Genomic DNA, 72,089 nt, shown 5'->3' on the forward strand with positions numbered 1-72,089 from the left:
AGTACAGCATTACCTCAGTTAAACAAGTTGAGGCTCATCACTTTACAGCTTTAACTTTGTTAAACAAGTTGAGGCACATTATTGTACAGCATTACCTTGGTTAAAGAAGTTGAGAGACATTACTGTACAGTGTTACCTTTGTTAAATATGTTGAGTGACTTTACTACTGCATTACCTCAGTTAAACAAGTTTAGGGTCATTACTACAGCATTAACTTTGCTAAACAAGTTGAGGCTCATTACTGTACAGCATTACCTTAGTTAAAGAAGTTGATGGTCATTACTGCACAGTGTTATCTTTGTTTAACAAGTTGAGGTTCATTCCTGTACAGCATTACATTTGTAAAACAAGTTGAGGGTCATTACTGTACAGCAACACCTTTGTAAAACAAGTTGAGAGTCATTACTGTACAGCAACACCTTTGTTAAACAAGTTGAGGGTCATTACTGTACAGCAATACCTTGATTAAACAAGTTGAGGGTCATTACTGTACAGCAATACTTTTGTTAAACAAGTTGAAGGTCAATACTGTACAGCAATACCTTGATAAAACAAGTTGAGGGTCATTACTGTACAGCATTACCTTTGTGAAACAAGTTGAGGGTCACTACTATACAGTGTTACCTTTGTTAAATATGTTGAGTGATTTTACTACAGCATTACCACAGTTAAACAAGTTTAGGTCATTGCTACAGCATTACCTTTGCTAAACAAGTTGAGCATCATTACTGTACAGCAATATATGAGTTAAACAAGTTGAGAATCATTGCAGTACAACATTACCTCAGTTAAACAAGTTGAGGGTCATTACTGTACAGTGTTACTTTTGTTAAATATGTTGAGTGACTTTACTACAGCATTACCTCAGTTAAAGAAGTTTAGGGTCATTACTACAGCATTAACTTTGCTAAACAAGTTGAGGCACATTATTGTACAGCATTACCTTGGTTAAAGAAGTTGAGGGTCATTACTGTACAGTGTTACCTTTGTTAAATATGTTGAGTGACTTTACTACAGCATTACCTCAGTTAAACAAGTTTAGGGTCATTACTGCAGCATTAACTTTGCTAAAGAAGTTGAGCATCATTACTGTACAGTAATATATTTGTTAAACAAGTTGAGGGCCATTACAGTACAGCATTACCTTTGTAAAACAAGTTGAGGGTCATTACTGTACAGTGTTACTTTTGTTAAATATGTTGAGTGACTTTACTACAGCATTACCTCAGTTAAAGAAGTTTAGGGTCATTACTACAGCATTACCTTTGCTAAATAAGTTGAGTCTCATTACTGTACAGCATTAACTTTGTTAAATAAGTTGAGAGTCATTACTGTACATTATTATCTTTGTTAAACAAGTTGAGAGTCATTACTGTACATTATTATCTTTGTTAAACAAGTTGAGTGTCATTACCACAGCATTACGTGAGTTAAAAAAGTTGAGGGTCATTACTGTACAGTTTTAACTTAGTTAAACAAGTTGAGGGTCATTACTGCACTGCCATATTTTTCCCAAACAAGTTGAGGGTCATTACTGTAGAGCATTACCATTGTTAAAGAAGTCAAGGGTCAATAGTATACAGCGTTTCGTTTGTTGATCTAGTTGAGGGTCATTACTATACAGCATTACCTTTGTTAAACAAGTTGGGAGTCATTAATGTACAGCTTTACCTTTGTTAAACAAGTTTAGGGTCATTACTACAGCATTACCTTTGTTAAATAGCTTTAGGGTCATTACTGTACAGCTTTACCTTGGATAAACATGTTGAGGGTCATTACTGTACAGCATTACCTGTGTTAAACATGTTGAGGGTCATTACTGTAAAGCAATACCTATGTTAAACATGTTGAGGGTCTTCGTGTACAGCGTTACCTTTGTTAAACAACTTGAGGCTCATTACTGCACAGCAATAACTTTGTTAAACAAATTCAGGGTCATTAACATACAGCATTACATTTTTAAACAAGTTGAGGGTCATTAATGTACACCAATACCTTTATTAAACAAGTTGGGGGTCATTACTGTACAGAATGACCTTTGTTAAACAAGTTGAATGTTATTACTATACAGCTTTACCTTTTTAAACAAGTTGAGTGTCATACTGTACACCATCTCTTTTTTAAACAAATTGAGGGTCATTACTGTACACCATGCCTTTTTTAAACAGGTTGAGGGTTATTACTATACAGATTTACCTTTTTAAACAAGTTGAGGGTCATTACTGTACAGCATTATCTTAGCTCAACAGGTTTAGGGTCATTACTACAGCATTTCCTTTGTTAAACAAGTTGAGGGTCATTACTGTACAGCATTACCTTTGTTAAACAAGTTGAGGGTCATTACTCTACAGCATTACCTTTGTTAAACAAGTTGAGGGTCATTACTGTACAGCATTACCTTTGTTAAACAAGTTGAGGGTCATTACTGTACACCAAAACATTTGTTAAACAAGTTGAGGTTCATTACTGTAGAGCATTACCTGTGCTAAACATGTTGAAGGTCATTACTGTAAAGCAATGCCAATGTTAAACAAGTTGAGTGTCTTAGTGTACAGCATTACCTTTGTTACAACAAGTTGAGTGTCATTACTGAGCAGCAATAACTTTGTTAAACAAGTTGACGGTCATAACTGTACAACAATACATTTGTTCCACAAGTTGAGTGTCATTACTATACAGCATTACCTTTTTAAACAAGTTGAGGGTCATTACTGTACAGCAATACCTTTGTTAAACAAGTTGAGGGTCATTACTTTTCAGCTTTACCTTTTTAAACAAATTGAGGGTCATGACTATACTGCTTTACCTTTGTTAAACAAGTTGAGGGTCATTACTGTACAGCAATAACTTTGTTAAATAAGTTGAGTGTCATTTCTATCATGCATGACATGAGCTAAACACGTTTAGGGTTATTATGACAGCATTGCCTTTGTTAAACAAGTTGAGGGTCATTGCTAACAGCTGTACCTTTTAAATAAGTTGAGAGTCGTTACTGTACAGCAATACCTTTGTTAAACAGGTTTAGGGTCATTACTACAGCATTACCTTTGTTAAACAACTTGAGGGTCATTACTGCACAGCTTTACCTTTGTTAAACAAGTTGACAGTCATTACTGTACAGCATTACCTTTGTTAAACAATTTGAGGGTCATTACTCAACAGCATTACCTTTGTTAAACAAGTTGAGGGTCTTTACTGTACAGCATTACTGTTAAACAAGTTTAGCGTCATTACTGTGCAGCAGTACCTTTGTTAAAAAATTGAGGTTCATTACTGCACAGCTATACCCTTGTTGACCAAGTTGAGCATCATTACTGTACAGCAATACCTTTTTTAAACAAGTTGAGCATCATTACTGTGCAGCAGTACTTTTGTGACACAAGTTGAGGGTCATTACTGTACAGCATTACCTTTGTTAAACAAGTTGAGTGTCTGAGTGTACAGCATTACCTTTGTTACAACAAGTTGAGTGTCATTACTGCGCTGCAATAATTTTGTTAAACAAGTTGACAGTCATAACTGTACAACAATACATTTGTTCTACAAGTTGAGGGTCATTACTATACAGCATTATCTTTTTAAACAAGTTGAGGGTCATTACTGTACAGCAATACATTTATTAAACAAGTTGGAGGGGTCATTACTGTACAGCAATACCTTTGTTAAATAAGTTGAGTGTCATTTCTATCATGCATGACATGAGTTAAACACGTTTAGGGTTATTATGACAGCATTGCATTTGTTAAACAAGTTGAGTGTCATTACTGTACAGCATTACCTTTGTTAAACAAGTTGAGGGTCATTACTGTACAGCATTACCTGTGTTAAACATGTTGAGTATCATTACTGTAAAGCAATGCCAATATTAAACAAGTTGAGTGTCTTAGTATACAGCATTACCTTTGTTCAACAAGTTGAGGCTCATTACTGCACAGCAATAACTTTGTTAAACAAGTTGAGGGTCATTAATATACAGATTTACCTTTTTAAACAAGTTGAGGGTCATTACTGTACAGCAATACCTTTGTTAAATAACTTGAGTGTCATTTCTATCATGCATGACATTAGCTAAGCACGTTTAGGGTTATTATGACAGCATTGCCTTTGTTAAACAAGTTGAGGGTAATTACTAAACAGCTGTACCTTTTAAATAAGTTGAGAGTCATTACTGTACATCAATACCTTTGTTAAACAAGTTTAGGGTCATTACTACAGCATTACCTTTGTTAAATAGCTTTAGGGTCATTACTGTGCAGCATTACCTTTTTTAAAAAAGTTGAGGGTCATTACTGTACAGCATTACCTGTGTTAAACATGTTGAGTATCATTACTGTAAAGCAATGCCAATATTAAACAAGTTGAGGGTCTTAGTGTACAGCATTACCTTTGTCAAACAAGTTGAGGGTCATTACTGTAAAGCAATGCCAATGTTAAACAAGTTGAGGGTCTTAGTGTACAGCATTACCTTTGTTAAACAAGTTGAGGCTCATTACTGCAGAGCAATAACTTTGTTAAACAAGTTGAGGATCATTAATATACAGATTAACCTTTTTAAACAAGTTGAGGGTCTTAACTGTGCAGCATTACCTTTGTTAAAAAAGTTGAGGGTCATTACTGTACAGCATTACCTGTGTTAAACATGTTGTGTATCATTACTGTAAAGCAATGCCAATATTAAACAAGTTGAGGGTCTTAGTATACAGCATTACCTTTGTTCAAAAAGTTGAGGCTCATTACTGCACAGCAATAACTTTGTTAAACAAGTTGAGGGTCATTAATGTACAGATTTATCTTTTTAAACAAGTTGAGGGTCATTACTGTACAGCATTACCGGTGTTAAACAGGTTGAGGGTCATTACGATACAGCTTTACCTTTTTAAACAAGTTGAGTGTCAGTACTGTACAGCAATACCTTTGTTAAACAAGTTGAGGGTCAATTCTGCACAGCAATACCTTTGTTAAACATTTTGAGGGTCATTACTGTACAGCAGTACCATTGTTAAACAAGTTGAGGGTCATTACTGTACAGCATTACCTTTGTTAAACAAGTTGAGGGTCATTACTGTACAGCATTACCTGTGTTAAACATGTTGCGTATCATTACTGTAAAGCAATGCCAATATTAAACAAGTTGAGGGTCTTAGTGTACAGCATTACCTTTGTTAAACAAGTTGAGGGTCATTACTGTAAAGCAATGCCAATATTAAACAAGTTGAGGGTCTTAGTGTACAGCATTACCTTTGTTAAACAAGTTGGGGGTCATTACTGTAGAGCAATGCCAATGTTAAACAAGTTGAGGGTCTTAGTATACAGCATTACCTTTGTTCAACAAGTTGAGGCTAATTACTGCACAGCAATAACTTTGTTAAACAAGTTGTGGGTCATTAATATACAGATTTACCTTTTTAAACAAGTTGAGGGTCATTACTGTACAGCATTACCTGTGTTAAACAGGTTGAGGGTCATTACGATACAGCTTTACCTTTTTAAACAAGCTGAGTGTCATTACTGTACAGCAATACCTTTGTTAAACAAGTTGAGGGTCAATTCTGCACAGCAATACCTTTGTTAAACATTTTGAGGGTCATTACTGTACAGCAGTACCTTTGTTAAACAAGTTGAGGGTCATTACTGTACAGCATTACCTTTGTTAAACAAGTTGAGGGTCATTACTGTACACCAAAACATTTGTTAAACAAGTTGGGGGTCATTACTGTAGAGCATTACCTGTGTTAAACATGTTGAGTATCATTACTGTAAAGCAATGCCAATATTAAACAAGTTGAGGGTCTTAGTGTACAGCATTACCTTTGTTAAACAAGTTGAGGGTCATTACTGTAAAGCAATGCCAATGTTAAACAAGTTGAGGGTCTTAGTGTACAGCATTACCTTTGTTAAACAAGTTGAGGCTCATTACTGCAGGCAATAACTTTGTTAAACAAGTTGAGGATCATTAATATACAGATTTACCTTTTTAAACAAGTTGAGGGTCATTACTGTGCAGCATTACCTTTGTTAAAAAAGTTGAGGGTCATTACTGTACAGCATTACCTGTGTTAAACATGTTGTGTATCATTACTGTAAAGCAATGCCAATATTAAACAAGTTGAGGGTCTTAGTATACAGCATTACCTTTGTTCAAAAAGTTGAGGCTCATTACTGCACAGCAATAACTTTGTTAAACAAGTTGAGGGTCATTAATGTACAGATTTACCTTTTTAAACAAGTTGAGGGTCATTACGATACAGCTTTACCTTTTTAAACAAGTTGAGTGTCAGTACTGTACAGCAATACCTTTGTTAAACAAGTTGAGTGTCATTACTGCGCTGCAATAACTTTGTTAAACAAGTTGACGGTCATAACTGTACAGCAGTACCTTTGTCAAACAAGTTGAGGGTCATTACTGTACAGCATTACCTTTGTTAAACAAGTTGAGGGTCATTACTGTACACCAAAACATTTGTTAAACAAGTTGGGGGTCATTACTGTAGAGCAATGCCAATGTTAAACAAGTTGAGGGTCTTAGTATACAGCATTACCTTTGTTCAACAAGTTGAGGCTCATTACTGCACAGCAATAACTTTGTTAAACAAGTTGAGGGTCATTAATATACAGATTTACCTTTTTAATCAAGTTGAGGGTCATTACTGTACAGCATTACCTGTGTTAAACAGGTTGAGGGTCATTACGATACAGCTTTAACTTTTTAAACAAGCTGAGTGTCATTACTGTACAGCAATACCTTTGTTAAACAAGTTGAGGGTCAATTCTGCACAGCAATACCTTTGTTAAACATTTTGAGGGTCATTACTGTACAGCAGTACCTTTGTTAAACAAGTTGAGGGTCATTACTGTACAGCATTACCTTTGTTAAACAAGTTGAGGGTCATTACTGTACACCAAAACATTTGTTAAACAAGTTGGGGGTCATTACTGTAGAGCATTACCTGTGTTAAACATGTTGAAGGTCATTACTGTAAAGCAATGCCAATGTTAAACAAGTTGAGTGTCTTAGTATACAGCATTACCTTTGTTAGACAAGTTGAGGGTTATTACTTTTCACCTTTACCTTTTTAAACAAGTTGAGGGTTATTACTGTACAGCAATCCCTTTTTTAAACAAGTTGAGGGTCATTACTGTACAGCAATACCTTTGTTAAATAACTTGAGTGTCATTTCTATCATGCATGACATTAGCTAAGCACGTTTAGGGTTATTATGACAGCATTGCCTTTGTTAAACAAGTTGAGGGTAATTACTAAACAGCTGTACCTTTTAAATAAGTTGAGAGTCATTACTGTACATCAATACCTTTGTTAAACAAGTTTAGGGTCATTACTACAGCATTACCTTTGTTAAATAGCTTTAGGGTCATTACTGTGCAGCATTACCTTTTTTAAAAAAGTTGAGGGTCATTACTGTACAGCATTACCTGTGTTAAACATGTTGAGTATCATTACTGTAAAGCAATGCCAATATTAAACAAGTTGAGGGTCTTAGTGTACAGCATTACCTTTGTCAAACAAGTTGAGGGTCATTACTGTAAAGCAATGCCAATGTTAAACAAGTTGAGGGTCTATGTGTACAGCATTACCTTTGTTAAACAAGTTGAGGCTCATTACTGCAGAGCAATAACTTTGTTAAACAAGTTGAGGATCATTAATATACAGATTTACCTTTTTAAACAAGTTGAGGGTCATTACTGTGCAGCATTACCTTTGTTAAAAAAGTTGAGGGTCATTACTGTACAGCATTACCTGTGTTAAACATGTTGTGTATCATTACTGTAAAGCAATGCCAATATTAAACAAGTTGAGGGTCTTAGTATACAGCATTACCTTTGTTCAAAAAGTTGAGGCTCATTACTGCACAGCAATAACTTTGTTAAACAAGTTGAGGGTCATTAATGTACAGATTTACCTTTTTAAACAAGTTGAGGGTCATTACTGTACAGCATTACCGGTGTTAAACATGTTGAGGGTCATTACGATACAGCTTTACCTTTTTAAACAAGTTGAGTGTCAGTACTGTACAGCAATACCTTTGTTAAACAAGTTGAGGGTCAATTCTGCACAGCAATACCTTTGTTAAACATTTTGAGGGTCATTACTGTACAGCAGTACCTTTGTTAAACAAGTTGAGGGTCATTACTGTACAGCATTACCTTTGTTAAACAAGTTGAGGGTCATTACTGTACAGCATTACCTGTGTTAAACATGTTGCGTATCATTACTGTAAAGCAATGCCAATATTAAACAAGTTGAGGGTCTTAGTGTACAGCATTACCTTTGTTAAACAAGTTGAGGGTCATTACTGTAAAGCAATGCCAATATTAAACAAGTTGAGGGTCTTAGTATACAGCATTACCTTTGTTCAACAAGTTGAGGCTCATTACTGCACAGCAAAACATTTGTTAAACAAGTTGGGGGTCATTACTGTAGAGCATTACCTGTGTTAAACATGTTGAAGGTCATTACTGTAAAGCAATGCCAATGTTAAACAAGTTGAGTGTCTTAGTATACAGCATTACCTTTGTTAGACAAGTTGAGGGTTATTACTTTTCACCTTTACCTTTTTAAACAAGTTGAGGGTTATTACTGTACAGCAATCCCTTTTTTAAACAAGTTGAGGGTCATTACTGTACAGCAATACCTTTGTTAAATAACTTGAGTGTCATTTCTATCATGCATGACATTAGCTAAGCACGTTTAGGGTTATTATGACAGCATTGCCTTTGTTAAACAAGTTGAGGGTAATTACTAAACAGCTGTACCTTTTAAATAAGTTGAGAGTCATTACTGTACATCAATACCTTTGTTAAACAAGTTTAGGGTCATTACTACAGCATTACCTTTGTTAAATAGCTTTAGGGTCATTACTGTACAGCTTTACCTTGGATAAACATGTTGAGGGTCATTACTGTACAGCATTACCTGTGTTAAACATGTTGAGGGTCATTACTGTAAAGCAATACCTATGTTAAACATTTTGAGGGTCTTCGTGTACAGCGTTACCTTTGTTAAACAAGTTGAGGCTCATTACTGCACAGCAATAACTTTGTTAAACAAATTCAGGGTCATTAACATACAGCATTATATTTTTAAACAAGTTGAGGGTCATTAATGTACACCAATACCTTTATTAAACAAGTTGGGGGTCATTACTGTACAGTGTTACCTTTGTTAAATATGTTGAGTGATTTAACTACAGCATTACCTCAGTTAAACAAGTTTAGGGTCATTACTACAGCATTACCTTTGCTGAACAAGTTGAGCATCATTACTGTACAGCAATATATGTGTTAAACAAGTTGAGGGTCATTACAGTACAGCATTACCTCAGTTAAACAAGTTGAGGCTCATCACTTTACAGCTTTAACTTTGTTAAACAAGTTGAGGCACATTATTGTACAGCATTACCTTGGTTAAAGAAGTTGAGAGACATTACTGTACAGTGTTACCTTTGTTAAATATGTTGAGTGACTTTACTACTGCATTACCTCAGTTAAACAAGTTTAGGGTCATTACTACAGCATTAACTTTGCTAAACAAGTTGAGGCTCATTACTGTACAGCATTACCTTTGTTAAAGAAGTTGATGGTCATTACTGCACAGTGTTACCTTTGTTTAACAAGTTGAGGTTCATTCCTGTACAGCATTACATTTGTAAAACAAGTTGAGGGTCATTACTGTACAGCATTACCTTTGTTAAACAAGTTGAGGGTCATTACTGTACACCAAAACATTTGTTAAACAAGTTGGGGGTCATTACTGTAGAGCATTACCTGTGTTAAACATGTTGAAGGTCATTACTGTAAAGCAATGCCAATGTTAAACAAGTTGAGTGTCTTAGTATACAGCATTACCTTTGTTAGACAAGTTGAGGGTTATTACTTTTCACCTTTACCTTTTTAAACAAGTTGAGGGTTATTACTGTACAGCAATCCCTTTTTTAAACAAGTTGAGGGTCATTACTGTACAGCAATACCTTTGTTAAATAACTTGAGTGTCATTTCTATCATGCATGACATTAGCTAAGCACGTTTAGGGTTATTATGACAGCATTGCCTTTGTTAAACAAGTTGAGGGTAATTACTAAACAGCTGTACCTTTTAAATAAGTTGAGAGTCATTACTGTACATCAATACCTTTGTTAAACAAGTTTAGGGTCATTACTACAGCATTACCTTTGTTAAATAGCTTTAGGGTCATTACTGTGCAGCATTACCTTTTTTAAAAAAGTTGAGGGTCATTACTGTACAGCATTACCTGTGTTAAACATGTTGAGTATCATTACTGTAAAGCAATGCCAATATTAAACAAGTTGAGGGTCTTAGTGTACAGCATTACCTTTGTCAAACAAGTTGAGGGTCATTACTGTAAAGCAATGCCAATGTTAAACAAGTTGAGGGTCTATGTGTACAGCATTACCTTTGTTAAACAAGTTGAGGCTCATTACTGCAGAGCAATAACTTTGTTAAACAAGTTGAGGATCATTAATATACAGATTTACCTTTTTAAACAAGTTAAGGGTCATTACTGTGCAGCATTACCTTTGTTAAAAAAGTTGAGGGTCATTACTGTACAGCATTACCTGTGTTAAACATGTTGTGTATCATTACTGTAAAGCAATGCCAATATTAAACAAGTTGAGGGTCTTAGTATACAGCATTACCTTTGTTCAAAAAGTTGAGGCTCATTACTGCACAGCAATAACTTTGTTAAACAAGTTGAGGGTCATTAATGTACAGATTTACCTTTTTAAACAAGTTGAGGGTCATTACTGTACAGCATTACCGGTGTTAAACAGGTTGAGGGTCATTACGATACAGCTTTACCTTTTTAAACAAGTTGAGTGTCAGTACTGTACAGCAATACCTTTGTTAAACAAGTTGAGGGTCAATTCTGCACAGCAATACCTTTGTTAAACATTTTGAGGGTCATTACTGTACAGCAGTACCTTTGTTAAACAAGTTGAGGGTCATTACTGTACAGCATTACCTTTGTTAAACAAGTTGAGGGTCATTACTGTACAGCATTACCTGTGTTAAACATGTTGCGTATCATTACTGTAAAGCAATGCCAATATTAAACAAGTTGAGGGTCTTAGTGTACAGCATTACCTTTGTTAAACAAGTTGAGGGTCATTACTGTAAAGCAATGCCAATATTAAACAAGTTGAGGGTCTTAGTATACAGCATTACCTTTGTTCAACAAGTTGAGGCTCATTACTGCACAGCAAAACATTTGTTAAACAAGTTGGGGGTCATTACTGTAGAGCATTACCTGTGTTAAACATGTTGAAGGTCATTACTGTAAAGCAATGCCAATGTTAAACAAGTTGAGTGTCTTAGTATACAGCATTACCTTTGTTAGACAAGTTGAGGGTTATTACTTTTCACCTTTACCTTTTTAAACAAGTTGAGGGTTATTACTGTACAGCAATCCCTTTTTTAAACAAGTTGAGGGTCATTACTGTACAGCAATACCTTTGTTAAATAACTTGAGTGTCATTTCTATCATGCATGACATTAGCTAAGCACGTTTAGGGTTATTATGACAGCATTGCCTTTGTTAAACAAGTTGAGGGTAATTACTAAACAGCTGTACCTTTTAAATAAGTTGAGAGTCATTACTGTACATCAATACCTTTGTTAAACAAGTTTAGGGTCATTACTACAGCATTACCTTTGTTAAATAGCTTTAGGGTCATTACTGTACAGCTTTACCTTGGATAAACATGTTGAGGGTCATTACTGTACAGCATTACCTGTGTTAAACATGTTGAGGGTCATTACTGTAAAGCAATACCTATGTTAAACATTTTGAGGGTCTTCGTGTACAGCGTTACCTTTGTTAAACAAGTTGAGGCTCATTACTGCACAGCAATAACTTTGTTAAACAAATTCAGGGTCATTAACATACAGCATTACATTTTTAAACAAGTTGAGGGTCATTAATGTACACCAATACCTTTATTAAACAAGTTGGGGGTCATTACTGTACAGTGTTACCTTTGTTAAATATGTTGAGTGATTTAACTACAGCATTACCTCAGTTAAACAAGTTTAGGGTCATTACTACAGCATTACCTTTGCTAAACAAGTTGAGCATCATTACTGTACAGCAATATATGTGTTAAACAAGTTGAGGGTCATTACAGTACAGCATTACCTCAGTTAAACAAGTTGAGGCTCATCACTTTACAGCTTTAACTTTGTTAAACAAGTTGAGGCACATTATTGTACAGCATTACCTTGGTTAAAGAAGTTGAGAGACATTACTGTACAGTGTTACCTTTGTTAAATATGTTGAGTGACTTTACTACTGCATTACCTCAGTTAAACAAGTTTAGGGTCATTACTACAGCATTAACTTTGCTAAACAAGTTGAGGCTCATTACTGTACAGCATTACCTTAGTTAAAGAAGTTGATGGTCATTACTGCACAGTGTTACCTTTGTTTAACAAGTTGAGGTTCATTCCTGTACAGCATTACATTTGTAAAACAAGTTGAGGGTCATTACTGTACAGCAACACCTTTGTAAAACAAGTTGAGAGTCATTACTGTACAGCAACACCTTTGTTAAACAAGTTGAGGGTCATTACTGTACAGCAATACCTTGATTAAACAAGTTGAGGGTCATTACTGTACAGCAATACTTTTGTTAAACAAGTTGAAGGTCAATACTGTACAGCAATACCTTGATAAAACAAGTTGAGGGTCATTACTGTACAGCATTACCTTTGTGAAACAAGTTGAGGGTCACTACTATACAGTGTTACCTTTGTTAAATATGTTGAGTGATTTTACTACAGCATTACCACAGTTAAACAAGTTTAGGTCATTGCTACAGCATTACCTTTGCTAAACAAGTTGAGCATCATTACTGTACAGCAATATATGAGTTAAACAAGTTGAGAATCATTGCAGTACAACATTACCTCAGTTAAACAAGTTGAGGGTCATTACTGTACAGTGTTACTTTTGTTAAATATGTTGAGTGACTTTACTACAGCATTACCTCAGTTAAAGAAGTTTAGGGTCATTACTACAGCATTAACTTTGCTAAACAAGTTGAGGCACATTATTGTACAGCATTACCTTGGTTAAAGAAGTTGAGGGTCATTACTGTACAGTGTTACCTTTGTTAAATATGTTGAGTGACTTTACTACAGCATTACCTCAGTTAAACAAGTTTAGGGTCATTACTGCAGCATTAACTTTGCTAAAGAAGTTGAGCATCATTACTGTACAGTAATATATTTGTTAAACAAGTTGAGGGCCATTACAGTACAGCATTACCTTTGTAAAACAAGTTGAGGGTCATTACTGTACAGTGTTACTTTTGTTAAATATGTTGAGTGACTTTACTACAGCATTACCTCAGTTAAAGAAGTTTAGGGTCATTACTACAGCATTACCTTTGCTAAATAAGTTGAGTCTCATTACTGTACAGCATTAACTTTGTTAAATAAGTTGAGAGTCATTACTGTACATTATTATCTTTGTTAAACAAGTTGAGAGTCATTACTGTACATTATTATCTTTGTTAAACAAGTTGAGTGTCATTACCACAGCATTACGTGAGTTAAAAAAGTTGAGGGTCATTACTGTACAGTTTTAACTTAGTTAAACAAGTTGAGGGTCATTACTGCACTGCCATATTTTTCCCAAACAAGTTGAGGGTCATTACTGTAGAGCATTACCATTGTTAAAGAAGTCAAGGGTCAATAGTATACAGCGTTTCGTTTGTTGATCTAGTTGAGGGCCATTACTATACAGCATTACCTTTGTTAAACAAGTTGGGAGTCATTAATGTACAGCTTTACCTTTGTTAAACAAGTTGAGGCTCATTACTCCACAGCAATAACTTTGTTAAACAACTTGAGGGTCATTACTGGACAGCAATACCTTTGTTTTTCAAGATGAGGGTCATTACTATACAGCATTACCTTTTTAAACAAATTGAGGGTCATTACTGTACACCAATACCTTTATTAAACAAGTTTAGGGTCATTACTGTAAAGCAATGCCAATGTTAAACAAGTTGAGGGTCTTAGTATACAGCATTACCTTTGTTCAAAAAGTTGAGGCTCATTACTGCACAGCAATAACTTTGTTAAACAAGTTGAGGGTCATTAATGTACAGATTTACCTTTTTAAACAAGTTGAGGGTCATTACTGTACAGCATTACCGGTGTTAAACAGGTTGAGGGTCATTACGATACAGCTTTACCTTTTTAAACAAGTTGAGTGTCAGTACTGTACAGCAGTACCTTTGTTAAACAAGTTGAGGGTCATTACTGTACAGCATTACCTCAGTTAAACAAGTTGAGGCTCATCACTTTACAGCTTTAACTTTGTTAAACAAGTTGAGGCACATTATTGTACAGCATTACCTTGGTTAAAGAAGTTGAGAGACATTACTGTACAGTGTTACCTTTGTTAAATATGTTGAGTGACTTTACTACTGCATTACCTCAGTTAAACAAGTTTAGGGTCATTACTACAGCATTAACTTTGCTAAACAAGTTGAGGCTCATTACTGTACAGCATTACCTTTGTTAAAGAAGTTGATGGTCATTACTGCACAGTGTTACCTTTGTTTAACAAGTTGAGGTTCATTCCTGTACAGCATTACATTTGTAAAACAAGTTGAGGGTCATTACTGTACAGCATTACCTTTGTTAAACAAGTTGAGGGTCATTACTGTACACCAAAACATTTGTTAAACAAGTTGGGGGTCATTACTGTAGAGCATTACCTGTGTTAAACATGTTGAAGGTCATTACTGTAAAGCAATGCCAATGTTAAACAAGTTGAGTGTCTTAGTATACAGCATTACCTTTGTTAGACAAGTTGAGGGTTATTACTTTTCACCTTTACCTTTTTAAACAAGTTGAGGGTTATTACTGTACAGCAATCCCTTTTTTAAACAAGTTGAGGGTCATTACTGTACAGCAATACCTTTGTTAAATAACTTGAGTGTCATTTCTATCATGCATGACATTAGCTAAGCACGTTTAGGGTTATTATGACAGCATTGCCTTTGTTAAACAAGTTGAGGGTAATTACTAAACAGCTGTACCTTTTAAAAAAGTTGAGAGTCATTACTGTACATCAATACCTTTGTTAAACAAGTTTAGGGTCATTACTACAGCATTACCTTTGTTAAATAGCTTTAGGGTCATTACTGTGCAGCATTACCTTTTTTAAAAAAGTTGAGGGTCATTACTGTACAGCATTACCTGTGTTAAACATGTTGAGTATCATTACTGTAAAGCAATGCCAATATTAAACAAGTTGAGGGTCTTAGTGTACAGCATTACCTTTGTCAAACAAGTTGAGGGTCATTACTGTAAAGCAATGCCAATGTTAAACAAGTTGAGGGTCTATGTGTACAGCATTACCTTTGTTAAACAAGTTGAGGCTCATTACTGCAGAGCAATAACTTTGTTAAACAAGTTGAGGATCATTAATATACAGATTTACCTTTTTAAACAAGTTGAGGGTCATTACTGTGCAGCATTACCTTTGTTTAAAAAGTTGAGGGTCATTACTGTACAGCATTACCTGTGTTAAACATGTTGTGTATCATTACTGTAAAGCAATGCCAATATTAAACAAGTTGAGGGTCTTAGTATACAGCATTACCTTTGTTCAAAAAGTTGAGGCTCATTACTGCACAGCAATAACTTTGTTAAACAAGTTGAGGGTCATTAATGTACAGATTTACCTTTTTAAACAAGTTGAGGGTCATTACTGTACAGCATTACCGGTGTTAAACAGGTTGAGGGTCATTACGATACAGCTTTACCTTTTTAAACAAGTTGAGTGTCAGTACTGTACAGCAATACCTTTGTTAAACAAGTTGAGGGTCAATTCTGCACAGCAATACCTTTGTTAAACATTTTGAGGGTCATTACTGTACAGCAGTACCTTTGTTAAACAAGTTGAGGGTCATTACTGTACAGCATTACCTTTGTTAAACAAGTTGAGGGTCATTACTGTACAGCATTACCTGTGTTAAACATGTTGCGTATCATTACTGTAAAGCAATGCCAATATTAAACAAGTTGAGGGTCTTAGTGTACAGCATTACCTTTGTTAAACAAGTTGAGGGTCATTACTGTAAAGCAATGCCAATATTAAACAAGTTGAGGGTCTTAGTATACAGCATTACCTTTGTTCAACAAGTTGAGGCTCATTACTGCAGAGCAATAACTTTGTTAAACAAGTTGAGGATCATTAATATACAGATTTACCTTTTTAAACAAGTTGGGGGTCATTACTGTAGAGCATTACCTGTGTTAAACATGTTGAAGGTCATTACTGTAAAGCAATGCCAATGTTAAACAAGTTGAGTGTCTTAGTATACAGCATTACCTTTGTTAGACAAGTTGAGGGTTATTACTTTTCACCTTTACCTTTTTAAACAAGTTGAGGGTTATTACTGTACAGCAATCCCTTTTTTAAACAAGTTGAGGGTCATTACTGTACAGCAATACCTTTGTTAAATAACTTGAGTGTCATTTCTATCATGCATGACATTAGCTAAGCACGTTTAGGGTTATTATGACAGCATTGCCTTTGTTAAACAAGTTGAGGGTAATTACTAAACAGCTGTACCTTTTAAATAAGTTGAGAGTCATTACTGTACATCAATACCTTTGTTAAACAAGTTTAGGGTCATTACTACAGCATTACCTTTGTTAAATAGCTTTAGGGTCATTACTGTACAGCTTTACCTTGGATAAACATGTTGAGGGTCATTACTGTACAGCATTACCTGTGTTAAACATGTTGAGGGTCATTACTGTAAAGCAATACCTATGTTAAACATTTTGAGGGTCTTCGTGTACAGCGTTACCTTTGTTAAACAAGTTGAGGCTCATTACTGCACAGCAATAACTTTGTTAAACAAATTCAGGGTCATTAACATACAGCATTACATTTTTAAACAAGTTGAGGGTCATTAATGTACACCAATACCTTTATTAAACAAGTTGGGGGTCATTACTGTACAGTGTTACCTTTGTTAAATATGTTGAGTGATTTAACTACAGCATTACCTCAGTTAAACAAGTTTAGGGTCATTACTACAGCATTACCTTTGCTAAACAAGTTGAGCATCATTACTGTACAGCAATATATGTGTTAAACAAGTTGAGGGTCATTACAGTACAGCATTACCTCAGTTAAACAAGTTGAGGCTCATCACTTTACAGCTTTAACTTTGTTAAACAAGTTGAGGCACATTATTGTACAGCATTACCTTGGTTAAAGAAGTTGAGAGACATTACTGTACAGTGTTACCTTTGTTAAATATGTTGAGTGACTTTACTACTGCATTACCTCAGTTAAACAAGTTTAGGGTCATTACTACAGCATTAACTTTGCTAAACAAGTTGAGGCTCATTACTGTACAGCATTACCTTAGTTAAAGAAGTTGATGGTCATTACTGCACAGTGTTACCTTTGTTTTACAAGTTGAGGTTCATTCCTGTACAGCATTACATTTGTAAAACAAGTTGAGGGTCATTACTGTACAGCAACACCTTTGTAAAACAAGTTGAGAGTCATTACTGTACAGCAACACCTTTGTTAAACAAGTTGAGGGTCATTACTGTACAGCAATACCTTGATTAAACAAGTTGAGGGTCATTACTGTACAGCAATACTTTTGTTAAACAAGTTGAAGGTCAATACTGTACAGCAATACCTTGATAAAACAAGTTGAGGGTCATTACTGTACAGCATTACCTTTGTGAAACAAGTTGAGGGTCACTACTATACAGTGTTACCTTTGTTAAATATGTTGAGTGATTTTACTACAGCATTACCACAGTTAAACAAGTTTAGGTCATTGCTACAGCATTACCTTTGCTAAACAAGTTGAGCATCATTACTGTACAGCAATATATGAGTTAAACAAGTTGAGAATCATTGCAGTACAACATTACCTCAGTTAAACAAGTTGAGGGTCATTACTGTACAGTGTTACTTTTGTTAAATATGTTGAGTGACTTTACTACAGCATTACCTCAGTTAAAGAAGTTTAGGGTCATTACTACAGCATTAACTTTGCTAAACAAGTTGAGGCACATTATTGTACAGCATTACCTTGGTTAAAGAAGTTGAGGGTCATTACTGTACAGTGTTACCTTTGTTAAATATGTTGAGTGACTTTACTACAGCATTACCTCAGTTAAACAAGTTTAGGGTCATTACTGCAGCATTAACTTTGCTAAAGAAGTTGAGCATCATTACTGTACAGTAATATATTTGTTAAACAAGTTGAGGGCCATTACAGTACAGCATTACCTTTGTAAAACAAGTTGAGGGTCATTACTGTACAGTGTTACTTTTGTTAAATATGTTGAGTGACTTTACTACAGCATTACCTCAGTTAAAGAAGTTTAGGGTCATTACTACAGCATTACCTTTGCTAAATAAGTTGAGTCTCATTACTGTACAGCATTAACTTTGTTAAATAAGTTGAGAGTCATTACTGTACATTATTATCTTTGTTAAACAAGTTGAGAGTCATTACTGTACATTATTATCTTTGTTAAACAAGTTGAGTGTCATTACCACAGCATTACGTGAGTTAAAAAAGTTGAGGGTCATTACTGTACAGTTTTAACTTAGTTAAACAAGTTGAGGGTCATTACTGCACTGCCATATTTTTCCCAAACAAGTTGAGGGTCATTACTGTAGAGCATTACCATTGTTAAAGAAGTCAAGGGTCAATAGTATACAGCGTTTCGTTTGTTGATCTAGTTGAGGGCCATTACTATACAGCATTACCTTTGTTAAACAAGTTGGGAGTCATTAATGTACAGCTTTACCTTTGTTAAACAAGTTGAGGCTCATTACTCCACAGCAATAACTTTGTTAAACAACTTGAGGGTCATTACTGGACAGCAATACCTTTGTTTTTCAAGATGAGGGTCATTACTATACAGCATTACCTTTTTAAACAAATTGAGGGTCATTACTGTACACCAATACCTTTATTAAACAAGTTTAGGGTCATTACTGTAAAGCAATGCCAATGTTAAACAAGTTGAGGGTCTTAGTATACAGCATTACCTTTGTTCAAAAAGTTGAGGCTCATTACTGCACAGCAATAACTTTGTTAAACAAGTTGAGGGTCATTAATGTACAGATTTACCTTTTTAAACAAGTTGAGGGTCATTACTGTACAGCATTACCGGTGTTAAACAGGTTGAGGGTCATTACGATACAGCTTTACCTTTTTAAACAAGTTGAGTGTCAGTACTGTACAGCAGTACCTTTGTTAAACAAGTTGAGGGTCATTACTGTACAGCATTACCTCAGTTAAACAAGTTGAGGCTCATCACTTTACAGCTTTAACTTTGTTAAACAAGTTGAGGCACATTATTGTACAGCATTACCTTGGTTAAAGAAGTTGAGAGACATTACTGTACAGTGTTACCTTTGTTAAATATGTTGAGTGACTTTACTACTGCATTACCTCAGTTAAACAAGTTTAGGGTCATTACTACAGCATTAACTTTGCTAAACAAGTTGAGGCTCATTACTGTACAGCATTACCTTTGTTAAAGAAGTTGATGGTCATTACTGCACAGTGTTACCTTTGTTTAACAAGTTGAGGTTCATTCCTGTACAGCATTACATTTGTAAAACAAGTTGAGGGTCATTACTGTACAGCATTACCTTTGTTAAACAAGTTGAGGGTCATTACTGTACACCAAAACATTTGTTAAACAAGTTGGGGGTCATTACTGTAGAGCATTACCTGTGTTAAACATGTTGAAGGTCATTACTGTAAAGCAATGCCAATGTTAAACAAGTTGAGTGTCTTAGTATACAGCATTACCTTTGTTAGACAAGTTGAGGGTTATTACTTTTCACCTTTACCTTTTTAAACAAGTTGAGGGTTATTACTGTACAGCAATCCCTTTTTTAAACAAGTTGAGGGTCATTACTGTACAGCAATACCTTTGTTAAATAACTTGAGTGTCATTTCTATCATGCATGACATTAGCTAAGCACGTTTAGGGTTATTATGACAGCATTGCCTTTGTTAAACAAGTTGAGGGTAATTACTAAACAGCTGTACCTTTTAAAAAAGTTGAGAGTCATTACTGTACATCAATACCTTTGTTAAACAAGTTTAGGGTCATTACTACAGCATTACCTTTGTTAAATAGCTTTAGGGTCATTACTGTGCAGCATTACCTTTTTTAAAAAAGTTGAGGGTCATTACTGTACAGCATTACCTGTGTTAAACATGTTGAGTATCATTACTGTAAAGCAATGCCAATATTAAACAAGTTGAGGGTCTTAGTGTACAGCATTACCTTTGTCAAACAAGTTGAGGGTCATTACTGTAAAGCAATGCCAATGTTAAACAAGTTGAGGGTCTATGTGTACAGCATTACCTTTGTTAAACAAGTTGAGGCTCATTACTGCAGAGCAATAACTTTGTTAAACAAGTTGAGGATCATTAATATACAGATTTACCTTTTTAAACAAGTTGAGGGTCATTACTGTGCAGCATTACCTTTGTTTAAAAAGTTGAGGGTCATTACTGTACAGCATTACCTGTGTTAAACATGTTGTGTATCATTACTGTAAAGCAATGCCAATATTAAACAAGTTGAGGGTCTTAGTATACAGCATTACCTTTGTTCAAAAAGTTGAGGCTCATTACTGCACAGCAATAACTTTGTTAAACAAGTTGAGGGTCATTAATGTACAGATTTACCTTTTTAAACAAGTTGAGGGTCATTACTGTACAGCATTACCGGTGTTAAACAGGTTGAGGGTCATTACGATACAGCTTTACCTTTTTAAACAAGTTGAGTGTCAGTACTGTACAGCAATACCTTTGTTAAACAAGTTGAGGGTCAATTCTGCACAGCAATACCTTTGTTAAACATTTTGAGGGTCATTACTGTACAGCAGTACCTTTGTTAAACAAGTTGAGGGTCATTACTGTACAGCATTACCTTTGTTAAACAAGTTGAGGGTCATTACTGTACAGCATTACCTGTGTTAAACATGTTGCGTATCATTACTGTAAAGCAATGCCAATATTAAACAAGTTGAGGGTCTTAGTGTACAGCATTACCTTTGTTAAACAAGTTGAGGGTCATTACTGTAAAGCAATGCCAATATTAAACAAGTTGAGGGTCTTAGTATACAGCATTACCTTTGTTCAACAAGTTGAGGCTCATTACTGCAGAGCAATAACTTTGTTAAACAAGTTGAGGATCATTAATATACAGATTTACCTTTTTAAACAAGTTGGGGGTCATTACTGTAGAGCATTACCTGTGTTAAACATGTTGAAGGTCATTACTGTAAAGCAATGCCAATGTTAAACAAGTTGAGTGTCTTAGTATACAGCATTACCTTTGTTAGACAAGTTGAGGGTTATTACTTTTCACCTTTACCTTTTTAAACAAGTTGAGGGTTATTACTGTACAGCAATCCCTTTTTTAAACAAGTTGAGGGTCATTACTGTACAGCAATACCTTTGTTAAATAACTTGAGTGTCATTTCTATCATGCATGACATTAGCTAAGCACGTTTAGGGTTATTATGACAGCATTGCCTTTGTTAAACAAGTTGAGGGTAATTACTAAACAGCTGTACCTTTTAAATAAGTTGAGAGTCATTACTGTACATCAATACCTTTGTTAAACAAGTTTAGGGTCATTACTACAGCATTACCTTTGTTAAATAGCTTTAGGGTCATTACTGTACAGCTTTACCTTGGATAAACATGTTGAGGGTCATTACTGTACAGCATTACCTGTGTTAAACATGTTGAGGGTCATTACTGTAAAGCAATACCTATGTTAAACATTTTGAGGGTCTTCGTGTACAGCGTTACCTTTGTTAAACAAGTTGAGGCTCATTACTGCACAGCAATAACTTTGTTAAACAAATTCAGGGTCATTAACATACAGCATTACATTTTTAAACAAGTTGAGGGTCATTAATGTACACCAATACCTTTATTAAACAAGTTGGGGGTCATTACTGTACAGTGTTACCTTTGTTAAATATGTTGAGTGATTTAACTACAGCATTACCTCAGTTAAACAAGTTTAGGGTCATTACTACAGCATTACCTTTGCTAAACAAGTTGAGCATCATTACTGTACAGCAATATATGTGTTAAACAAGTTGAGGGTCATTACAGTACAGCATTACCTCAGTTAAACAAGTTGAGGCTCATCACTTTACAGCTTTAACTTTGTTAAACAAGTTGAGGCACATTATTGTACAGCATTACCTTGGTTAAAGAAGTTGAGAGACATTACTGTACAGTGTTACCTTTGTTAAATATGTTGAGTGACTTTACTACTGCATTACCTCAGTTAAACAAGTTTAGGGTCATTACTACAGCATTAACTTTGCTAAACAAGTTGAGGCTCATTACTGTACAGCATTACCTTAGTTAAAGAAGTTGATGGTCATTACTGCACAGTGTTACCTTTGTTTAACAAGTTGAGGTTCATTCCTGTACAGCATTACATTTGTAAAACAAGTTGAGGGTCATTACTGTACAGCAACACCTTTGTAAAACAAGTTGAGAGTCATTACTGTACAGCAACACCTTTGTTAAACAAGTTGAGGGTCATTACTGTACAGCAATACCTTGATTAAACAAGTTGAGGGTCATTACTGTACAGCAATACTTTTGTTAAACAAGTTGAAGGTCAATACTGTACAGCAATACCTTGATAAAACAAGTTGAGGGTCATTACTGTACAGCATTACCTTTGTGAAACAAGTTGAGGGTCACTACTATACAGTGTTACCTTTGTTAAATATGTTGAGTGATTTTACTACAGCATTACCACAGTTAAACAAGTTTAGGTCATTGCTACAGCATTACCTTTGCTAAACAAGTTGAGCATCATTACTGTACAGCAATATATGAGTTAAACAAGTTGAGAATCATTGCAGTACAACATTACCTCAGTTAAACAAGTTGAGGGTCATTACTGTACAGTGTTACTTTTGTTAAATATGTTGAGTGACTTTACTACAGCATTACCTCAGTTAAAGAAGTTTAGGGTCATTACTACAGCATTAACTTTGCTAAACAAGTTGAGGCACATTATTGTACAGCATTACCTTGGTTAAAGAAGTTGAGGGTCATTACTGTACAGTGTTACCTTTGTTAAATATGTTGAGTGACTTTACTACAGCATTACCTCAGTTAAACAAGTTTAGGGTCATTACTGCAGCATTAACTTTGCTAAAGAAGTTGAGCATCATTACTGTACAGTAATATATTTGTTAAACAAGTTGAGGGCCATTACAGTACAGCATTACCTTTGTAAAACAAGTTGAGGGTCATTACTGTACAGTGTTACTTTTGTTAAATATGTTGAGTGACTTTACTACAGCATTACCTCAGTTAAAGAAGTTTAGGGTCATTACTACAGCATTACCTTTGCTAAATAAGTTGAGTCTCATTACTGTACAGCATTAACTTTGTTAAATAAGTTGAGAGTCATTACTGTACATTATTATCTTTGTTAAACAAGTTGAGAGTCATTACTGTACATTATTATCTTTGTTAAACAAGTTGAGTGTCATTACCACAGCATTACGTGAGTTAAAAAAGTTGAGGGTCATTACTGTACAGTTTTAACTTAGTTAAACAAGTTGAGGGTCATTACTGCACTGCCATATTTTTCCCAAACAAGTTGAGGGTCATTACTGTAGAGCATTACCATTGTTAAAGAAGTCAAGGGTCAATAGTATACAGCGTTTCGTTTGTTGATCTAGTTGAGGGCCATTACTATACAGCATTACCTTTGTTAAACAAGTTGGGAGTCATTAATGTACAGCTTTACCTTTGTTAAACAAGTTGAGGCTCATTACTCCACAGCAATAACTTTGTTAAACAACTTGAGGGTCATTACTGGACAGCAATACCTTTGTTTTTCAAGATGAGGGTCATTACTATACAGCATTACCTTTTTAAACAAATTGAGGGTCATTACTGTACACCAATACCTTTATTAAACAAGTTTAGGGTCATTACTGTAAAGCAATGCCAATGTTAAACAAGTTGAGGGTCTTAGTATACAGCATTACCTTTGTTCAAAAAGTTGAGGCTCATTACTGCACAGCAATAACTTTGTTAAACAAGTTGAGGGTCATTAATGTACAGATTTACCTTTTTAAACAAGTTGAGGGTCATTACTGTACAGCATTACCGGTGTTAAACAGGTTGAGGGTCATTACGATACAGCTTTACCTTTTTAAACAAGTTGAGTGTCAGTACTGTACAGCAGTACCTTTGTTAAACAAGTTGAGGGTCATTACTGTACAGCATTACCTCAGTTAAACAAGTTGAGGCTCATCACTTTACAGCTTTAACTTTGTTAAACAAGTTGAGGCACATTATTGTACAGCATTACCTTGGTTAAAGAAGTTGAGAGACATTACTGTACAGTGTTACCTTTGTTAAATATGTTGAGTGACTTTACTACTGCATTACCTCAGTTAAACAAGTTTAGGGTCATTACTACAGCATTAACTTTGCTAAACAAGTTGAGGCTCATTACTGTACAGCATTACCTTTGTTAAAGAAGTTGATGGTCATTACTGCACAGTGTTACCTTTGTTTAACAAGTTGAGGTTCATTCCTGTACAGCATTACATTTGTAAAACAAGTTGAGGGTCATTACTGTACAGCATTACCTTTGTTAAACAAGTTGAGGGTCATTACTGTACACCAAAACATTTGTTAAACAAGTTGGGGGTCATTACTGTAGAGCATTACCTGTGTTAAACATGTTGAAGGTCATTACTGTAAAGCAATGCCAATGTTAAACAAGTTGAGTGTCTTAGTATACAGCATTACCTTTGTTAGACAAGTTGAGGGTTATTACTTTTCACCTTTACCTTTTTAAACAAGTTGAGGGTTATTACTGTACAGCAATCCCTTTTTTAAACAAGTTGAGGGTCATTACTGTACAGCAATACCTTTGTTAAATAACTTGAGTGTCATTTCTATCATGCATGACATTAGCTAAGCACGTTTAGGGTTATTATGACAGCATTGCCTTTGTTAAACAAGTTGAGGGTAATTACTAAACAGCTGTACCTTTTAAAAAAGTTGAGAGTCATTACTGTACATCAATACCTTTGTTAAACAAGTTTAGGGTCATTACTACAGCATTACCTTTGTTAAATAGCTTTAGGGTCATTACTGTGCAGCATTACCTTTTTTAAAAAAGTTGAGGGTCATTACTGTACAGCATTACCTGTGTTAAACATGTTGAGTATCATTACTGTAAAGCAATGCCAATATTAAACAAGTTGAGGGTCTTAGTGTACAGCATTACCTTTGTCAAACAAGTTGAGGGTCATTACTGTAAAGCAATGCCAATGTTAAACAAGTTGAGGGTCTATGTGTACAGCATTACCTTTGTTAAACAAGTTGAGGCTCATTACTGCAGAGCAATAACTTTGTTAAACAAGTTGAGGATCATTAATATACAGATTTACCTTTTTAAACAAGTTGAGGGTCATTACTGTGCAGCATTACCTTTGTTTAAAAAGTTGAGGGTCATTACTGTACAGCATTACCTGTGTTAAACATGTTGTGTATCATTACTGTAAAGCAATGCCAATATTAAACAAGTTGAGGGTCTTAGTATACAGCATTACCTTTGTTCAAAAAGTTGAGGCTCATTACTGCACAGCAATAACTTTGTTAAACAAGTTGAGGGTCATTAATGTACAGATTTACCTTTTTAAACAAGTTGAGGGTCATTACTGTACAGCATTACCGGTGTTAAACAGGTTGAGGGTCATTACGATACAGCTTTACCTTTTTAAACAAGTTGAGTGTCAGTACTGTACAGCAATACCTTTGTTAAACAAGTTGAGGGTCAATTCTGCACAGCAATACCTTTGTTAAACATTTTGAGGGTCATTACTGTACAGCAGTACCTTTGTTAAACAAGTTGAGGGTCATTACTGTACAGCATTACCTTTGTTAAACAAGTTGAGGGTCATTACTGTACAGCATTACCTGTGTTAAACATGTTGCGTATCATTACTGTAAAGCAATGCCAATATTAAACAAGTTGAGGGTCTTAGTGTACAGCATTACCTTTGTTAAACAAGTTGAGGGTCATTACTGTAAAGCAATGCCAATATTAAACAAGTTGAGGGTCTTAGTATACAGCATTACCTTTGTTCAACAAGTTGAGGCTCATTACTGCAGAGCAATAACTTTGTTAAACAAGTTGAGGATCATTAATATACAGATTTACCTTTTTAAACAAGTTGGGGGTCATTACTGTAGAGCATTACCTGTGTTAAACATGTTGAAGGTCATTACTGTAAAGCAATGCCAATGTTAAACAAGTTGAGTGTCTTAGTATACAGCATTACCTTTGTTAGACAAGTTGAGGGTTATTACTTTTCACCTTTACCTTTTTAAACAAGTTGAGGGTTATTACTGTACAGCAATCCCTTTTTTAAACAAGTTGAGGGTCATTACTGTACAGCAATACCTTTGTTAAATAACTTGAGTGTCATTTCTATCATGCATGACATTAGCTAAGCACGTTTAGGGTTATTATGACAGCATTGCCTTTGTTAAACAAGTTGAGGGTAATTACTAAACAGCTGTACCTTTTAAATAAGTTGAGAGTCATTACTGTACATCAATACCTTTGTTAAACAAGTTTAGGGTCATTACTACAGCATTACCTTTGTTAAATAGCTTTAGGGTCATTACTGTACAGCTTTACCTTGGATAAACATGTTGAGGGTCATTACTGTACAGCATTACCTGTGTTAAACATGTTGAGGGTCATTACTGTAAAGCAATACCTATGTTAAACATTTTGAGGGTCTTCGTGTACAGCGTTACCTTTGTTAAACAAGTTGAGGCTCATTACTGCACAGCAATAACTTTGTTAAACAAATTCAGGGTCATTAACATACAGCATTACATTTTTAAACAAGTTGAGGGTCATTAATGTACACCAATACCTTTATTAAACAAGTTGGGGGTCATTACTGTACAGTGTTACCTTTGTTAAATATGTTGAGTGATTTAACTACAGCATTACCTCAGTTAAACAAGTTTAGGGTCATTACTACAGCATTACCTTTGCTAAACAAGTTGAGCATCATTACTGTACAGCAATATATGTGTTAAACAAGTTGAGGGTCATTACAGTACAGCATTACCTCAGTTAAACAAGTTGAGGCTCATCACTTTACAGCTTTAACTTTGTTAAACAAGTTGAGGCACATTATTGTACAGCATTACCTTGGTTAAAGAAGTTGAGAGACATTACTGTACAGTGTTACCTTTGTTAAATATGTTGAGTGACTTTACTACTGCATTACCTCAGTTAAACAAGTTTAGGGTCATTACTACAGCATTAACTTTGCTAAACAAGTTGAGGCTCATTACTGTACAGCATTACCTTAGTTAAAGAAGTTGATGGTCATTACTGCACAGTGTTACCTTTGTTTAACAAGTTGAGGTTCATTCCTGTACAGCATTACATTTGTAAAACAAGTTGAGGGTCATTACTGTACAGCAACACCTTTGTAAAACAAGTTGAGAGTCATTACTGTACAGCAACACCTTTGTTAAACAAGTTGAGGGTCATTACTGTACAGCAATACCTTGATTAAACAAGTTGAGGGTCATTACTGTACAGCAATACTTTTGTTAAACAAGTTGAAGGTCAATACTGTACAGCAATACCTTGATAAAACAAGTTGAGGGTCATTACTGTACAGCATTACCTTTGTGAAACAAGTTGAGGGTCACTACTATACAGTGTTACCTTTGTTAAATATGTTGAGTGATTTTACTACAGCATTACCACAGTTAAACAAGTTTAGGTCATTGCTACAGCATTACCTTTGCTAAACAAGTTGAGCATCATTACTGTACAGCAATATATGAGTTAAACAAGTTGAGAATCATTGCAGTACAACATTACCTCAGTTAAACAAGTTGAGGGTCATTACTGTACAGTGTTACTTTTGTTAAATATGTTGAGTGACTTTACTACAGCATTACCTCAGTTAAAGAAGTTTAGGGTCATTACTACAGCATTAACTTTGCTAAACAAGTTGAGGCACATTATTGTACAGCATTACCTTGGTTAAAGAAGTTGAGGGTCATTACTGTACAGTGTTACCTTTGTTAAATATGTTGAGTGACTTTACTACAGCATTACCTCAGTTAAACAAGTTTAGGGTCATTACTGCAGCATTAACTTTGCTAAAGAAGTTGAGCATCATTACTGTACAGTAATATATTTGTTAAACAAGTTGAGGGCCATTACAGTACAGCATTACCTTTGTAAAACAAGTTGAGGGTCATTACTGTACAGTGTTACTTTTGTTAAATATGTTGAGTGACTTTACTACAGCATTACCTCAGTTAAAGAAGTTTAGGGTCATTACTACAGCATTACCTTTGCTAAATAAGTTGAGTCTCATTACTGTAAAGCATTAACTTTGTTAAATAAGTTGAGAGTCATTACTGTACATTATTATCTTTGTTAAACAAGTTGAGAGTCATTACTGTACATTATTATCTTTGTTAAACAAGTTGAGTGTCATTACCACAGCATTACGTGAGTTAAAAAAGTTGAGGGTCATTACTGTACAGTTTTAACTTAGTTAAACAAGTTGAGGGTCATTACTGCACTGCCATATTTTTCCCAAACAAGTTGAGGGTCATTACTGTAGAGCATTACCATTGTTAAAGAAGTCAAGGGTCAATAGTATACAGCGTTTCGTTTGTTGATCTAGTTGAGGGTCATTACTATACAGCATTACCTTTGTTAAACAAGTTGGGAGTCATTAATGTACAGCTTTACCTTTGTTAAACAAGTTGAGGCTCATTACTCCACAGCAATAACTTTGTTAAACAACTTGAGGGTCATTACTGGACAGCAATACCTTTGTTTTTCAAGATGAGGGTCATTACTATACAGCATTACCTTTTTAAACAAATTGAGGGTCATTACTGTACACCAATACCTTTATTAAACAAGTTGAGGGTCATTACTGTAAAGCAATGCCAATGTTAAACAAGTTGAGGGTCTTAGTATACAGCATTACCTTTGTTCAAAAAGTTGAGGCTCATTACTGCACAGCAATAACTTTGTTAAACAAGTTGAGGGTCATTAATGTACAGATTTACCTTTTTAAACAAGTTGAGGGTCATTACTGTACAGCATTACCGGTGTTAAACAGGTTGAGGGTCATTACGATACAGCTTTACCTTTTTAAACAAGTTGAGTGTCAGTACTGTACAGCAGTACCTTTGTTAAACAAGTTGAGGGTCATTACTGTACAGCATTACCTTTGTTAAACAAGTTGAGGGTCATTACTGTACAGCATTACCTGTGTTAAACAGGTTGAGGGTCATTACTGTAAAGCAATGCCAATATTAAACAAGTTGAGGGTCTTAGTGTACAGCATTACCTTTGTTAAACAAGTTGAGGCTCATTACTGCACAGCAAAACATTTGTTAAACAAGTTGGGGGTCATTACTGTAGAGCATTACCTGTTTTAAACATGTTGAAGGTCATTACTGTAAAGCAATGCCAATGTTAAACAAGTTGAGTGTCTTAGTATACAGCATTACCTTTGTTAGACAAGTTGAGGGTTATTACTTTTCACCTTTACCTTTTTAAACAAGTTGAGGGTTATTACTGTACAGCAATCCCTTTTTTAAACAAGTTGAGGGTCATTACTGTACAGCAATACCTTTGTTAAATAACTTGAGTGTCATTTCTATCATGCATGACATTAGCTAAGCACGTTTAGGGTTATTATGACAGCATTGCCTTTGTTAAACAAGTTGAGGGTAATTACTAAACAGCTGTACCTTTTAAATAAGTTGAGAGTCATTACTGTACATCAATACCTTTGTTAAACAAGTTTAGGGTCATTACTACAGCATTACCTTTGTGAAATAGCTTTAGGGTCATTACTGTACAGCTTTACCTTGGATAAACATGTTGAGGGTCATTACTGTACAGCATTACCTGTGTTAAACATGTTGAGGGTCATTACTGTAAAGCAATACCTATGTTAAACATGTTGAGGGTCTTCGTGTACAGCGTTACCTTTGTTAAACAACTTGAGGCTCATTACTGCACAGCAATAACTTTGTTAAACAAATTCAGGGTCATTAACATACAGCATTACATTTTTAAACAAGTTGAGGGTCATTAATGTACACCAATACCTTTATTAAACAAGTTGGGGGTCATTACTGTACAGAATGACCTTTGTTAAACAAGTTGAATGTTATTACTATACAGCTTTACCTTTTTAAACAAGTTGAGTGTCATACTGTACACCATCTCTTTTTTAAACAAATTGAGGGTCATTACTGTACACCATGCCTTTTTTAAACAGGTTGAGGGTTATTACTATACAGATTTACCTTTTTAAACAAGTTGAGGGTCATTACTGTACAGCATTATCTTAGCTAAACAGGTTTAGGGTCATTACTACAGCATTTCCTTTGTTAAACAAGTTGAGGGTCATTACTGTACAGCATTACCTTTGTTAAACAAGTTGAGGGTCATTACTCTACAGCATTACCTTTGTTAAACAAGTTGAGGGTCATTACTGTACAGCATTACCTTTGTTAAACAAGTTGAGGGTCATTACTGTACACCAAAACATTTGTTAAACAAGTTGAGGTTCATTACTGTAGAGCATTACCTGTGCTAAACATGTTGAAGGTCATTACTGTAAAGCAATGCCAATGTTAAACAAGTTGAGTGTCTTAGTGTACAGCATTACCTTTGTTACAACAAGTTGAGTGTCATTACTGAGCAGCAATAACTTTGTTAAACAAGTTGACGGTCATAACTGTACAACAATACATTTGTTCCACAAGTTGAGTGTCATTACTATACAGCATTACCTTTTTAAACAAGTTGAGGGTCATTACTGTACAGCAATACCTTTGTTAAACAAGTTGAGGGTCATTACTTTTCAGCTTTACCTTTTTAAACAAATTGAGGGTCATGACTATACTGCTTTACCTTTGTTAAACAAGTTGAGGGTCATTACTGTACAGCAATAACTTTGTTAAATAAGTTGAGTGTCATTTCTATCATGCATGACATGAGCTAAACACGTTTAGGGTTATTATGACAGCATTGCCTTTGTTAAACAAGTTGAGGGTCATTGCTAACAGCTGTACCTTTTAAATAAGTTGAGAGTCGTTACTGTACAGCAATACCTTTGTTAAACAGGTTTAGGGTCATTACTACAGCATTACCTTTGTTAAACAACTTGAGGGTCATTACTGCACAGCTTTACCTTTGTTAAACAAGTTGACAGTCATTACTGTACAGCATTACCTTTGTTAAACAATTTGAGGGTCATTACTCAACAGCATTACCTTTGTTAAACAAGTTGAGGGTCTTTACTGTACAGCATTACTGTTAAACAAGTTTAGCGTCATTACTGTGCAGCAGTACCTTTGTTAAAAAATTGAGGTTCATTACTGCACAGCTATACCCTTGTTGACCAAGTTGAGCATCATTACTGTACAGCAATACCTTTTTTAAACAAGTTGAGCATCATTACTGTGCAGCAGTACTTTTGTGACACAAGTTGAGGGTCATTACTGTACAGCATTACCTTTGTTAAACAAGTTGAGTGTCTGAGTGTACAGCATTACCTTTGTTACAACAAGTTGAGTGTCATTACTGCGCTGCAATAATTTTGTTAAACAAGTTGACAGTCATAACTGTACAACAATACATTTGTTCTACAAGTTGAGGGTCATTACTATACAGCATTACCTTTTTAAACAAGTTGAGGGTCATTACTGTACAGCAATACATTTATTAAACAAGTTGGAGGGGTCATTACTGTACAGCAATACCTTTGTTAAATAAGTTGAGTGTCATTTCTATCATGCATGACATGAGTTAAACACGTTTAGGGTTATTATGACAGCATTGCATTTGTTAAACAAGTTGAGGGTCATTACTGTACAGCATTACCTTTGTTAAACAAGTTGAGGGTCATTACTGTACAGCATTACCTGTGTTAAACATGTTGAGTATCATTACTGTAAAGCAATGCCAATATTAAACAAGTTGAGTGTCTTAGTATACAGCATTACCTTTGTTCAACAAGTTGAGGCTCATTACTGCACAGCAATAACTTTGTTAAACAAGTTGAGGGTCATTAATATACAGATTTACCTTTTTAAACAAGTTGAGGGTCATTACTGTACAGCAATACCTTTGTTAAATAACTTGAGTGTCATTTCTATCATGCATGACATTAGCTAAGCACGTTTAGGGTTATTATGACAGCATTGCCTTTGTTAAACAAGTTGAGGGTAATTACTAAACAGCTGTACCTTTTAAATAAGTTGAGAGTCATTACTGTACATCAATACCTTTGTTAAACAAGTTTAGGGTCATTACTACAGCATTACCTTTGTTAATTTTTTTTTTTTTTGGCAGTTTCCAGAAACTGCCAAAATGTTTGGCCTGGAAGTCAGCCTGAAGAAAACTGAGGTCCTCCATCAGCCAGCTCCCCACCATGACTACCAGCCCCCCCACATCTCCATCGGGCACACAAAACTCAAAACGGTCAACCAGTTTACCTATCTCGGCTGCACCATTTCATCAGATGCAAGGATCGACAATGAGATAGACAACAGACTCGCCAAGGCAAATAGCGCCTTTGGAAGACTACACAAAAGAGTCTGGAAAAACAACCAACTGAAAAACCTCACAAAGATAAGCGTATACAGAGCCGTTGTCATACCCACACTCCTGTTCGGCTCCGAATCATGGGTCCTCTACCGGCACCACCTACGGCTCCTAGAACGCTTCCACCAGCGTTGTCTCCGCTCCATCCTCAACATCCATTGGAGCGCTCACACCCCTAACGTCGAGGTACTCGAGATGGCAGAGGTCGACAGCATCGAGTCCACGCTGCTGAAGATCCAGCTGCGCTGGATGGGTCACGTCTCCAGAATGGAAGACCATCGCCTTCCCAAGATCGTATTATATGGCGAGCTCTCCACTGGCCACCGTGACAGAGGTGCACCAAAGAAAAGGTACAAGGACTGCCTAAAGAAATCTCTTGGTGCCTGCCACATTGACCACCGCCAGTGGGCTGATAACGCCTCAAACCGTGCATCTTGGCGCCTCACAGTTTGGCGGGCAGCAGCCTCCTTTGAAGAAGACCGCAGAGCCCACCTCACTGACAAAAGGCAAAGGAGGAAAAACCCAACACCCAACCCCAACCAACCAATTTTCCCTTGCAACCGCTGCAATCGTGTCTGCCTGTCCCGCATCGGACTGGTCAGCCACAAACGAGCCTGCAGCTGACGTGGACTTTTTACCCCCTCCATAAATCTTCGTCCGCGAAGCCAAGCCAAAGAGAGACAAAGAAAGAGACCTTTGTTAAATAGCTTTAGGGTCATTACTGTGCAGCATTACCTTTTTTAAAAAAGTTGAGGGTCATTACTGTACAGCATTACCTGTGTTAAACATGTTGAGTATCATTACTGTAAAGCAATGCCAATATTAAACAAGTTGAGGGTCTTAGTGTACAGCATTACCTTTGTCAAACAAGTTGAGGGTCATTACTGTAAAGCAATGCCAATGTTAAACAAGTTGAGGGTCTTAGTGTACAGCATTACCTTTGTTAAACAAGTTGAGGCTCATTACTGCAGAGCAATAACTTTGTTAAACAAGTTGAGGATCATTAATATACAGATTAACCTTTTTAAACAAGTTGAGGGTCTTAACTGTGCAGCATTACCTTTGTTAAAAAAGTTGAGGGTCATTACTGTACAGCATTACCTGTGTTAAACATGTTGTGTATCATTACTGTAAAGCAATGCCAATATTAAACAAGTTGAGGGTCTTAGTATACAGCATTACCTTTGTTCAAAAAGTTGAGGCTCATTACTGCACAGCAATAACTTTGTTAAACAAGTTGAGGGTCATTAATGTACAGATTTATCTTTTTAAACAAGTTGAGGGTCATTACTGTACAGCATTACCGGTGTTAAACAGGTTGAGGGTCATTACGATACAGCTTTACCTTTTTAAACAAGTTGAGTGTCAGTACTGTACAGCAATACCTTTGTTAAACAAGTTGAGGGTCAATTCTGCACAGCAATACCTTTGTTAAACATTTTGAGGGTCATTACTGTACAGAAGTACCTTTGTTAAACAAGTTGAGGGTCATTACTGTACAGCATTACCTTTGTTAAACAAGTTGAGGGTCATTACTGTACAGCATTACCTGTGTTAAACATGTTGCGTATCATTACTGTAAAGCAATGCCAATATTAAACAAGTTGAGGGTCTTAGTGTACAGCATTACCTTTGTTAAACAAGTTGAGGGTCATTACTGTAAAGCAATGCCAATATTAAACAAGTTGAGGGTCTTAGTATACAGCATTACCTTTGTTCAACAAGTTGAGGCTCATTACTGCACAGCAAAACATTTGTTAAACAAGTTGGGGGTCATTACTGTAGAGCATTACCTGTGTTAAACATGTTGAAGGTCATTACTGTAAAGCAATGCCAATGTTAAACAAGTTGAGTGTCTTAGTATACAGCATTACCTTTGTTAGACAAGTTGAGGGTTATTACTTTTCACCTTTACCTTTTTAAACAAGTTGAGGGTTATTACTGTACAGCAATCCCTTTTTTAAACAAGTTGAGGGTCATTACTGTACAGCAATACCTTTGTTAAATAACTTGAGTGTCATTTCTATCATGCATGACATTAGCTAAGCACGTTTAGGGTTATTATGACAGCATTGCCTTTGTTAAACAAGTTGAGGGTAATTACTAAACAGCTGTACCTTTTAAATAAGTTGAGAGTCATTACTGTACATCAATACCTTTGTTAAACAAGTTTAGGGTCATTACTACAGCATTACCTTTGTGAAATAGCTTTAGGGTCATTACTGTACAGCTTTACCTTGGATAAACATGTTGAGGGTCATTACTGTACAGCATTACCTGTGTTAAACATGTTGAGGGTCATTACTGTAAAGCAATACCTATGTTAAACATATTGAGGGTCTTCGTGTACAGCGTTACCTTTGTTAAACAAGTTGAGGCTCATTACTGCACAGCAATAACTTTGTTAAACAAATTCAGGGTCATTAACATACAGCATTACATTTTTAAACAAGTTGAGGGTCATTAATGTACACCAATACCTTTATTAAACAAGTTGGGGGTCATTACTGTACAGTGTTACCTTTGTTAAATATGTTGAGTGATTTAACTACAGCATTACCTCAGTTAAACAAGTTTAGGGTCATTACTACAGCATTACCTTTGCTAAACAAGTTGAGCATCATTACTGTACAGCAATATATGTGTTAAACAAGTTGAGGGTCATTACAGTACAGCATTACCTCAGTTAAACAAGTTGAGGCTCATCACTTTACAGCTTTAACTTTGTTAAACAAGTTGAGGCACATTATTGTACAGCATTACCTTGGTTAAAGAAGTTGAGAGACATTACTGTACAGTGTTACCTTTGTTAAATATGTTGAGTGACTTTACTACTGCATTACCTCAGTTAAACAAGTTTAGGGTCATTACTACAGCATTAACTTTGCTAAACAAGTTGAGGCTCATTACTGTACAGCATTACCTTAGTTAAAGAAGTTGATGGTCATTACTGCACAGTGTTACCTTTGTTTAACAAGTTGAGGTTCATTCCTGTACAGCATTACATTTGTAAAACAAGTTGAGGGTCATTACTGTACAGCAACACCTTTGTAAAACAAGTTGAGAGTCATTACTGTACAGCAACACCTTTGTTAAACAAGTTGAGGGTCATTACTGTACAGCAATACCTTGATTAAACAAGTTGAGGGTCATTACTGTACAGCAATACTTTTGTTAAACAAGTTGAAGGTCAATACTGTACAGCAATACCTTGATAAAACAAGTTGAGGGTCATTACTGTACAGCATTACCTTTGTGAAACAAGTTGAGGGTCACTACTATACAGTGTTACCTTTGTTAAATATGTTGAGTGATTTTACTACAGCATTACCACAGTTAAACAAGTTTAGGTCATTGCTACAGCATTACCTTTGCTAAACAAGTTGAGCATCATTACTGTACAGCAATATATGAGTTAAACAAGTTGAGAATCATTGCAGTACAACATTACCTCAGTTAAACAAGTTGAGGGTCATTACTGTACAGTGTTACTTTTGTTAAATATGTTGAGTGACTTTACTACAGCATTACCTCAGTTAAAGAAGTTTAGGGTCATTACTACAGCATTAACTTTGCTAAACAAGTTGAGGCACATTATTGTACAGCATTACCTTGGTTAAAGAAGTTGAGGGTCATTACTGTACAGTGTTACCTTTGTTAAATATGTTGAGTGACTTTACTACAGCATTACCTCAGTTAAACAAGTTTAGGGTCATTACTGCAGCATTAACTTTGCTAAAGAAGTTGAGCATCATTACTGTACAGTAATATATTTGTTAAACAAGTTGAGGGCCATTACAGTACAGCATTACCTTTGTAAAACAAGCTGAGGGTCATTACTGTACAGTGTTACTTTTGTTAAATATGTTGAGTGACTTTACTACAGCATTACCTCAGTTAAAGAAGTTTAGGGTCATTACTACAGCATTACCTTTGCTAAATAAGTTGAGTCTCATTACTGTACAGCATTAACTTTGTTAAATAAGTTGAGAGTCATTACTGTACATTATTATCTTTGTTAAACAAGTTGAGAGTCATTACTGTACATTATTATCTTTGTTAAACAAGTTGAGTGTCATTACCACAGCATTACGTGAGTTAAAAAAGTTGAGGCTCATTACTCCACAGCAATAACTTTGTTAAACAACTTGACGGTCATTACTGGACAGCAATACCTTTGTTTTTCAAGATGAGGGTCATTACTATACAGCATTACCTTTTTAAACAAATTGAGGGTCATTACTGTACACCAATACCTTTATCAAACAAGTTGAGGGTCATTACTGTAAAGCAATGCCAATGTTAAACAAGTTGAGGGTCTTAGTATACAGCATTACCTTTGTTCAAAAAGTTGAGGCTCATTACTGCACAGCAATAACTTTGTTAAACAAGTTGAGGGTCATTAATGTACAGATTTACCTTTTTAAACAAGTTGAGGGTCATTACTGTACAGCATTACCGGTGTTAAACAGGTTGAGGGTCATTACGATACAGCTTTACCTTTTTAAACAAGTTGAGTGTCAGTACTGTACAGCAATACCTTTGTTAAACAAGTTGAGGGTCAATTCTGCACAGCAATACCTTTGTTAAACATTTTGAGGGTCATTACTGTACAGCAGTACCTTTGTTAAACAAGTTGAGGGTCATTACTGTACAGCATTACCTTTGTTAAACAAGTTGAGGGTCATTACTGTACAGCATTACCTGTGTTAAACATGTTGCGTATCATTACTGTAAAGCAATGCCAATATTAAACAAGTTGAGGGTCTTAGTGTACAGCATTACCTTTGTTAAACAAGTTGAGGGTCATTACTGTAAAGCAGTGCCAATATTAAACAAGTTGAGGGTCTTAGTATACAGCATTACCTTTGTTAAACAAGTTGAGGCTCATTACTGCACAGCAAAACATTTGTTAAACAAGTTGGGGGTCATTACTGTAGAGCATTACCTGTGTTAAACATGTTGAAGGTCATTACTGTAAAGCAATGCCAATGTTAAACAAGTTGAGTGTCTTAGTGTACAGCATTACCTTTGTTAGACAAGTTGAGGGTTATTACTTTTCACCTTTACCTTTTTAAACAAGTTGAGGGTTATTACTGTACAGCAATCCCTTTTTTAAACAAGTTGAGGGTCATTACTGTACAGCAATACCTTTGTTAAATAACTTGAGTGTCATTTCTACCATGCATGACATTAGCTAAGCACGTTTAGGGTTATTATGACAGCATTGCCTTTGTTAAACAAGTTGAGGGTAATTACTAAACAGCTGTACCTTTTAAATAAGTTGAGAGTTATTACTGTACATCAATACCTTTGTTAAACAAGTTTAGGGTCATTACTACAGCATTACCTTTGTTAAATAGCTTTAGGGTCATTACTGTACAGCTTTACCTTGGATAAACATGTTGAGGGTCATTACTGTACAGCATTACCTGTGTTAAACATGTTGAGGGTCATTACTGTAAAGCAATACATTTGTTAAACAAGTTGAGGTTCATTACTGTAGAGCATTACCTGTGCTAAACATGTTGAAGGTCATTACTGTAAAGCAATGCCAATGTTAAACAAGTTGAGTGTCTTAGTGTACAGCATTACCTTTGTTACAACAAGTTGAGTGTCATTACTGAGCAGCAATAACTTTGTTAAACAAGTTGACGGTCATAACTGTACAACAATACATTTGTTCCACAAGTTGAGTGTCATTACTATACAGCATTACCTTTTTAAACAAGTTGAGCGTCATTACTGTACAGCAATACCTTTGTTAAACAAGTTGAGGGTCATTACTTTTCAGCTTTACCTTTTCAAACAAATTGAGGGTCATGACTATACTGCTTTACCTTTGTTAAACAATTTGAGGGTCATTACTGTACAGCAATAACTTTGTTAAATAAGTTGAGTGTCATTTCTATCATGCATGACATGAGCTAAACACGTTTAGGGTTATTATGACAGCATTGCCTTTGTTAAACAAGTTGAGGGTCATTGCTAACAGCTGTACCTTTTAAATAAGTTGAGAGTCGTTACTGTACAGCAATACCTTTGTTAAACAGGTTTAGGGTCATTACTACAGCATTCCCTTGGTTAAACAACTTGAGGGTCATTACTGCACAGCTTTACCTTTGTTAAACAAGTTGACAGTCATTACTGTACAGCATTACCTTTGTTAAACAATTTGAGGGTCATTACTCAACAGCATTACCTTTGTTAAACAAGTTGAGGGTCTTTACTGTACAGCATTACTGTTAAACAAGTTTAGCGTCATTACTGTGCAGCAGTACCTTTGTTAAAAAATTGAGGTTCATTACTGCACAGCTATACCCTTGTTGACCAAGTTGAGCATCATTACTGTACAGCAATACCTTTTTTAAACAAGTTGAGCATCATTACTGTGCAGCAGTACTTTTGTGACACAAGTTGAGGGTCATTACTGTACAGCATTACCTTTGTTAAACAAGTTGAGTGTCATTACTGCGCTGCAATAATTTTGTTAAACAAGTTGACAGTCATAACTGTACAACAATACATTTGTTCTACAAGTTGAGGGTCATTACTATACAGCTTTACCTTTTTAAACAAGTTGAGTGTCAGTACTGTACAGCAATACCTTTGTTAAACATTTTGAGGGTCATTACTGTACAGCAGTAACTTTGTTAAACAAGTTGAGGGTCATTACTGTACAGCATTACCTTTGTTAAACAAGTTGAGGGTCATTACTGTACACCAAAACATTTGTTAAACAAGTTGGGGGTCATTACTGTAGAGCATTACCTTTGTTAAACAAGTTGAGGGTCATTACTGTACAGCATTACCTTTGTTAAACAAGTTGAGGGTCATTACTGTACAGCATTACCTTTGTTAAACAAGTTGAGGGTCATTACTGTACACCAAAACATTTGTTAAACAAGTTGGGGGTCATTACTGTAGAGCATTACCTTTGTTAAACAAGTTGAGGGTCATTACTGTACACCATAACATTTGTTAAAAAAGTTGGGGGACATTACTGTAGAGCATTACCTGTGTTAAACATGTTGAAGGTCATTACTGTAAAGCAATGCCAATGTTAAACAAGTTGAGTGTCTTAGTGTACAGCATTACCTTTGTTAGACAAGTTGAGGGTTATTACTTTTCACCTTTACCTTTTTAAACAAGTTGAGGGTTATTACTGTACAGCAATCCCTTTTTTAAACAAGTTGAGGGTCATTACTGTACAGCAATACCTTTGTTAAATAACTTGAGTGTCATTTCTATCATGCATGACATTAGCTAAGCACGTTTAGGGTTATTATGACAGCATTGCCTTTGTTAAACAAGTTGAGGGTAATTACTAAACAGCTGTACCTTTTAAATAAGTTGAGAGTCATTACTGTACATCAATACCTTTGTTAAACAAGTTTAGGGTCATTACTACAGCATTACCTTTGTTAAATAGCTTTAGGGTCATTACTGTACAGCTTTACCTTGGTTAAACATGTTGAGGGTCATAACTGTACAGCATTACCTGTATTAAACATGTTGAGGGTCATTACTGTAAAGCAATACCTATGTTAAACAAGTTGAGGGTCTTAGTGTACAGCATTACCTTTGTTAAACAAGTTGAGGGTCAATTCTGCACAGCAATAACTTTGTTAAACAAGTTGAGGGTCATTAATATACAGATTTACCTTTTTAAACAAGTTGAGGGTCATTACTGTACAGCATTAACTGTGTTAAACAGGTTGAGGGTCATTACGATACAGCTTTACCTTTTTAAACAAGCTGAGTGTCATTATTGTACAGCAATACCTTTGTTAAACAAGTTGAGGGTCAATTCTGCACAGCAATACCTTTGTTAAACATTTTGAGGGTCATTACTGTACAGCAGGACCTTTGTTAAACAAGTTGAGGGTCATTACTGTACAGCATTACCTTTGTTAAACAAGTTGAGGGTCATTACTGTACACCAAAACATTTGTTAAACAAGTTGGGGGTCATTACTGTAGAGCATTACCTGTGTTAAACATGTTGAAGGTCATTACTGTAAAGCAATGCCAATGTTAAACAAGTTGAGTGTCTTAGTATACAGCATTACCTTTGTTAGACAAGTTGAGGGTTATTACTATTCACCTTTACCTTTTTAAACAAGTTGAGGGTTATTACTGTACAGCAACCCCTTTTTTAAACAAGTTGAGGGTCATTACTGTACAGCAATACCTTTGTTAAATAACTTGAGTGTCATTTCTACCATGCATGACATTAGCTAAGCACGTTTAGGGTTATTATGACAGCATTGCCTTTGTTAAACAAGTTGAGGGTAATTACTAAACAGCTGTACCTTTTAAATAAGTTGAGAGTTATTACTGTACATCAATACCTTTGTTAAACAAGTTTAGGGTCATTACTACAGCATTACCTTTGTTAAATAGCTTTAGGGTCATTACTGTACAGCTTTACCTTGGATAAACATGTTGAGGGTCATTACTGTACAGCATTACCTGTGTTAAACATGTTGAGGGTCATTACTGTAAAGCAATACATTTGTTAAACAAGTTGAGGTTCATTACTGTAGAGCATTACCTGTGCTAAACATGTTGAAGGTCATTACTGTAAAGCAATGCCAATGTTAAACAAGTTGAGTGTCTTAGTGTACAGCATTACCTTTGTTACAACAAGTTGAGTGTCATTACTGAGCAGCAATAACTTTGTTAAACAAGTTGACGGTCATAACTGTACAACAATACATTTGTTCCACAAGTTGAGTGTCATTACTATACAGCATTACCTTTTTAAACAAGTTGAGCGTCATTACTGTACAGCAATACCTTTGTTAAACAAGTTTAGGGTCATTACTACAGCATTACCTTTGTGAAATAGCTTTAGGGTCATTACTGTACAGCTTTACCTTGGATAAACATGTTGAGGGTCATTACTGTACAGCATTACCTGTGTTAAACATGTTGAGGGTCATTACTGTAAAGCAATACCTATGTTAAACATGTTGAGGGTCTTCGTGTACAGCGTTACCTTTGTTAAACAACTTGAGGCTCATTACTGCACAGCAATAACTTTGTTAAACAAATTCAGGGTCATTAACATACAGCATTACATTTTTAAACAAGTTGAGGGTCATTAATGTACACCAATACCTTTATTAAACAAGTTGGGGGTCATTACTGTACAGAATGACCTTTGTTAAACAAGTTGAATGTTATTACTATACAGCTTTACCTTTTTAAACAAGTTGAGTGTCATACTGTACACCATCTCTTTTTTAAACAAATTGAGGGTCATTACTGTACACCATGCCTTTTTTAAACAGGTTGAGGGTTATTACTATACAGATTTACCTTTTTAAACAAGTTGAGGGTCATTACTGTACAGCATTATCTTAGCTAAACAGGTTTAGGGTCATTACTACAGCATTTCCTTTGTTAAACAAGTTGAGGGTCATTACTGTACAGCATTACCTTTGTTAAACAAGTTGAGGGTCATTACTCTACAGCATTACCTTTGTTAAACAAGTTGAGGGTCATTACTGTACAGCATTACCTTTGTTAAACAAGTTGAGGGTCATTACTGTACACCAAAACATTTGTTAAACAAGTTGAGGTTCATTACTGTAGAGCATTACCTGTGCTAAACATGTTGAAGGTCATTACTGTAAAGCAATGCCAATGTTAAACAAGTTGAGTGTCTTAGTGTACAGCATTACCTTTGTTACAACAAGTTGAGTGTCATTACTGAGCAGCAATAACTTTGTTAAACAAGTTGACGGTCATAACTGTACAACAATACATTTGTTCCACAAGTTGAGTGTCATTACTATACAGCATTACCTTTTTAAACAAGTTGAGGGTCATTACTGTACAGCAATACCTTTGTTAAACAAGTTGAGGGTCATTACTTTTCAGCTTTACCTTTTTAAACAAATTGAGGGTCATGACTATACTGCTTTACCTTTGTTAAACAAGTTGAGGGTCATTACTGTACAGCAATAACTTTGTTAAATAAGTTGAGTGTCATTTCTATCATGCATGACATGAGCTAAACACGTTTAGGGTTATTATGACAGCATTGCCTTTGTTAAACAAGTTGAGGGTCATTGCTAACAGCTGTACCTTTTAAATAAGTTGAGAGTCGTTACTGTACAGCAATACCTTTGTTAAACAGGTTTAGGGTCATTACTACAGCATTACCTTTGTTAAACAACTTGAGGGTCATTACTGCACAGCTTTACCTTTGTTAAACAAGTTGACAGTCATTACTGTACAGCATTACCTTTGTTAAACAATTTGAGGGTCATTACTCAACAGCATTACCTTTGTTAAACAAGTTGAGGGTCTTTACTGTACAGCATTACTGTTAAACAAGTTTAGCGTCATTACTGTGCAGCAGTACCTTTGTTAAAAAATTGAGGTTCATTACTGCACAGCTATACCCTTGTTGACCAAGTTGAGCATCATTACTGTACAGCAATACCTTTTTTAAACAAGTTGAGCATCATTACTGTGCAGCAGTACTTTTGTGACACAAGTTGAGGGTCATTACTGTACAGCATTACCTTTGTTAAACAAGTTGAGTGTCTGAGTGTACAGCATTACCTTTGTTACAACAAGTTGAGTGTCATTACTGCGCTGCAATAATTTTGTTAAACAAGTTGACAGTCATAACTGTACAACAATACATTTGTTCTACAAGTTGAGGGTCATTACTATACAGCATTACCTTTTTAAACAAGTTGAGGGTCATTACTGTACAGCAATACATTTATTAAACAAGTTGGAGGGGTCATTACTGTACAGCAATACCTTTGTTAAATAAGTTGAGTGTCATTTCTATCATGCATGACATGAGTTAAACACGTTTAGGGTTATTATGACAGCATTGCATTTGTTAAACAAGTTGAGGGTCATTACTGTACAGCATTACCTTTGTTAAACAAGTTGAGGGTCATTACTGTACAGCATTACCTGTGTTAAACATGTTGAGTATCATTACTGTAAAGCAATGCCAATATTAAACAAGTTGAGTGTCTTAGTATACAGCATTACCTTTGTTCAACAAGTTGAGGCTCATTACTGCACAGCAATAACTTTGTTAAACAAGTTGAGGGTCATTAATATACAGATTTACCTTTTTAAACAAGTTGAGGGTCATTACTGTACAGCAATACCTTTGTTAAATAACTTGAGTGTCATTTCTATCATGCATGACATTAGCTAAGCACGTTTAGGGTTATTATGACAGCATTGCCTTTGTTAAACAAGTTGAGGGTAATTACTAAACAGCTGTACCTTTTAAATAAGTTGAGAGTCATTACTGTACATCAATACCTTTGTTAAACAAGTTTAGGGTCATTACTACAGCATTACCTTTGTTAATTTTTTTTTTTTTTGGCAGTTTCCAGAAACTGCCAAAATGTTTGGCCTGGAAGTCAGCCTGAAGAAAACTGAGGTCCTCCATCAGCCAGCTCCCCACCATGACTACCAGCCCCCCCACATCTCCATCGGGCACACAAAACTCAAAACGGTCAACCAGTTTACCTATCTCGGCTGCACCATTTCATCAGATGCAAGGATCGACAATGAGATAGACAACAGACTCGCCAAGGCAAATAGCGCCTTTGGAAGACTACACAAAAGAGTCTGGAAAAACAACCAACTGAAAAACCTCACAAAGATAAGCGTATACAGAGCCGTTGTCATACCCACACTCCTGTTCGGCTCCGAATCATGGGTCCTCTACCGGCACCACCTACGGCTCCTAGAACGCTTCCACCAGCGTTGTCTCCGCTCCATCCTCAACATCCATTGGAGCGCTCACACCCCTAACGTCGAGGTACTCGAGATGGCAGAGGTCGACAGCATCGAGTCCACGCTGCTGAAGATCCAGCTGCGCTGGATGGGTCACGTCTCCAGAATGGAAGACCATCGCCTTCCCAAGATCGTATTATATGGCGAGCTCTCCACTGGCCACCGTGACAGAGGTGCACCAAAGAAAAGGTACAAGGACTGCCTAAAGAAATCTCTTGGTGCCTGCCACATTGACCACCGCCAGTGGGCTGATAACGCCTCAAACCGTGCATCTTGGCGCCTCACAGTTTGGCGGGCAGCAGCCTCCTTTGAAGAAGACCGCAGAGCCCACCTCACTGACAAAAGGCAAAGGAGGAAAAACCCAACACCCAACCCCAACCAACCAATTTTCCCTTGCAACCGCTGCAATCGTGTCTGCCTGTCCCGCATCGGACTGGTCAGCCACAAACGAGCCTGCAGCTGACGTGGACTTTTTACCCCCTCCATAAATCTTCGTCCGCGAAGCCAAGCCAAAGAGAGACAAAGAAAGAGACCTTTGTTAAATAGCTTTAGGGTCATTACTGTGCAGCATTACCTTTTTTAAAAAAGTTGAGGGTCATTACTGTACAGCATTACCTGTGTTAAACATGTTGAGTATCATTACTGTAAAGCAATGCCAATATTAAACAAGTTGAGGGTCTTAGTGTACAGCATTACCTTTGTCAAACAAGTTGAGGGTCATTACTGTAAAGCAATGCCAATGTTAAACAAGTTGAGGGTCTTAGTGTACAGCATTACCTTTGTTAAACAAGTTGAGGCTCATTACTGCAGAGCAATAACTTTGTTAAACAAGTTGAGGATCATTAATATACAGATTAACCTTTTTAAACAAGTTGAGGGTCTTAACTGTGCAGCATTACCTTTGTTAAAAAAGTTGAGGGTCATTACTGTACAGCATTACCTGTGTTAAACATGTTGTGTATCATTACTGTAAAGCAATGCCAATATTAAACAAGTTGAGGGTCTTAGTATACAGCATTACCTTTGTTCAAAAAGTTGAGGCTCATTACTGCACAGCAATAACTTTGTTAAACAAGTTGAGGGTCATTAATGTACAGATTTATCTTTTTAAACAAGTTGAGGGTCATTACTGTACAGCATTACCGGTGTTAAACAGGTTGAGGGTCATTACGATACAGCTTTACCTTTTTAAACAAGTTGAGTGTCAGTACTGTACAGCAATACCTTTGTTAAACAAGTTGAGGGTCAATTCTGCACAGCAATACCTTTGTTAAACATTTTGAGGGTCATTACTGTACAGCAGTACCTTTGTTAAACAAGTTGAGGGTCATTACTGTACAGCATTACCTTTGTTAAACAAGTTGAGGGTCATTACTGTACAGCATTACCTGTGTTAAACATGTTGCGTATCATTACTGTAAAGCAATGCCAATATTAAACAAGTTGAGGGTCTTAGTGTACAGCATTACCTTTGTTAAACAAGTTGAGGGTCATTACTGTAAAGCAATGCCAATATTAAACAAGTTGAGGGTCTTAGTATACAGCATTACCTTTGTTCAACAAGTTGAGGCTCATTACTGCACAGCAAAACATTTGTTAAACAAGTTGGGGGTCATTACTGTAGAGCATTACCTGTGTTAAACATGTTGAAGGTCATTACTGTAAAGCAATGCCAATGTTAAACAAGTTGAGTGTCTTAGTATACAGCATTATCTTTGTTAGACAAGTTGAGGGTTATTACTTTTCACCTTTACCTTTTTAAACAAGTTGAGGGTTATTACTGTACAGCAATCCCTTTTTTAAACAAGTTGAGGGTCATTACTGTACAGCAATACCTTTGTTAAATAACTTGAGTGTCATTTCTATCATGCATGACATTAGCTAAGCACGTTTAGGGTTATTATGACAGCATTGCCTTTGTTAAACAAGTTGAGGGTAATTACTAAACAGCTGTACCTTTTAAATAAGTTGAGAGTCATTACTGTACATCAATACCTTTGTTAAACAAGTTTAGGGTCATTACTACAGCATTACCTTTGTGAAATAGCTTTAGGGTCATTACTGTACAGCTTTACCTTGGATAAACATGTTGAGGGTCATTACTGTACAGCATTACCTGTGTTAAACATGTTGAGGGTCATTACTGTAAAGCAATACCTATGTTAAACATATTGAGGGTCTTCGTGTACAGCGTTACCTTTGTTAAACAAGTTGAGGCTCATTACTGCACAGCAATAACTTTGTTAAACAAATTCAGGGTCATTAACATACAGCATTACATTTTTAAACAAGTTGAGGGTCATTAATGTACACCAATACCTTTATTAAACAAGTTGGGGGTCATTACTGTACAGTGTTACCTTTGTTAAATATGTTGAGTGATTTAACTACAGCATTACCTCAGTTAAACAAGTTTAGGGTCATTACTACAGCATTACCTTTGCTAAACAAGTTGAGCATCATTACTGTACAGCAATATATGTGTTAAACAAGTTGAGGGTCATTACAGTACAGCATTACCTCAGTTAAACAAGTTGAGGCTCATCACTTTACAGCTTTAACTTTGTTAAACAAGTTGAGGCACATTATTGTACAGCATTACCTTGGTTAAAGAAGTTGAGAGACATTACTGTACAGTGTTACCTTTGTTAAATATGTTGAGTGACTTTACTACTGCATTACCTCAGTTAAACAAGTTTAGGGTCATTACTACAGCATTAACTTTGCTAAACAAGTTGAGGCTCATTACTGTACAGCATTACCTTAGTTAAAGAAGTTGATGGTCATTACTGCACAGTGTTACCTTTGTTTAACAAGTTGAGGTTCATTCCTGTACAGCATTACATTTGTAAAACAAGTTGAGGGTCATTACTGTACAGCAACACCTTTGTAAAACAAGTTGAGAGTCATTACTGTACAGCAACACCTTTGTTAAACAAGTTGAGGGTCATTACTGTACAGCAATACCTTGATTAAACAAGTTGAGGGTCATTACTGTACAGCAATACTTTTGTTAAACAAGTTGAAGGTCAATACTGTACAGCAATACCTTGATAAAACAAGTTGAGGGTCATTACTGTACAGCATTACCTTTGTGAAACAAGTTGAGGGTCACTACTATACAGTGTTACCTTTGTTAAATATGTTGAGTGATTTTACTACAGCATTACCACAGTTAAACAAGTTTAGGTCATTGCTACAGCATTACCTTTGCTAAACAAGTTGAGCATCATTACTGTACAGCAATATATGAGTTAAACAAGTTGAGAATCATTGCAGTACAACATTACCTCAGTTAAACAAGTTGAGGGTCATTACTGTACAGTGTTACTTTTGTTAAATATGTTGAGTGACTTTACTACAGCATTACCTCAGTTAAAGAAGTTTAGGGTCATTACTACAGCATTAACTTTGCTAAACAAGTTGAGGCACATTATTGTACAGCATTACCTTGGTTAAAGAAGTTGAGGGTCATTACTGTACAGTGTTACCTTTGTTAAATATGTTGAGTGACTTTACTACAGCATTACCTCAGTTAAACAAGTTTAGGGTCATTACTGCAGCATTAACTTTGCTAAAGAAGTTGAGCATCATTACTGTACAGTAATATATTTGTTAAACAAGTTGAGGGCCATTACAGTACAGCATTACCTTTGTAAAACAAGCTGAGGGTCATTACTGTACAGTGTTACTTTTGTTAAATATGTTGAGTGACTTTACTACAGCATTACCTCAGTTAAAGAAGTTTAGGGTCATTACTACAGCATTACCTTTGCTAAATAAGTTGAGTCTCATTACTGTACAGCATTAACTTTGTTAAATAAGTTGAGAGTCATTACTGTACATTATTATCTTTGTTAAACAAGTTGAGAGTCATTACTGTACATTATTATCTTTGTTAAACAAGTTGAGTGTCATTACCACAGCATTACGTGAGTTAAAAAAGTTGAGGCTCATTACTCCACAGCAATAACTTTGTTAAACAACTTGACGGTCATTACTGGACAGCAATACCTTTGTTTTTCAAGATGAGGGTCATTACTATACAGCATTACCTTTTTAAACAAATTGAGGGTCATTACTGTACACCAATACCTTTATCAAACAAGTTGAGGGTCATTACTGTAAAGCAATGCCAATGTTAAACAAGTTGAGGGTCTTAGTATACAGCATTACCTTTGTTCAAAAAGTTGAGGCTCATTACTGCACAGCAATAACTTTGTTAAACAAGTTGAGGGTCATTAATGTACAGATTTACCTTTTTAAACAAGTTGAGGGTCATTACTGTACAGCATTACCGGTGTTAAACAGGTTGAGGGTCATTACGATACAGCTTTACCTTTTTAAACAAGTTGAGTGTCAGTACTGTACAGCAATACCTTTGTTAAACAAGTTGAGGGTCAATTCTGCACAGCAATACCTTTGTTAAACATTTTGAGGGTCATTACTGTACAGCAGTACCTTTGTTAAACAAGTTGAGGGTCATTACTGTACAGCATTACCTTTGTTAAACAAGTTGAGGGTCATTACTGTACAGCATTACCTGTGTTAAACATGTTGCGTATCATTACTGTAAAGCAATGCCAATATTAAACAAGTTGAGGGTCTTAGTGTACAGCATTACCTTTGTTAAACAAGTTGAGGGTCATTACTGTAAAGCAGTGCCAATATTAAACAAGTTGAGGGTCTTAGTATACAGCATTACCTTTGTTAAACAAGTTGAGGCTCATTACTGCACAGCAAAACATTTGTTAAACAAGTTGGGGGTCATTACTGTAGAGCATTACCTGTGTTAAACATGTTGAAGGTCATTACTGTAAAGCAATGCCAATGTTAAACAAGTTGAGTGTCTTAGTGTACAGCATTACCTTTGTTAGACAAGTTGAGGGTTATTACTTTTCACCTTTACCTTTTTAAACAAGTTGAGGGTTATTACTGTACAGCAATCCCTTTTTTAAACAAGTTGAGGGTCATTACTGTACAGCAATACCTTTGTTAAATAACTTGAGTGTCATTTCTACCATGCATGACATTAACTAAGCACGTTTAGGGTTATTATGACAGCATTGCCTTTGTTAAACAAGTTGAGGGTAATTACTAAACAGCTGTACCTTTTAAATAAGTTGAGAGTTATTACTGTACATCAATACCTTTGTTAAACAAGTTTAGGGTCATTACTACAGCATTACCTTTGTTAAATAGCTTTAGGGTCATTACTGTACAGCTTTACCTTGGATAAACATGTTGAGGGTCATTACTGTACAGCATTACCTGTGTTAAACATGTTGAGGGTCATTACTGTAAAGCAATACATTTGTTAAACAAGTTGAGGTTCATTACTGTAGAGCATTACCTGTGCTAAACATGTTGAAGGTCATTACTGTAAAGCAATGCCAATGTTAAACAAGTTGAGTGTCTTAGTGTACAGCATTACCTTTGTTACAACAAGTTGAGTGTCATTACTGAGCAGCAATAACTTTGTTAAACAAGTTGACGGTCATAACTGTACAACAATACATTTGTTCCACAAGTTGAGTGTCATTACTATACAGCATTACCTTTTTAAACAAGTTGAGCGTCATTACTGTACAGCAATACCTTTGTTAAACAAGTTGAGGGTCATTACTTTTCAGCTTTACCTTTTCAAACAAATTGAGGGTCATGACTATACTGCTTTACCTTTGTTAAACAATTTGAGGGTCATTACTGTACAGCAATAACTTTGTTAAATAAGTTGAGTGTCATTTCTATCATGCATGACATGAGCTAAACACGTTTAGGGTTATTATGACAGCATTGCCTTTGTTAAACAAGTTGAGGGTCATTGCTAACAGCTGTACCTTTTAAATAAGTTGAGAGTCGTTACTGTACAGCAATACCTTTGTTAAACAGGTTTAGGGTCATTACTACAGCATTCCCTTGGTTAAACAACTTGAGGGTCATTACTGCACAGCTTTACCTTTGTTAAACAAGTTGACAGTCATTACTGTACAGCATTACCTTTGTTAAACAATTTGAGGGTCATTACTCAACAGCATTACCTTTGTTAAACAAGTTGAGGGTCTTTACTGTACAGCATTACTGTTAAACAAGTTTAGCGTCATTACTGTGCAGCAGTACCTTTGTTAAAAAATTGAGGTTCATTACTGCACAGCTATACCCTTGTTGACCAAGTTGAGCATCATTACTGTACAGCAATACCTTTTTTAAACAAGTTGAGCATCATTACTGTGCAGCAGTACTTTTGTGACACAAGTTGAGGGTCATTACTGTACAGCATTACCTTTGTTAAACAAGTTGAGTGTCTGAGTGTACAGCATTACCTTTGTTACAACAAGTTGAGTGTCATTACTGCGCTGCAATAATTTTGTTAAACAAGTTGACAGTCATAACTGTACAACAATACATTTGTTCTACAAGTTGAGGGTCATTACTATACAGCATTACCTTTTTAAACAAGTTGAGGGTCATTACTGTACAGCAATACATTTATTAAACAAGTTGGAGGGGTCATTACTGTACAGCAATACCTTTGTTAAATAAGTTGAGTGTCATTTCTATCATGCATGACATGAGTTAAACACGTTTAGGGTTATTATGACAGCATTGCATTTGTTAAACAAGTTGAGGGTCATTACTGTACAGCATTACCTTTGTTAAACAAGTTGAGGGTCATTACTGTACAGCATTACCTGTGTTAAACATGTTGAGTATCATTACTGTAAAGCAATGCCAATATTAAACAAGTTGAGGGTCTTAGTATACAGCATTACCTTTGTTCAACAAGTTGAGGCTCATTACTGCACAGCAATAACTTTGTTAAACAAGTTGAGGGTCATTAATATACAGATTTACCTTTTTAAACAAGTTGAGGGCCATTACTGTACAGCATTACCTGTGTTAAACAGGTTGAGGGTCATTACGATACAGCTTTACCTTTTTAAACAAGTTGAGTGTCAGTACTGTACAGCAATACCTTTGTTAAACATTTTGAGGGTCATTACTGTACAGCAGTAACTTTGTTAAACAAGTTGAGGGTCATTACTGTACAGCATTACCTTTGTTAAACAAGTTGAGGGTCATTACTGTACACCAAAACATTTGTTAAACAAGTTGGGGGTCATTACTGTAGAGCATTACCTTTGTTAAACAAGTTGAGGGTCATTACTGTACAGCATTACCTTTGTTAAACAAGTTGAGGGTCATTACTGTACAGCATTACCTTTGTTAAACAAGTTGAGGGTCATTACTGTACACCAAAACATTTGTTAAACAAGTTGGGGGTCATTACTGTAGAGCATTACCTTTGTTAAACAAGTTGAGGGTCATTACTGTACACCATAACATTTGTTAAAAAAGTTGGGGGACATTACTGTAGAGCATTACCTGTGTTAAACATGTTGAAGGTCATTACTGTAAAGCAATGCCAATGTTAAACAAGTTGAGTGTCTTAGTGTACAGCATTACCTTTGTTAGACAAGTTGAGGGTTATTACTTTTCACCTTTACCTTTTTAAACAAGTTGAGGGTTATTACTGTACAGCAATCCCTTTTTTAAACAAGTTGAGGGTCATTACTGTACAGCAATACCTTTGTTAAATAACTTGAGTGTCATTTCTATCATGCATGACATTAGCTAAGCACGTTTAGGGTTATTATGACAGCATTGCCTTTGTTAAACAAGTTGAGGGTAATTACTAAACAGCTGTACCTTTTAAATAAGTTGAGAGTCATTACTGTACATCAATACCTTTGTTAAACAAGTTTAGGGTCATTACTACAGCATTACCTTTGTTAAATAGCTTTAGGGTCATTACTGTACAGCTTTACCTTGGTTAAACATGTTGAGGGTCATAACTGTACAGCATTACCTGTATTAAACATGTTGAGGGTCATTACTGTAAAGCAATACCTATGTTAAACAAGTTGAGGGTCTTAGTGTACAGCATTACCTTTGTTAAACAAGTTGAGGGTCAATTCTGCACAGCAATAACTTTGTTAAACAAGTTGAGGGTCATTAATATACAGATTTACCTTTTTAAACAAGTTGAGGGTCATTACTGTACAGCATTAACTGTGTTAAACAGGTTGAGGGTCATTACGATACAGCTTTACCTTTTTAAACAAGCTGAGTGTCATTATTGTACAGCAATACCTTTGTTAAACAAGTTGAGGGTCAATTCTGCACAGCAATACCTTTGTTAAACATTTTGAGGGTCATTACTGTACAGCAGGACCTTTGTTAAACAAGTTGAGGGTCATTACTGTACAGCATTACCTTTGTTAAACAAGTTGAGGGTCATTACTGTACACCAAAACATTTGTTAAACAAGTTGGGGGTCATTACTGTAGAGCATTACCTGTGTTAAACATGTTGAAGGTCATTACTGTAAAGCAATGCCAATGTTAAACAAGTTGAGTGTCTTAGTATACAGCATTACCTTTGTTAGACAAGTTGAGGGTTATTACTATTCACCTTTACCTTTTTAAACAAGTTGAGGGTTATTACTGTACAGCAACCCCTTTTTTAAACAAGTTGAGGGTCATTACTGTACAGCAATACCTTTGTTAAATAACTTGAGTGTCATTTCTACCATGCATGACATTAGCTAAGCACGTTTAGGGTTATTATGACAGCATTGCCTTTGTTAAACAAGTTGAGGGTAATTACTAAACAGCTGTACCTTTTAAATAAGTTGAGAGTTATTACTGTACATCAATACCTTTGTTAAACAAGTTTAGGGTCATTACTACAGCATTACCTTTGTTAAATAGCTTTAGGGTCATTACTGTACAGCTTTACCTTGGATAAACATGTTGAGGGTCATTACTGTACAGCATTACCTGTGTTAAACATGTTGAGGGTCATTACTGTAAAGCAATACATTTGTTAAACAAGTTGAGGTTCATTACTGTAGAGCATTACCTGTGCTAAACATGTTGAAGGTCATTACTGTAAAGCAATGCCAATGTTAAACAAGTTGAGTGTCTTAGTGTACAGCATTACCTTTGTTACAACAAGTTGAGTGTCATTACTGAGCAGCAATAACTTTGTTAAACAAGTTGACGGTCATAACTGTACAACAATACATTTGTTCCACAAGTTGAGTGTCATTACTATACAGCATTACCTTTTTAAACAAGTTGAGCGTCATTACTGTACAGCAATACCTTTGTTAAACAAGTTGAGGGTCATTACTTTTCAGCTTTACCTTTTTAAACAAATTGAGGGTCATGACTATACTGCTTTACCTTTGTTAAACAAGTTGAGGGTCATTACTGTACAGCAATAACTTTGTTAAATAAGTTGAGTGTCATTTCTATCATGCATGACATGAGCTAAACACGTTTAGGGTTATTATGACAGCATTGCCTTTGTTAAACAAGTTGAGGGTCATTGCTAACAGCTGTACCTTTTAAATAAGTTGAGAGTCGTTACTGTACAGCAATACCTTTGTTAAACAGGTTTAGGGTCATTACTACAGCATTACCTTTGTTAAACAACTTGAGGGTCATTACTGCACAGCTTTACCTTTGTTAAACAAGTTGACAGTCATTACTGTACAGCATTACCTTTGTTAAACAATTTGAGGGTCATTACTCAACAGCATTACCTTTGTTAAACAAGTTGAGGGTCTTTACTGTACAGCATTACTGTTAAACAAGTTTAGCGTCATTACTGTGCAGCAGTACCTTTGTTAAAAAATTGAGGTTCATTACTGCACAGCTATACCCTTGTTGACCAAGTTGAGCATCATTACTGTACAGCAATACCTTTTTTAAACAAGTTGAGCATCATTACTGTGCAGCAGTACTTTTGTGACACAAGTTGAGGGTCATTACTGTACAGCATTACCTTTGTTAAACAAGTTGAGTGTCTGAGTGTACAGCATTACCTTTGTTACAACAAGTTGAGTGTCATTACTGCGCTGCAATAATTTTGTTAAACAAGTTGACAGTCATAACTGTACAACAATACATTTGTTCTACAAGTTGAGGGTCATTACTATACAGCATTACCTTTTTAAACAAGTTGAGGGTCATTACTGTACAGCAATACATTTATTAAACAAGTTGGAGGGGTCATTACTGTACAGCAATACCTTTGTTAAATAAGTTGAGTGTCATTTCTATCATGCATGACATGAGTTAAACACGTTTAGGGTTATTATAACAGCATTGCATTTGTTAAACAAGTTGAGGGTCATTACTGTACAGCATTACCTTTGTTAAACAAGTTGAGGGTCATTACTGTACAGCATTACCTGTGTTAAACATGTTGAGTATCATTACTGTAAAGCAATGCCAATATTAAACAAGTTGAGGGTCTTAGTATACAGCATTACCTTTGTTCAACAAGTTGAGGCTCATTACTGCACAGCAATAACTTTGTTAAACAAGTTGAGGGTCATTAATATACAGATTTACCTTTTTAAACAAGTTGAGGGCCATTACTGTACAGCATTACCTGTGTTAAACAGGTTGAGGGTCATTACGATACAGCTTTACCTTTTTAAACAAGTTGAGTGTCAGTACTGTACAGCAATACCTTTGTTAAACATTTTGAGGGTCATTACTGTACAGCAGTACCTTTGTTAAACAAGTTGAGGGTCATTACTGTACAGCATTACCTTTGTTAAACAAGTTGAGGGTCATTACTGTACACCAAAACATTTGTTAAACAAGTTGGGGGTCATTACTGTAGAGCATTACCTTTGTTAAACAAGTTGAGGGTCATTACTGTACAGCATTACCTTTGTTAAACAAGTTGAGGGTCATTACTGTACAGCATTACCTGTGTTAAACATGTTGAGTATCATTACTGTAAAGCAATGCCAATATTAAACAAGTTGAGGGTCTTAGTGTACAGCATTACCTTTGTTAAACAAGTTGAGGGTCATTACTGTAAAACAATGCCAATGTTAAACAAGTTGAGGGTCTTAGTATACAGCATTACCTTTGTTCAACAAGTTGAGGCTCATTACTGCACAGCAATAACTTTGTTAAACAAGTTGAGGGTCATTAATATACAGATTTACCTTTTTAAACAAGTTGAGGGTCATTACTGTACAGCATTACCTGTGTTAAACAGGTTGAGGGTTATTACGATACAGCTTTACCTTTTTAAACAAGTTGAGTGTCAGTACTGTACAGCAATACCTTTGTTAAACATTTTGAGGGTCATTACTGTACAGCAGTACCTTTGTTAAACAAGTTGAGGGTCATTACTGTAGAGCATTACCTTTGTTAAACAAGTTGAGGGTCATTACTGTACACCAAAACATTTGTTAAACAAGTTGGGGGTCATTACTGTAGAGCATTACCTTTGTTAAACAAGTTGAGGGTCATTACTGTACACCATAACATTTGTTAAAAAAGTTGGGGGACATTACTGTAGAGCATTACCTGTGTTAAACATGTTGAAGGTCATTACTGTAAAGCAATGCCAATGTTAAACAAGTTGAGTGTCTTAGTGTACAGCATTACCTTTGTTAGACAAGTTGAGGGTTATTACTTTTCACCTTTACCTTTTTAAACAAGTTGAGGGTTATTACTGTACAGCAATCCCTTTTTTAAACAAGTTGAGGGTCATTACTGTACAGCAATACCTTTGTTAAATAACTTGAGTGTCATTTCTATCATGCATGACATTAGCTAAGCACGTTTAGGGTTATTATGACAGCATTGCCTTTGTTAAACAAGTTGAGGGTAATTACTAAACAGCTGTACCTTTTAAATAAGTTGAGAGTCATTACTGTACATCAATACCTTTGTTAAACAAGTTTAGGGTCATTACTACAGCATTACCTTTGTTAAATAGCTTTAGGGTCATTACTGTACAGCTTTACCTTGGTTAAACATGTTGAGGGTCATAACTGTAGAGCATTACCTGTATTAAACATGTTGAGGGTCATTACTGTAAAGCAATACCTATGTTAAACAAGTTGAGGGTCTTAGTGTACAGCATTACCTTTGTTAAACAAGTTGAGGGTCAATTCTGCACAGCAATAACTTTGTTAAACAAGTTGAGGGTCATTAATATACAGATTTACCTTTTTAAACAAGTTGAGGGTCATTACTGTACAGCATTAACTGTGTTAAACAGGTTGAGGGTCATTACGATACAGCTTTACCTTTTTAAACAAGCTGAGTGTCATTATTGTACAGCAATACCTTTGTTAAACAAGTTGAGGGTCAATTCTGCACAGCAATACTTTTGTTAAACATTTTGAGGGTCATTACTGTACAGCAGGACCTTTGTTAAACAAGTTGAGGGTCATTACTGTACAGCATTACCTTTGTTAAACAAGTTGAGGGTCATTACTGTACACCAAAACATTTGTTAAACAAGTTGGGGGTCATTACTGTAGAGCATTACCTGTGTTAAACATGTTGAAGGTCATTACTGTTAAGCAATGCCAATGTTAAACAAGTTGAGTGTCTTAGTATACAGCATTACCTTTGTTAGACAAGTTGAGGGTTATTACTATTCACCTTTACCTTTTTAAACAAGTTGAGGGTTATTACTGTACAGCAACCCCTTTTTTAAACAAGTTGAGGGTCATTACTGTACAGCAATACCTTTGTTAAATAACTTGAGTGTCATTTCTATCATGCATGACATTAGCTAAGCACGTTTAGGGTTATTATGACAGCATTGCCTTTGTTAAACAAGTTGAGGGTAATTACTAAACAGCTGTACCTTTTAAATAAGTTGAGAGTCATTACTGTACATCAATACCTTTGTTAAACAAGTTTAGGGTCATTACTACAGCATTACCTTTGTTAAATAGCTTTAGGGTCATTACTGTGCAGCATTACCTTTTTTAAAAAAGTTGAGGGTCATTACTGTACAGCATTACCTGTGTTAAACATGTTGAGTATTATTACTGTAAAGCAATGCCAATATTAAACAAGTTGAGGGTCTTAGTGTACAGCATTACCTTTGTTAAACAAGTTGAGGGTCATTACTGTAAAGCAATGCCAATATTAAACAAGTTGAGGGTCTTAGTGTACAGATTTACCTTTTTAAACAAGTTGAGGGTCATTACTGTGCAGCATTACCTTTGTTAAAAAAGTTGAGGGTCATTACTGTACAGCATTACCTGTGTTAAACATGTTGTGTATCATTACTGTAAAGCAATGCCAATATTAAACAAGTTGAGGGTCTTAGTATACAGCATTACCTTTGTTCAAAAAGTTGAGGCTCATTACTGCACAGCAATAACTTTGTTAAACAAGTTGAGGGTCATTAATGTACAGATTTACCTTTTTAAACAAGTTGAGGGTCATTACTATACAGCATTACCGGTGTTAAACAGGTTGAGGGTCATTACGATACAGCTTTACCTGTGTTAAACATGTTGAGTATCATTACTGTAAAGCAATGCCAATATTAAACAAGTTGAGGGTCTTAGTATACAGCATTACCTTTGTTCAACAAGTTGAGGCTCATTACTGCACAGCAATAACTTTGTTAAACAAGTTGAGGGTCATTAATATACAGATTTACCTTTTTAAACAAGTTGAGGGCCATTACTGTACAGCATTACCTGTGTTAAACAGGTTGAGGGTCATTACGATACAGCTTTACCTTTTTAAACAAGTTGAGTGTCAGTACTGTACAGCAATACCTTTGTTAAACATTTTGAGGGTCATTACTGTACAGCAGTACCTTTGTTAAACAAGTTGAGGGTCATTACTGTACAGCATTACCTTTGTTAAACAAGTTGAGGGTCATTACTGTACACCAAAACATTTGTTAAACAAGTTGGGGGTCATTACTGTAGAGCATTACCTTTGTTAAACAAGTTGAGGGACATTACTGTACAGCATTACCTTTGTTAAACAAGTTGAGGGTCATTACTGTACAGCATTACCTGTGTTAAACATGTTGAGTATCATTACCGTAAAGCAATGCCAATATTAAACAAGTTGAGGGTCTTAGTGTACAGCATTACCTTTGTTAAACAAGTTGAGGGTCATTACTGTAAAACAATGCCAATGTTAAACAAGTTGAGGGTCTTAGTATACAGCATTACCTTTGTTCAACAAGTTGAGGCTCATTACTGCACAGCAATAACTTTGTTAAACAAGTTGAGGGTCATTAATATACAGATTTACCTTTTTAAACAAGTTGAGGGTCATTACTGTACAGCATTACCTGTGTTAAACAGGTTGAGGGTTATTACGATACAGCTTTACCTTTTTAAACAAGTTGAGTGTCAGTACTGTACAGCAATACCTTTGTTAAACATTTTGAGGGTCATTACTGTACAGCAGTACCTTTGTTAAACAAGTTGAGGGTCATTACTGTACAGCATTACCTTTGTTAAACAAGTTGAGGGTCATTACTGTACACCAAAACATTTGTTAAACAAGTTGGGGGTCATTACTGTAGAGCATTACCTTTGTTAAACAAGTTGAGGGTCATTACTGTACACCATAACATTTGTTAAAAAAGTTGGGGGACATTACTGTAGAGCATTACCTGTGTTAAACATGTTGAAGGTCATTACTGTAAAGCAATGCCAATGTTAAACAAGTTGAGTGTCTTAGTGTACAGCATTACCTTTGTTAGACAAGTTGAGGGTTATTACTTTTCACCTTTACCTTTTTAAACAAGTTGAGGGTTATTACTGTACAGCAATCCCTTTTTTAAACAAGTTGAGGGTCATTACTGTACAGCAATACCTTTGTTAAATAACTTGAGTGTCATTTCTATCATGCATGACATTAGCTAAGCACGTTTAGGGTTATTATGACAGCATTGCCTTTGTTAAACAAGTTGAGGGTAATTACTAAACAGCTGTACCTTTTAAATAAGTTGAGAGTCATTACTGTACATCAATACCTTTGTTAAACAAGTTTAGGGTCATTACTACAGCATTACCTTTGTTAAATAGCTTTAGGGTCATTACTGTACAGCTTTACCTTGGTTAAACATGTTGAGGGTCATAACTGTACAGCATTACCTGTATTAAACATGTTGAGGGTCATTACTGTAAAGCAATACCTATGTTAAACAAGTTGAGGGTCTTAGTGTACAGCATTACCTTTGTTAAACAAGTTGAGGGTCAATTCTGCACAGCAATAACTTTGTTAAACAAGTTGAGGGTCATTAATATACAGATTTACCTTTTTAAACAAGTTGAGGGTCATTACTGTACAGCATTAACTGTGTTAAACAGGTTGAGGGTCATTACGATACAGCTTTACCTTTTTAAACAAGCTGAGTGTCATTATTGTACAGCAATACCTTTGTTAAACAAGTTGAGGGTCAATTCTGCACAGCAATACTTTTGTTAAACATTTTGAGGGTCATTACTGTACAGCAGGACCTTTGTTAAACAAGTTGAGGGTCATTACTGTACAGCATTACCTTTGTTAAACAAGTTGAGGGTCATTACTGTACACCAAAACATTTGTTAAACAAGTTGGGGGTCATTACTGTAGAGCATTACCTGTGTTAAACATGTTGAAGGTCATTACTGTAAAGCAATGCCAATGTTAAACAAGTTGAGTGTCTTAGTATACAGCATTACCTTTGTTAGACAAGTTGAGGGTTATTACTATTCACCTTTACCTTTTTAAACAAGTTGAGGGTTATTACTGTACAGCAACCCCTTTTTTAAACAAGTTGAGGGTCATTACTGTACAGCAATACCTTTGTTAAATAACTTGAGTGTCATTTCTATCATGCATGACATTAGCTAAGCACGTTTAGGGTTATTATGACAGCATTGCCTTTGTTAAACAAGTTGAGGGTAATTACTAAACAGCTGTACCTTTTAAATAAGTTGAGAGTCATTACTGTACATCAATACCTTTGTTAAACAAGTTTAGGGTCATTACTACAGCATTACCTTTGTTAAATAGCTTTAGGGTCATTACTGTGCAGCATTACCTTTTTTAAAAAAGTTGAGGGTCATTACTGTACAGCATTACCTGTGTTAAACATGTTGAGTATTATTACTGTAAAGCAATGCCAATATTAAACAAGTTGAGGGTCTTAGTGTACAGCATTACCTTTGTTAAACAAGTTGAGGGTCATTACTGTAAAGCAATGCCAATGTTAAACAAGTTGAGGGTCTTAGTGTACAGATTTACCTTTTTAAACAAGTTGAGGGTCATTACTGTGCAGCATTACCTTTGTTAAAAAAGTTGAGGGTCATTACTGTACAGCATTACCTGTGTTAAACATGTTGTGTATCATTACTGTAAAGCAATGCCAATATTAAACAAGTTGAGGGTCTTAGTATACAGCATTACCTTTGTTCAAAAAGTTGAGGCTCATTACTGCACAGCAATAACTTTGTTAAACAAGTTGAGGGTCATTAATGTACAGATTTACCTTTTTAAACAAGTTGAGGGTCATTACTATACAGCATTACCGGTGTTAAACAGGTTGAGGGTCATTACGATACAGCTTTACCTTTTTAAACAAGTTGAGTGTCAGTACTGTACAGCAATACCTTTGTTAAACAAGTTGAGTGTCATTACTGCGCTGCAATAACTTTGTTAAACAAGTTGACGGTCATAACTGTACAGCAGTACCTTTGTCAAACAAGTTGAGGGTCATTACTGTACAGCATTACCTTTGTTAAACAAGTTGAGGGTCATTACTGTACACCAAAACATTTGTTAAACAAGTTGGGGGTCATTGCTGTAGAGCATTACCTGTGTTAAACATGTTGAAGGTCATTACTGTAAAGCAATGCCAATGTTAAACAAGTTGAGTGTCTTAGTATACAGCATTACCTTTGTTAGACAAGTTGAGGGTTATTACTTTTCACCTTTACCTTTTTAAACAAGTTGAGGGTTATTACTGTACAGCAATCCCTTTTTTAAACAAGTTGAGGGTCATTACTGTAGAGCAATACCTTTGTTAAATAACTTGAGTGTCATTTCTATCATGCATGACATTAGCTAAGCACGTTTAGGGTTATTATGACAGCATTGCCTTTGTTAAACAAGTTGAGGGTAATTACTAAACAGCTGTACCTTTTAAATAAGTTGAGAGTCATTACTGTACATCAATACCTTTGTTAAACAAGTTTAGGGTCATTACTACAGCATTACCTTTGTTAAATAGCTTTAGGGTCATTACTGTACAGCATTACCTGTGTTAAACATGTTGAGTATCATTACTGTAAAGCAATGCCAATATTAAACAAGTTGAGGGTCTTAGTGTACAGCATTACCTTTGTCAAACAAGTTGAGGGTCATTACTGTAAAGCAATGCCAATGTTAAACAAGTTGAGGGTCTTAGTGTACAGCATTACCTTTGTTAAACAAGTTGAGGCTCATTACTGCAGAGCAATAACTTTGTTAAACAAGTTGAGGATCATTAATATACAGATTTACCTTTTTAAACAAGTTGAGGGTCATTACTGTGCAGCATTACCTTTGTTAAAAAAGTTGAGGGTCATTACTGTACAGCATTACCTGTGTAAAACATGTTGTGTATCATTACTGTAAAGCAATGCCAATATTAAACAAGTTGAGGGTCTTAGTATACAGCATTACCTTTGTTCAAAAAGTTGAGGCTCATTACTGCACAGCAATAACTTTGTTAAACAAGTTGAGGGTCATTAATGTACAGATTTACCTTTTTAAACAAGTTGAGGGTCATTATTGTACAGCATTACCGGTGTTAAACAGGTTGAGGGTCATTACGATACAGCTTTACCTTTTTAAAGAAGTTGAGTGTCAGTACTGTACAGCAATACCTTTGTTAAACAAGTTGAGGGTCAATTCTGCACAGCAATACCTTTGTTAAACATTTTGAGGGTCATTACTGTACAGCAGTACCTTTGTTAAACAAGTTGAGGGTCATTACTGTACAGCATTACCTTTGTTAAACAAGTTGAGGGTCATTACTGTACAGCATTACCTGTGTTAAACATGTTGCGTATCATTACTGTAAAGCAATGCCAATATTAAACAAGTTGAGGGTCTTAGTGTACAGCATTACCTTTGTTAAACAAGTTGAGGGTCATTACTGTAAAGCAATGCCAATATTAAACAAGTTGAGGGTCTTAGTATACAGCATTACCTTTGTTCAACAAGTTGAGGCTCATTACTGCACAGCAAAACATTTGTTAAACAAGTTGGGGGTCATTACTGTAGAGCATTACCTGTGTTAAACATGTTGAAGGTCATTACTGTAAAGCAATGCCAATGTTAAACAAGTTGAGTGTCTTAGTATACAGCATTACCTTTGTTAGACAAGTTGAGGGTTATTACTTTTCACCTTTACCTTTTTAAACAAGTTGAGGGTTATTACTGTACAGCAATCCCTTTTTTAAACAAGTTGAGGGTCATTACTGTACAGCAATACCTTTGTTAAATAACTTGAGTGTCATTTCTATCATGCATGACATTAGCTAAGCACGTTTAGGGTTATTATGACAGCATTGCCTTTGTTAAACAAGTTGAGGGTAATTACTAAACAGCTGTACCTTTTAAATAAGTTGAGAGTCATTACTGTACATCAATACCTTTGTTAAACAAGTTTAGGGTCATTACTACAGCATTACCTTTGTGAAATAGCTTTAGGGTCATTACTGTACAGCTTTACCTTGGATAAACATGTTGAGGGTCATTACTGTACAGCATTACCTGCGTTAAACATGTTGAGGGTCATTACTGTAAAGCAATACCTATGTTAAACATTTTGAGGGTCTTCGTGTACAGCGTTACCTTTGTTAAACAAGTTGAGGCTCATTACTGCACAGCAATAACTTTGTTGAACAAATTCAGGGTCATTAACATGCAGCATTACATTTTTAAACAAGTTGAGGGTCATTAATGTACACCAATACCTTTATTAAACAAGTTGGGGGTCATTACTGTACAGTGTTACCTTTGTTAAATATGTTGAGTGATTTAACTACAGCATTACCTCAGTTAAACAAGTTTAGGGTCATTACTACAGCATTACCTTTGCTAAACAAGTTGAGCATCATTACTGTACAGCAATATATGTGTTAAACAAGTTGAGGGTCATTACAGTACAGCATTACCTCAGTTAAACAAGTTGAGGCTCATCACTTTACAGCTTTAACTTTGTTAAACAAGTTGAGGCACATTATTGTACAGCATTACCTTGGTTAAAGAAGTTGAGAGACATTACTGTACAGTGTTACCTTTGTTAAATATGTTGAGTGACTTTACTACTGCATTACCTCAGTTAAACAAGTTTAGGGTCATTACTACAGCATTAACTTTGCTAAACAAGTTGAGGCTCATTACTGTACAGCATTACCTTTGTTAAAGAAGTTGATGGTCATTACTGCACAGTGTTACCTTGGTTTAACAAGTTGAGGTTCATTCCTGTACAGCATTACATTTGTAAAACAAGTTGAGGGTCATTACTGTACAGCAACACCTTTGTAAAACAAGTTGAGAGTCATTACTGTACAGCAACACCTTTGTTAAACAAGTTGAGGGTCATTACTGTACAGCAATACCTTGATTAAACAAGTTGAGGGTCATTACTGTACAGCAATACTTTTGTTAAACAAGTTGAAGGTCAATACTGTACAGCAATACCTTGATAAAACAAGTTGAGGGTCATTACTGTACAGCATTACCTTTGTGAAACAAGTTGAGGGTCACTACTATACAGTGTTACCTTTGTTAAATATGTTGAGTGATTTTACTACAGCATTACCACAGTTAAACAAGTTTAGGTCATTGCTACAGCATTACCTTTGCTAAACAAGTTGAGCATCATTACTGTACAGCAATATATGAGTTAAACAAGTTGAGAATCATTGCAGTACAACATTACCTCAGTTAAACAAGTTGAGGGTCATTACTGTACAGTGTTACTTTTGTTAAATATGTTGAGTGACTTTACTACAGCATTACCTCAGTTAAAGAAGTTTAGGGTCATTACTACAGCATTAACTTTGCTAAACAAGTTGAGGCACATTATTGTACAGCATTACCTTGGTTAAAGAAGTTGAGGGTCATTACTGTACAGTATTACCTTTGTTAAATATGTTGAGTGACTTTACTACAGCATTACCTCAGTTAAACAAGTTTAGGGTCATTACTGCAGCATTAACTTTGCTAAAGAAGTTGAGCATCATTACTGTACAGTAATATATTTGTTAAACAAGTTGAGGGCCATTACAGTACAGCATTACCTTTGTAAAACAAGTTGAGGGTCATTACTGTACAGTGTTACTTTTGTTAAATATGTTGAGTGACTTTACTACAGCATTACCTCAGTTAAAGAAGTTTAGGGTCATTACTACAGCATTACCTTTGCTAAATAAGTTGAGTCTCATTACTGTACAGCATTAACTTTGTTAAATAAGTTGAGAGTCATTACTGTACATTATTATCTTTGTTAAAAAAGTTGAGAGTCATTACTGTACATTATTATCTTTGTTAAACAAGTTGAGTGTCATTACCACAGCATTACGTGAGTTAAAAAAGTTGAGGGTCATTACTGTACAGTTTTAACTTAGTTAAACAAGTTGAGGGTCCTTACTGCACTGCCATATTTTTCCCAAACAAGTTGAGGGTCATTACTGTAGAGCATTACCATTGTTAAAGAAGTCAAGGGTCAATAGTATACAGCGTTTCGTTTGTTGATCTAGTTGAGGGTCATTACTATACAGCATTACCTTTGTTAAACAAGTTGGGAGTCATTAATGTACAGCTTTACCTTTGTTAAACAAGTTGAGGCTCATTACTCCACAGCAATAACTTTGTTAAACAACTTGAGGGTCATTACTGGACAGCAATACCTTTGTTTTTCAAGATGAGGGTCATTACTATACAGCATTACCTTTATTAAACAAGTTGAGGGTCATTACTGTAAAGCAATGCCAATGTTAAACAAGTTGAGGGTCTTAGTATACAGCATTACTTTTGTTCAAAAAGTTGAGGCTCATTACTGCACAGCAATAACTTTGTTAAACAAGTTGAGGGTCATTAATGTACAGATTTACCTTTTTAAACAAGTTGAGGGTCATTACTGTACAGCATTACCGGTGTTAAACAGGTTGAGGGTCATTACGATACAGCTTTACCTTTTTAAACAAGTTGAGTGTCAGTACTGTACAGCAGTACCTTTGTTAAACAAGTTGAGGGTCATTACTGTACAGCATTACCTTTGTTAAACAAGTTGAGGGTCATTACTGTACAGCATTACCTTTGTTAAACAAGTTGAGGGTCATTACTGTAAAGCAATGCCAATATTAAACAAGTTGAGGGTCTTAGTATACAGCATTACCTTTGTTAAACAAGTTGAGGCTCATTACTGCACAGCAAAACATTTGTTAAACAAGTTGGGGGTCATTACTGTAGAGCATTACCTGTGTTAAACATGTTGAAGGTCATTACTGTAAAGCAATGCCAATGTTAAACAAGTTGAGTGTCTTAGTATACAGCATTACCTTTGTTAGACAAGTTGAGGGTTATTACTTTTCACCTTTACCTTTTTAAACAAGTTGAGGGTTATTACTGTACAGCAATCCCTTTTTTAAACAAGTTGAGGGTCATTACTGTACAGCAATACCTTTGTTAAATAACTTGAGTGTCATTTCTATCATGCATGACATTAGCTAAGCACGTTTAGGGTTATTATGACAGCATTGCCTTTGTTAAACAAGTTGAGGGTAATTACTAAACAGCTGTACCTTTTAAATAAGTTGAGAGTCATTACTGTACATCAATACCTTTGTTAAACAAGTTTAGGGTCATTACTACAGCATTACCTTTGTTAAATAGCTTTAGGGTCATTACTGTACAGCTTTACCTTGGATAAACATGTTGAGGGTCATTACTGTACAGCATTACCTGTGTTAAACATGTTGAGGGTCATTACTGTAAAGCAATACCTATGTTAAACATGTTGAGGGTCTTCGTGTACAGCGTTACCTTTGTTAAACAACTTGAGGCTCATTACTGCACAGCAATAACTTTGTTAAACAAATTCAGGGTCATTAACATACAGCATTACATTTTTAAACAAGTTGAGGGTCATTAATGTACACCAATACCTTTATTAAACAAGTTGGGGGTCATTACTGTACAGAATGACCTTTGTTAAACAAGTTGAATGTTATTACTATACAGCTTTACCTTTTTAAACAAGTTGAGTGTCATACTGTACACCATCTCTTTTTTAAACAAATTGAGGGTCATTACTGTACACCATGCCTTTTTTAAACAGGTTGAGGGTTATTACTATACAGATTTACCTTTTTAAACAAGTTGAGGGTCATTACTGTACAGCATTATCTTAGCTAAACAGGTTTAGGGTCATTACTACAGCATTTCCTTTGTTAAACAAGTTGAGGGTCATTACTGTACAGCATTACCTTTGTTAAACAAGTTGAGGGTCATTACTCTACAGCATTACCTTTGATAAACAAGTTGAGGGTCATTACTGTACAGCATTACCTTTGTTAAACAAGTTGAGGGTCATTACTGTACACCAAAACATTTGTTAAACAAGTTGAGGTTCATTACTGTAGAGCATTACCTGTGCTAAACATGTTGAAGGTCATTACTGTAAAGCAATGCCAATGTTAAACAAGTTGAGTGTCTTCGTGTACAGCATTACCTTTGTTACAACAAGTTGAGTGTCATTACTGAGCAGCAATAACTTTGTTAAACAAGTTGACGGTCATAACTGTACAACAATACATTTGTTCCACAAGTTGAGTGTCATTACTATACAGCATTACCTTTTTAAACAAGTTGAGGGTCATTACTGTACAGCAATACCTTTGTTAAACAAGTTGAGGGTCATTACTTTTCAGCTTTACCTTTTTAAACAAATTGAGGGTCATGACTATACTGCTTTACCTTTGTTAAACAAGTTGAGGGTCATTACTGTACAGCAATAACTTTGTTAAATAAGTTGAGTGTCATTTCTATCATGCATGACATGAGCTAAACACGTTTAGGGTTATTATGACAGCATTGCCTTTGTTAAACAAGTTGAGGGTCATTGCTAACAGCTGTACCTTTTAAATAAGTTGAGAGTCGTTACTGTACAGCAATACCTTTGTTAAACAGGTTTAGGGTCATTACTACAGCATTACCTTTGTTAAACAACTTGAGGTTCATTACTGCACAGCTTTACCCTTGTTGACCAAGTTGAGCATCATTACTGTACAGCAATACCTTTTTTAAACAAGTTGAGCATCATTACTGTGCAGCAGTACTTTTGTGACACAAGTTGAGGGTCATTACTGTACAGCATTACCTTTGTTAAACAAGTTGAGTGTCTGAGTGTACAGCATTACCTTTGTTACAACAAGTTGAGTGTCATTACTGCGCTGCAATAATTTTGTTAAACAAGTTGACAGTCATAACTGTACAACAATACATTTGTTCTACAAGTTGAGGGTCATTACTATACAGCATTACCTTTTTAAACAAGTTGAGGGTCATTACTGTACAGCAATACATTTATTAAACAAGTTGGAGGGGTCATTACTGTACAGCAATACCTTTGTTAAATAAGTTGAGTGTCATTTCTATCATGCATGACATGAGTTAAACACGTTTAGGGTTATTATGACAGCATTGCATTTGTTAAACAAGTTGAGGGTCATTACTGTACAGCATTACCTTTGTTAAACAAGTTGAGGGTCATTACTGTACAGCATTACCTGTGTTAAACATGTTGAGTATCATTACTGTAAAGCAATGCCAATATTAAACAAGTTGAGTGTCTTAGTATACAGCATTACCTTTGTTCAACAAGTTGAGGCTCATTACTGCACAGCAATAACTTTGTTAAACAAGTTGAGGGTCATTAATATACAGATTTACCTTTTTAAACAAGTTGAGGGTCATTACTGTACAGCAATACCTTTGTTAAATAACTTGAGTGTCATTTCTATCATGCATGACATTAGCTAAGCATGTTTAGGGTTATTATGACAGCATTGCCTTTGTTAAACAAGTTGAGGGTAATTACTAAACAGCTGTACCTTTTAAATAAGTTGAGAGTCATTACTGTACATCAATACCTTTGTTAAACAAGTTTAGGGTCATTACTACAGCATTACCTTTGTTAAATAGCTTTAGGGTCATTACTGTGCAGCATTACCTTTTTTAAAAAAGTTGAGGGTCATTACTGTACAGCATTACCTGTGTTAAACATGTTGAGTATCATTACTGTAAAGCAATGCCAATATTAAACAAGTTGAGGGTCTTAGTGTACAGCATTACCTTTGTCAAACAAGTTGAGGGTCATTACTGTAAAGCAATGCCAATGTTAAACAAGTTGAGGGTCTTAGTGTACAGCATTACCTTTGTTAAACAAGTTGAGGCTCATTACTGCAGAGCAATAACTTTGTTAAACAAGTTGAGGATCATTAATATACAGATTAACCTTTTTAAACAAGTTGAGGGTCTTAACTGTGCAGCATTACCTTTGTTAAAAAAGTTGAGGGTCATTACTGTACAGCATTACCTGTGTTAAACATGTTGTGTATCATTACTGTAAAGCAATGCCAATATTAAACAAGTTGAGGGTCCAGCATTACCTTTGTTCAAAAAGTTGAGGCTCATTACTGCACAGCAATAACTTTGTTAAACAAGTTGAGGGTCATTAATGTACAGATTTACCTTTTTAAACAAGTTGAGGGTCATTACTGTACAGCATTACCGGTGTTAAACAGGTTGAGGGTCATTACGATACAGCTTTACCTTTTTAAACAAGTTGAGTGTCAGTACTGTACAGCAATACCTTTGTTTAACAAGTTGAGGGTCAATTCTGCACAGCAATACCTTTGTTAAACATTTTGAGGGTCATTACTGTACAGCAGTACCTTTGTTAAACATTTTGAGGGTCATTACTGTACAGCATTACCTTTGTTAAACAAGTTGAGGGTCATTACTGTACAGCATTACCTGTGTTAAACATGTTGCGTATCATTACTGTAAAGCAATGCCAATATTAAACAAGTTGAGGGTCTTAGTGTACAGCATTACCTTTGTTAAACAAGTTGAGGGTCATTACTGTAAAGCAATGCCAATATTAAACAAGTTGAGGGTCTTAGTATACAGCATTACCTTTGTTCAACAAGTTGAGGCTCATTACTGCACAGCAAAACATTTGTTAAACAAGTTGGGGGTCATTACTGTAGAGCATTACCTGTGTTAAACATGTTGAAGGTCATTACTGTAAAGCAATGCCAATGTTAAACAAGTTGAGTGTCTTAGTATACAGCATTACCTTTGTTAGACAAGTTGAGGGTTATTACTTTTCACCTTTACCTTTTTAAACAAGTTGAGGGTTATTACTGTACAGCAATCCCTTTTTTAAACAAGTTGAGGGTCATTACTGTACAGCAATACCTTTGTTAAATAACTTGAGTGTCATTTCTATCATGCATGACATTAGCTAAGCACGTTTAGGGTTATTATGACAGCATTGCCTTTGTTAAACAAGTTGAGGGTAATTACTAAACAGCTGTACCTTTTAAATAAGTTGAGAGTCATTACTGTACATCAATACCTTTGTTAAACAAGTTTAGGGTCATTACTACAGCATTACCTTTGTGAAATAGCTTTAGGGTCATTACTGTACAGCTTTACCTTGGATAAACATGTTGAGGGTCATTACTGTACAGCATTACCTGTGTTAAACATGTTGAGGGTCATTACTGTAAAGCAATACCTATGTTAAACATATTGAGGGTCTTCGTGTACAGCGTTACCTTTGTTAAACAAGTTGAGGCTCATTACTGCACAGCAATAACTTTGTTAAACAAATTCAGGGTCATTAACATACAGCATTACATTTTTAAACAAGTTGAGGGTCATTAATGTACACCAATACCTTTATTAAACAAGTTGGGGGTCATTACTGTACAGTGTTACCTTTGTTAAATATGTTGAGTGATTTAACTACAGCATTACCTCAGTTAAACAAGTTTAGGGTCATTACTACAGCATTACCTTTGCTAAACAAGTTGAGCATCATTACTGTACAGCAATATATGTGTTAAACAAGTTGAGGGTCATTACAGTACAGCATTACCTCAGTTAAACAAGTTGAGGCTCATCACTTTACAGCTTTAACTTTGTTAAACAAGTTGAGGCACATTATTGTACAGCATTACCTTGGTTAAAGAAGTTGAGAGACATTACTGTACAGTGTTACCTTTGTTAAATATGTTGAGTGACTTTACTACTGCATTACCTCAGTTAAACAAGTTTAGGGTCATTACTACAGCATTAACTTTGCTAAACAAGTTGAGGCTCATTACTGTACAGCATTACCTTTGTTAAAGAAGTTGATGGTCATTACTGTACAGCAACACCTTTGTTAAACAAGTTGAGGGTCATTACTGTACAGCAACACCTTTGTAAAACAAGTTGAGAGTCATTACTGTACAGCAACACCTTTGTTAAACAAGTTGAGGGTCATTACTGTACAGCAATACCTTGATTAAACAAGTTGAGGGTCATTACTGTACAGCAATACTTTTGTTAAACAAGTTGAAGGTCAATACTGTACAGCAATACCTTGATAAAACAAGTTGAGGGTCATTACTGTACAGCATTACCTTTGTGAAACAAGTTGAGGGTCACTACTATACAGTGTTACCTTTGTTAAATATGTTGAGTGATTTTACTACAGCATTACCACAGTTAAACAAGTTTAGGTCATTGCTACAGCATTACCTTTGCTAAACAAGTTGAGCATCATTACTGTACAGCAATATATGAGTTAAACAAGTTGAGAATCATTGCAGTACAACATTACCTCAGTTAAACAAGTTGAGGGTCATTACTGTACAGTGTTACTTTTGTTAAATATGTTGAGTGACTTTACTACAGCATTACCTCAGTTAAAGAAGTTTAGGGTCATTACTACAGCATTAACTTTGCTAAACAAGTTGAGGCACATTATTGTACAGCATTACCTTGGTTAAAGAAGTTGAGGGTCATTACTGTACAGTGTTACCTTTATTAAATATGTTGAGTGACTTTACTACAGCATTACCTCAGTTAAACAAGTTTAGGGTCATTACTGCAGCATTAACTTTGCTAAAGAAGTTGAGCATCATTACTGTACAGTAATATATTTGTTAAACAAGTTGAGGGCCATTACAGTACAGCATTACCTTTGTAAAACAAGCTGAGGGTCATTACTGTACAGTGTTACTTTTGTTAAATATGTTGAGTGACTTTACTACAGCATTACCTCAGTTAAAGAAGTTTAGGGTCATTACTACAGCATTACCTTTGCTAAATAAGTTGAGTCTCATTACTGTACAGCATTAACTTTGTTAAATAAGTTGAGAGTCATTACTGTACATTATTATCTTTGTTAAACAAGTTGAGAGTCATTACTGTACATTATTATCTTTGTTAAACAAGTTGAGTGTCATTACCACAGCATTACGTGAGTTAAAAAAGTTGAGGGTCATTACTGTACAGTTTTAACTTAGTTAAACAAGTTGAGGGTCATTACTGCACTGCCATATTTTTCCCAAACAAGTTGAGGGTCATTACTGTAGAG

This window comes from Narcine bancroftii, chromosome 1 (assembly GCF_036971445.1).
Source record: "Narcine bancroftii isolate sNarBan1 chromosome 1, sNarBan1.hap1, whole genome shotgun sequence".
Classification (NCBI taxonomy): domain Eukaryota; kingdom Metazoa; phylum Chordata; class Chondrichthyes; order Torpediniformes; family Narcinidae; genus Narcine; species Narcine bancroftii.